The sequence below is a fragment of the Zea mays genome, chromosome 10 (assembly GCF_902167145.1).
Source record: "Zea mays cultivar B73 chromosome 10, Zm-B73-REFERENCE-NAM-5.0, whole genome shotgun sequence".
Taxonomy (NCBI): Eukaryota; Viridiplantae; Streptophyta; class Magnoliopsida; order Poales; family Poaceae; genus Zea; species Zea mays.
In genome coordinates, this window is record NC_050105.1 from 109189411 (window position 1) to 109261499 (window position 72089).

General features: G+C 46.3%; 1 protein-coding gene across 2 annotated transcripts; it reads right to left on the minus strand.

Moving 5' to 3' along the window:
- Positions 1-3471: 3471 nt before the first annotated feature.
- Positions 3472-34363, minus strand: LOC100192930 (uncharacterized). Of its 2 annotated transcripts, none has more exons than XR_002265931.3 (16): positions 33892-34343; positions 32585-32686; positions 32362-32428; positions 29703-29884; positions 29345-29605; positions 27687-27770; positions 27537-27584; positions 27380-27444; positions 25732-25780; positions 11079-11310; positions 10121-10242; positions 9843-9923; positions 9691-9765; positions 4443-6655; positions 4188-4338; positions 3472-4100 (listed from the first exon to the last, which is right to left on the minus strand). XR_002265931.3 is itself a non-coding variant. In XM_008664907.2 (16 exons), exons 1-16 carry the CDS (start codon positions 34258-34260, stop codon positions 3918-3920), a joined length of 2193 nt encoding a protein of 730 aa, XP_008663129.1. In that variant the 5' UTR covers positions 34261-34363; the 3' UTR covers positions 3472-3917. The 2 variants fall into 2 exon arrangements, 1 of the variants encoding a protein (XP_008663129.1); XM_008664907.2 differs by having other exon boundaries at positions 4443-4564; positions 33892-34363.
- Positions 34364-72089: the final 37726 nt, after the last annotated feature.

The window sequence follows — 72089 nt, forward strand, 5'->3', positions numbered from 1 at the left end:
GAGTGAAGCTGTCTAACAAGTAGAACATCATGCTCAGGTGTTTATAATATTGAATATAAATTTTACATATGTATATATGTTTTTTGGTAAAATAATAAAATCGTGTCGGGCCGGGCCAGCACTACGGGCCGAGGCTACGGCCCAGGCACCGGACGACGCTTGTGTCGGGTTGGTCCAGGCACTATTAAATGGATCGTGTCTCGGGCCGGCTCGCAAGACACGATCCATTTGACTATCTATACCTCCGCACGATAATGATGGTCCTCGGCTCAGTTGCCGCCACCTTGTTCGACATTCTACTTCTTTTCTCTCTCCCCTCATGCCTCCACCTCCGCGCCACCCCATTCTCGGCAGAGGGCGTAGGAGCATGCGCCTCCTCTCCGTATTCGTCCGACACCAGCCCCGACACCGACTCGCGTTGTGGCTATTGCACGTCCACGAGGACGTTTCACATCATGCGCGCACCATCGTTTTCGTCATCGTCGGATGTCCCATTCGTCTTCCCGGCCTTCACCCTGTTCTTCCTCCCCAACCTGCTGCCCCCGCCCAAGGTCACAGCCGTGAGCCGACCGACGCTCGTCGACGCGGGTGCAGGGCGAGTCGGTCATGCTCCTGGCCTTTCTCTGTGCGTGTCGTCGAGGAAGACATGGTGGCGTCTGCCACGCTTAGGTTATCTTGGCGATGAGGAGTCCAGGTCTGAGATATTGGACAACCAAAGCCCATAGCGTGGCAGCAGTTGGCATATGCTACGGAGTTGGTGGTGGTGTTGTGTTGCTTCGGCGGGTCCAAGGCTGGGAAGACACTCGCATTCTCTCGCCCTTCTCGGATTGACGCCGGGTGCGGGTGCCTCTAGGTTTGGAGCTGCTCCGGCTGTGTTTCTTTCTCCGCTTGCGTGCTCTCTCCCTATATATCTTGCGGTATACCTATGACGCCTCCAGATGCCTAGGTCTTCGTCGTGTCCTACTCCGGCAACGAACAGGTATATACGCCTCTTCCTTTCTCCTCCTGCTCTACGAAACCTTGGAAGTGGGGGAGTTGAGAGATGGGGGTCTCTGATTTGCTACCTATGGTACTCGTGCGTTCATAAAAAATCTTGAGATCTTTTTGGTGGATAATTTACGTGGATATTGTTGTGAGTAGTCGCAACGCACGGGTAACCAACTAGTATAATTTAAGTTCTAGATTACGATAATCTCATAATCTCCTCAAGAGTAGCTTATTTCAGATTATTTTTGTCAAAATACCCACTAGCCATGGTTATGTAGATGAAAATTACAAAATCTGCCATCATCTTGTATTCTATCAGTCGTGCATCTATCCTCCATCCCACTTATGAAAACGGGTTGGGTATACCCATCGGGTACCGGATATAGATAGTGTTACCCGTTTTTTCGAATACGGATTCGGGTATTTTTATATTCGGGATGGATACGAGTAATACTCGGATAGTGCAGCTTCAGATTCGGGTCGGATACTAGTACCCGAAATTCGGGCACCCATTTTTTTCTTTTTCTACATAATATTATAGTTATAAAATCATAAATTTTACATATGAAATCGGATGAAGATAAAGTTTATATGAAAATTGTAGAGCTCGAAGAGATATATAACTTTGTAGTACATCACATTTTTGTTTAAACACATCTTTAGGCCCAAAATCATTGAAATAATGTCCAAATTTATATCAAATTAATAGACTATCATTTTTATGTGGGGACTTAAGGTTATCTCCATGTGAAACTTAAGGTTATCTTTTTATAAACTATTTATAAGTATTGGTAACTTATTTGCAATTCTCGGTCGACGCTACAATATTTTTATGAATTTAATTGTTCTTTGATGATTTTCTACAACAAGAAATTAATGATACACCAAATAGCCTCAAAAAAATATGAAAATTCACAAAGACACAACTATGTCCATATATAACCATAAAAAACGTTTTGATCATAAGATCTATAAGATGCACGTGTTTCTTTCATTTCACTTTAACTTATTTGTATCAGCTACAAGTGAAATCACTTTAAGTATTCAAGTTTCAACATAATAAGTACTTTACTTTATCATTTTCATGTGAGGACTTGAGTTATCTTCGTATAGAATGTTTATTAGTTTCTGAAACTTATTTGCAATTTTTTAGTGAAACTAGAACATTTTATGAATTTAATTGCATTTTGATGATTTTCTATAGAAAAATAATAATAATACACAAATAGCCTAAAAATTCATGAATTTTTACGGGGACACAACATATATCCACATATAGTTCTAAAAAAACATTTAGACTATAAAATCCATAAGATGCTAGTGTTTCTTTCATTCCACTCCCACTTATTGCGTGAGTTACACGTGAATCACTATATGTATCGAAGTTTCAACATAATCAATATTTCACTTATCATTTTCATGTGGGGACTTGAGGTTATCTTTGAATAGAATGTTTTTTATTTTGGTAACTTTTTTGCAATTTTGGGTCTAAACTAGTGTATTTTATGAATTTCATTATATTTTGATGATTTTATGTAGAAAAAATTAATAATGCACAAATAGCCTCAGAAATCCAAAAAATTATTCGGAGCTACAACGCATTGCCACATATAACCATAAAAATAATGGGATTATAAAATCCATAAAATGTCAATGTTTCTTCTATTTTATTTCCACTTATTACATGAGTTACACGTGAAATCACTCTAAGTATCTAACTTTCAACATAATCAATGTTTCACTTTACCATTTTTATGTGGGAACTTGAGATTATCTTCTTATCAAATGTGTATTAGTCTTGATAATTTATTTGCAATTCATAGTCGAAAAAAAAATATTTTATAAAAAACAATTGATGTATTATCCGACAAGTATCTGATAGCCAACCAAATAATATTTGTATACGCCATTTATCCGCCCGAATAAATATACGTCACTTATCCGGCTCTGCGACAAACATCATTGGCTGAGGAAATCACCTCTCTCATTCGTTCTCCAACACGCTGGTTGATCACGTATCAGTATCACCCTCTTGCAACAAATCATCTCTGCCACGAAGACCGACACCTCAAGAGTTTACGTAGCCTCCGTCCTCGCTTCCACGCGTTACTTGTTACGATCGGTGAAAAGGTTCAACGGGCAGCGGTGCACAGAGTGGAGGTAGAACTTCGTGTGCACTGCAAGTTAGGACCTAATGGTACGGGTATTTTTCCGTCCGTATTCACATTGGATCTATATAAGAGGGCTAAAATCCAATCTGTACTTAAGTCTGGATACTCATTATCCAATATTTATCCGTATTCATATTCTTAAAGTTGAGTATTTAAGATGTCATATTCATACAAATCTTATCATTCGTATCCGAGTACACCCATAGTCATAGTACATGAAGCTGCTACTCTGCTAGGACGGGAGGTGTGAATGCTTACGAGGGTCCCGAGAGCCTACCCGACACTCACATTGCCAAACACGCTACAGCTATCATAACACAGCCTGAATTCTGATCAATATATTCGCTGAAATTTGTAAACCATCAGAGACCAAGCATGATGCACATTCTGTTTCCTCCACACATCCTCTAAATCTGTACAGCTGCACTGTTTTACCCATGCAGAGTTGGCGAGGCAAACATATGGGAAAACACGGCCAATTTGTGGACGTTTAAAAGTTTGAAATGCGCTCTAGCCTGTTCTAGGCCCAATCAGGTCAAGCCAGATTTTTCACCTCTTTGGTTGTAAAAGACATTCTGGCAGGCCAAAATTTTTCTATAGCGCAGTTAGACAAAATTCTGGTGTACAAAACAGCTGGTCCTAATTTGGCTTCCACGAGCAAAACAAAGGACATTTTGGTGTGCCCTGCTGGGGTGAGAACTGAACAGCACCTAAATCAAGTGGATGCAAATGGATGGTGCTCCGCGTCAGGTGAGATTGTTACTGGAGTTTCTGCAACTTCTGTATATCTGATTCTACATCCACCGGAATTTTGAGCAAGTCCTGCAGTTTGGAGGCTCCTGCACTAATGTCATTGATTTCTAGGTATCTTCCGCTCGGTGATGCAAACAGAACCTCATTTATGTCTTCTTCAAGTTGCAGTGAGTACAGGTGTTCGAAGACCTACAGAAGAAAGTCGCAGTAAATGGGAGTGAGTACAGTATGAGGTGTCCTATGCAGTGAAAAACCTAGGCGCATCACACAACTCACCGCTTTCAGTCTTGAAACAACCGTTTCCCTCACTGAGGTTGACCGCGAGACTAAATTGATGACAAAAAGGCCGCCCTCCAAAAGGAACTCCTTTGCTATTAGAAGGAAAGGATCTTCGACAAAGTTTTCTGGTGGGCAAGACAGCCCAGAGCTTTGAGAAGAACCATCAGCTTCACGTCAGTCCATTTAGAATAAACTGTTTGGTAAAAAAAAACAGGAACCCAAATGATAGAGGGAGATATGGAAAAGAAATACCTTAGATCAGATGAATCAACATCGAGGATAAGTATTTTGAATGCATTTCTGGTACTGCCATTTACTGACTGATTTGCAGCAACACTGTCTTCAATGAACTTGATGCCATCTCCCAAATGGACCTAACATGGGAGAAATGGTAAGATGCAATGAAACTTTTTTTAGAACATCGCAGAAGATCTGTGAGTCAATTCATTAAGAAATGAGACAAAACAGAAACGGAGCGACCGAAGAGTCAGCACCAGGTACAAAGAAGGCAAGAAATGCGCAGGCCCATCATCAGCCACCCAAACAGCCACTTTACAGAAACACACACCTACACAGGCCACACAGCTACGAGCGACTCAAATTAAACCCTAAGAGTGGGTTGGCGAGTGAGGAGCTCCTGAAGAGCAGAGGCACCCGCAGCACACCAAAGGGTACATTCATTGGCCACAACCTGCAAAACAGTATGAACACAAGGCCATTGCCCTTCGAATACACAATCATTCCGATGCTTCCAGATTTCCAAGGCAGCCAACATGATGAGTGTGTTAAGGCCTTTTCTCAACTTCTTTGGAACTGTTTTAACAGCTCTACTCCACCAGTTTAGGAACTTGTCACTAGACTGAGGGAGTGTTTGGTTAGAGGGACTAAAGATTAGTCTCTAGTTTTTAGTCCCATTTAGTCCTTTTTTTGCCAAACACTAGGACTAAAATATGGACTAAAATAATTTAGTCTTTAGTCCTTCACATATGTGCTAAAATGGACTAAACCATATTAATTTCACATTTACCCCTCATTTAGTTCATTGTACTAATAGCAGAATGCCATTTTAGTCTTCTTATGAGTCATTTAGTATATTCTTACTATTTTTAGCCCCTAAAACCAAACATGTTAGGGACTAAACTTTAGTCCCCTAACTAAACTTTAGTCCCTGGACTAAAGAAACCAAACATGGCCTGAGGCGACAGAGTAGACAACCTCAATTTGGCAAATAACAGAAACCACACTTCTCTAGAAAAGACACAGGAGACTAAACAGTGTTGGATAGTCTCCTCAGCTGATCACACAAAGGACAAGCAGCAGGGTGAGCCAGCCCACGTTTAGCGAGCTTGTCCGCTGTCCAACATCGATTCTTGACAGCCAACCAAATGAAGAATTTGCATTTTAATGGCGCCCAGGTCTTCCAGATGTGTTTCCAGGGGGCAAATTTAACTGTCCCAATGAAGAAGGCATCATATGCTGATTTACTAGAGTAAACCCCGTGCTTGGAGAGGCGCCAGGTATGCTGATCTGGGGTGTCTTGGTGGAGCACTAAGTTGTCAACAAGGTTCCAGAGCTGCAGGTATTCTACAATTACTTGAACAGTCAATGCTCCCCTGATGTCGGAGACCCATCTAGGATTTTGCAAACCTTGGGCCACTGTCCTTTGTCTTCTAACCCTTTTGGGGATCAAAAGGAATAAGTTAGGAGTGCATTCAGCAACCGTTTTACCTTGTAGCCAACGGTCTGTCCAGAATTTGGTTGATTCCCCGTTCCCAACTGTAGTAACAACAGCAACCTTGCACAGCGCTAGCGCGTTAGGGGGAACGCGGATGGGGAGACCAGCCCAAGGACGGGAAGCATCAGTATTTTACAGCCACAACCAGCGACTACGCAGGGCCCACCCAAACCGTTCCAGATTAAGAATTCCTAGGCCACCAAACTGCAGGGGTCGCTGGGTGCATTCCCATGAGAACACAGTTACCTCCGTTGGCTTTCTCTTGTCCTTTCCATAAGAAATCCCTTCGTCGTTTATCAATAGCTTTGAACACCAATTTAGGGAGGTCCAAAGCGAGCATGGAGTAGATGGGGATTGATGATAAGACCACCTTGACCATCACAAGCCGGCCTGCTCGACTCATGAGAGAGGCTTTCCAACCTGGTAACTTGTTTGATACCTTGTCAATGAGGGGCTGCAACTCGGCTTTTGATGGTTTTCTGATTGTCAGGGGCAGCCCCAAATAATTGCACGCGAATTCCTTTAATTCACTAGGCAGGAGCTCCAGGATAGTAGCCAATTCTTCCTCCCCACACTGAATCGGAGTGACTCAACTCTTAGCGATGTTTGTCCTGAGACCAGTAGATTGCCCGAAGATATCAAGGAGACATGTGAGACCAAAGAGGTCTGATCTAAGGGGCCGGAGGAACAACACAACATCATCAGCATATACGGAAATGCGATGTTTGGCCTGTGGATATGCAATTAGTTGTAAGAGATGCTCCTGAGTTGCAAAAATTATCATAGAGTTCAAAACTTCCATAACTAGGATGAAAACATAGGTGAAAAGGGATCCCCTTGGCAAAGGCCTCGATGATGAAGTATACAACTGCCTGGTTCACCATTGACCAGAATTCTAGTAGAGGATGTGGACAACAGCAGACTGACCATATTACACCACTTGCGGCCAAAACCAAGATGTTACAGCAACTCTAACAGAAATTGTTAGACTGTGTGTGTGAGTGTGTGTATATATTGTACCCGTTCTCTATGCAATACATCAAACAGTTCACTCTTCTACATGGTATCAGAGGACTAGGTTAGGGTTAGGGTTTCTCCCTCTCCACCCACAGCCGTCACCCACCCCACAGCCGCCGCCAGCCCTAGGACCAGCCGCCGCCCCCCGGGAGGCTCATCCTTCCCTCCCGGGGGCGGCCTTCTTCCTCCCAGCCGAGCTCTCCTCCAGCAACACCCCCATGGCGCCAGTTCGCAGACCGACGCTCCCTGCCCTGACGCGGGCTCGCGGCCTCCGGCCAGGCGCGGTCCAGCGCGGGCGCGTCCAGGTGCGGCGGCCCCGGTGCTAGATCCGGCGTCGTGCAGCTCCCCTTCACCTCTACGACCTCCATGGTGCTCGGCGCCCATGCTCCCCAAGGCCGACGTCCCTGCTTCCACTCTCCCCCCGATGTGGTCGTGCCGCCCCCAGCCGCGCTGCCCCAGACCCCACCCGCGCCAGCCCTGGCCGCGCGCGGACCCTCTCCCTCGCGCAGCCGTCGGCCAGGCTCGTCGTCGCCGCGCGAGCAGGCGCGTGGCTGCGAGGTGGCTCGGGCGTGGGCCCCCTGCAGCAGGCGCAGCGGCCCCCGACGACGTGGGCGCGTCCCCACAGCGCGGGCGCAGACGTGGGCATGGCAGCCCGGGTGCAGCGCGGGCGCAGCCCCTCGCCCTCCCTCCCCACCTCCGGCGCGAGCTCAGCCAGCCAAGCGCAGCCTGGCGCGGGCTCGCAGCCTCCGTCCCTTCGTCGCCAGTCGACCTCGCGCACAGCAGCAGTAAGCCCAGGGCTGCGCATCCGCTGCTCACTCCCACCCCGGCTTCCGCGCTGCGCTGCCATCCCGCACCAGCCGGCCGCGTCGGACTGCAACGGCCCCAGGGATCCGTGCCGCGTGCTCCTCCCAGTCGCGCTCGCGTCGCCTCGACTCTACTACTGCTCCCCGCCGCCGGTCACAGACGCCCAGGACCGGCTCACCTTCCCCTCTCCCTGCTTCAACCTCCAGCCGGCCTTCCCATCCATGGTTGTCGGCCTCCCTAGACTGGTGGGCGTGCCCAGCGCCTCCCCAGTCCACCAGCCCTGCCCCTGCTTTCTTTTCTCCCCTGCACGAGCCTTGCTCGGTGCCCTCGCTCCCTCAAGCAGTAGGACGGATGGAGCTCTCTGCCCCATGGTCGTCGGCCACCCTGGCCCATAGCGCCCGTCTCTCATGGCGCTCAGCGCTGCAGCGTCTCACCCTTCGACCTTCTCCCGTCGCCGGTGCCGTTCACACCCCTTGCTAAGTCCGGCGCAGGCCCCTGCCTGGCTGGACCTGCCCCGCCGCCCACCCCCTTCTTCGCCTTCGCTGGATCCGTCGCTGTTGCGGCCTTCCCGGCCGGATCCACGTTGTTGCGACCTTTCCGGCTCGATCCGCCGTCCCTTTGGCTGGATCGTGTCTTCCCGGCTGGATCCGTCGCTGTCGTGGCCTTCCCGGCTGGATCTGTCGTTTCCCCTTCTATTCTGCTGCGGGCGCGGACACCATGACCGGCGCAGACGCGTGCGCTGCTGTCGGCCTCCCTGGCGGGGCTCCTTGACGCCCGAACGATCGAAGAAGAAGGAAGGTCGGCCTGCCGGTGCCCTTTTGTTGTGTCGCCCTGTCGATCGTTGACGCTCGAACGTCGACCCCTCCCGAAGATCAGGCTTCTGCTGCGTTCCTACAGGTCCTCACGCGCCACGCACAACCATGTTCGATCCTGCCGGAACGCCTAATCCGGCGACGGGCGCCCTTGCACCTCCAGCGGACACGCCTAGCACTTCCTAGGTCTGACACCCTCCTAGTGGCACCACCTGCCTCCCCAGCAGGTTCGTTGGCCCCCCTGTTGTGACTGTCGTTCGCGCCAGGCCTCGGTGCTGGCCTGCCAGCCTGCTCTTTGTTATCCTAGTCAGCCCTAGCCTGCACCGGCTCCGTCACACTGATGTATGCGCCTCGGCCGGCTCCAGCCACCTCTATCACCTTGGCACCCGCCCCTCAACCACTACTGGCCTACAACCGGTGTCTGGGGGCCTCAGTCGAAGTCTGTCACTTTGTCACCACAGGGCACCTCATCTCTACCACGTGCGCTACCACAGGGGCCCGTTCCTATTCCTCCAGTGGTGAATCATCACCGCACGACCACACTTGCGAAGTTTTGTTGACCAGCTTAGTTCATGGTCGCTTCATCAACAGTCGTCTCTCACGTTTCGTCCTCTTGTCGTGCTGCCCTTGTCGACCCCAATTGACGGCATGCGACGGAGTACAAGGCACTGATGTCCAATCACCTTGGGACCTCGTGCCCCATCCTCATGGCTCCAACGTTGTCACCGGCAAGTGGATCTTTAAGCATCGTGGCTCAGCAGCCTAGTGTCGGCAACAACGAGACCTTCAGTCCGGTTGTGAAGCCGACGGGTTGTCCATACTGTTCTCACACTAGCCCTCTGGTGTGATTGGCCAATTCATTAGCTCGACGTCACGAACGCCTTCATGGCATTGTGTCTGAGAGGGTCTATTGTAGCCAGCCTACATGGTTTATTGATCCCGCTCCGCCTCACCTGGTTTGTCGTCTCAACAAATCCCTCAATAGGCTCAAGCAGGCTCCTCGCTAGAGATGGCCCAGTAAAAGTTTAAATTAACAAGTAGTATGGAAGAAATTTTTCAAACAGCAATAGAAAATAGTTGAACTCCAAGATCTCTGGGCTTTCTCTTATTACAGGAGAGTATGAGAACCGACCTTCAATTGCTCATCCATTGAAAAGCCAAAATATTTCTTTGCTAGCTCAGCCACCAAGGGGTCCAACTCAACGACCTGCAAATTTTGAGAAGTGTGAGCACCTCATTCAATCAATAGTCGAAGATAAAAGCCTACCCCCCCCCCCCCCTTACCTCAATATCTACGAAAGGCAGACATCCACGGAGAAACATTGGGAAACAACCAGCACCAAGGCCTACAACGGTGATGCTGACCTACAAAATGCAAATTGAATTAACATACAGAATTGTTTCGCACGCCATAATACCAAAAAATTACGAACAACCTGTACCACAACAAAGCTGGCATTCAACTTCAACTACTTTAAGGGGCCAACTCCAATAATCTGGATTCATGGTTTCATGCACTTAAAAGTTGAATCGTTCACATAGAACAATAGCACAATACTTACTTTTTCTCCAGATGAAGCAGCAGCACTCAGAGAAGATGCAACTAAAGAAAGCCCAGATATGATACTGCTGTGATATGAGCTACCAAGAAATTTATGGTCAATTCTCAGACTGTTCTTGGATCCTGCATATCAGTGACCAACAATTGGATTTTAAAACCATGAGAGAAAAACAAATGTAATTTAGTGCCTAATCTTGAATAGCTTATTGAATGGGTGAATATAAGATATCAACAGGTACTGAAACAATAAGAATCATGTACCTGTAGCAGTTCCAACATTCAACAGATCACTAGGGGATTTATATTCCAGATATTTATTATTATTATTCTTTCTATTATCCGAGTAAATCAGATGATGTTTACAATTCTGGCTAGAACCCATATAGATTCTGCAGAAATTGTAGATTATGGGCAAGCATTGCAATTACTAGATAAAAATTCCTGAACATCCTAGGGAGCAATAGATTATGAAAGACTAACGCACATCACACATCTATCGTGTCCCAACAAATAGACGAATTGCCTTTGAAACAACTGTGGTTGCATCTAGAACAGCCCAGTGAGCAGTTAAACTGAACAAATATTCACAAAGTAACTACATAGACAGAAATTTAGCTACAACCTATAGAAATGAATAAGAACTAGAAGTGACACATCTGATCTGCCACATAGAAATATGTGATATACAGCATGCTCTCTCCACAAAATCTAAGAAAATGAGCAACATTTGGAATGTAAGATTATCAGCTAAACAGGAACACTTTGATTTTGAATCTATGATTTTAAAAAGAACCAAACTTCCAACACAAGTATTAGATTGTGCACACACATGATAGCAACAAAAGGTACTAAGAGCAAGGATATCAACTAGTGCCAATTAAACCAATGAGTATGGCAAGCAAGCACCGCAAAGCACCTTGCACATTAAAATTACAGAAACAAGAAGAAACAGAGCAGACCCCTTTTATGGTTCCTTCTTTTTTTAGATGTTGCAGCTGCACTTTTGTTCTTTTTGTCTACCTCATCACTGGGAGGATCTCTGATTAACAACGCTTCAGATTGCACTAAACCAGAACTTCTTCCAAAAATAAGACGACGGAACATTTTCTCAGACATGGAACCTTGATCTCCATCAGCATTTTCATAGACAACATCTTCCACAACCATTGGACCAGTTATTTCTGAAGTTACCTTCCAAATGCAACATAAAAGATCAGCTGAGAAGGTTATGCAGGTATGCGATTTAACTATAGTTACACATTACAACTAAAAAGTTAACCGTGATGGTATGGACTTGGGACTGTGAGTGTTAGTAATAAGAATGGACATGGTTGTTCAGGCCTCAGGGTTCTGGGCCCCGCAAGCAGCCAGGAAAGAAGCACCCAGGCCACAGGGAAAAAGAAAGAGAGGGAAGGGGGAGGGGGAGCAAAAGGTTCCACGCAATCTCTTAGTGACCTTTACTCATTGACTCCTTATATAAAGCATCCTAACAATAAGATCTAATAGCAATGACAAATATGGCTCCCTCCGCTCTCTCCTCGCCGGCTGCTCCTCTCCATCACCTCGTCTCCATCTCCGTCGTCCATCTTGCCTCGTCCCCCTGTCCTCCTGCTCTCCCTTGGTCCACGGCCAATGGAGGTCTCTTCTGATCTTCACTTCCTCTTCTTCTCTGCTTCCCTCCCCCCTCCTCTTGGCGATGGGAGTGGATGTTCGCCTGTGTCTTCGTACTCATGACTTGGATCCATCTCCTGGATTGAAATTTCAAAGGGAAATGCTTCACGGATTTGCTTCTTCGGTGCACCATCCCTCAGCCTGTGTTGATGGTTCGTTCCGTTTGATTGCGGTCTTTCGAAGATTTACTTTCAAACTCTCTGAGCATTCGATAGTTTGGCTCTTCAAGCAATTCTTGGAGGTTCCCCTGCTGGGTTTCATGTGTTGGAAGAATCTTACCGCCATTTTCGTTTCTCTGTGGCCTCCAAAAAGTTGGTTTTATGGTCCTTTCGCTTAAAAAAACTCGGCCGGGGAGGGAAAGACTGCCCTCCCGATATTATATTAAGAAGAGACCGAAACATGGTCCAGCGAGAAAATCCAAAAAGGAGGTAGCACCTGGCTGAGGAGCTAAGGAGTGCATACCAAACTTTCTTAGCACTTTATACCAGAAAACTCTGGCAAAAACACATGTGACAAGCAGATGATTAATAGATTCAGCATCCTGATCGCATAAGGGGCATTTGCTTGGGTGATTTAATCCTCTCCTGGCGAGTCTATCTGTTGTCCAGCATCTGTTCTGAGCAACGAGCCAAATGAAAAAACGACATTTTGGTGGCGCCCATGTTTTCCACACTCGCTTATAATGACCGAAATAGCATGATCCCATAAAAAGACCTTTATAGGCAGACCTTGCAGAGTATCTACCATCTGGAGCAATGCTGAAAATGTGTGTATCCTCCCTGTCCGGTTGTATCTCAATGTCAGAAAGCATCTCCCATTGACAAACATAATCTGATATAGCTTCAACCGTGAGTGCCCCCCTAATGTCATCAATCCATCGACCATTGGATAAAGCTTCTTGTACAGTTCGTTTCTGAGCAAATTTCTTAGGAATTATGCCAAAAAGCCTCGGGGCCAGCTCAGAAATTCTTTCCCCATGCAACCACCTATCAGTCCAGAACAAGGTGTTTGCACCGTTCCCCACTTCAGAAATCAGGACCCTGTGTTAGACTACCCGTCTAGGACTCTAGGGTTTGGGGTATTCCCCATGTAATTACCGTCTCACCCCTCACTGTAATGGGCCTGGCCCAGTTACTATGTCTATTAATACTACTCCCCATCCCTGGTTAGGGGTATGGGTTCAGCTTCCTACATGGTATCAGATTAGGTTTAGGTCCTCCCCAGCTACAGCCGCCAGGGGTACTCTTCCCCCTGCAGCCGCCGCCGGCCCCCTGCCGCCGGCCTCCCTCCCGCCGTCGGCCCCCTGCTGGCCGCCTGCCCTGCTCCCTTCCACTCCTCTCTCCTCTCCCCCAAGCCGCGCCGCTGCCTGGCCTTCTCCAGCGCGCCAGCTCGACCGGCGTCTCCACCTCTCCAGCCGCCAGCGGCCGGTTCCTCCTCGTCGCCGGCGCTTGTGCGCCCCCTCCCCTCCTCGCCGCCAGGCTGCCGCTTCCGCGCCCAGGGGCCGCCGCGTCGCGTCAGCTCGCGACCCCGACGGCGCGCCCGTCTGCACCAGGCCGGCCTTGCCAGCGGCCCGCGACCGAGCAGCGGTCCGCACCCAGGCGCGCCACCGCTCCTGCCCAGGCGTCCGCGACCGGCCCAGGCCGCCGCACCGCCTGCCGATCCGGCGCCCCGACGCCGCCCCTCGCCTCACCGGACCTGGACGCCGCCGCCCCTACCCCCGCCGACGGCCGAGGCTCCCTCCACCTGCCGCGCAGAGGCCTGGGCGTCCGACCAGGGGCCAGCAGGGCGAGATCCGGCCAGGGGAGTGGCGTCCCACGCGAGCTCTCCTTCCCCTACCAGCCGCCGGCCACCTCCGGACGCCGGTTCTTCCCCACTGCTCAGCAGCCTTATCCTCCCTGCTTCACCCGACCAGGAGCACCCGCCCGGTGGTCCCGCGCCCCTGCTGTTCCGCGCCACGCAGCGCCCCTGCAGTCCCGTGCCGTGGTCGCCCGACGCCGTGCACTCAGCCCGGCTGTCCTGTCCGCGCCTCCCTGCGCCGGCCTGCACCGGTCGCCATGAGCTTTACCTCGCTCACCGCTCTCGTGACGGTGCGTGTCCTCCTCCACGACGGCCAGCTCATCCGGGGCATGTTCGTGTCCTTCGATCCCGTCTGGAACCCTATTCTTCGGGACTGCGTCGAGGTCCACCCTCAGGCGGGCCGTCACGTGCCTGGACCGCTTGTCTTCCCACGTGCTGCGATCGCCTCCCTAGCGGTTGAGCCCGTGTCATCTCCCTCCCTTCCTAGTGCCTCTGTCGGGGCACCTTCTTTGGCCCTCTCCGCTCACCACGTACCATCGCCACTTCCACCTCCCCGGACCACCACCGATTGGGTGGTTGACTCCGGGGCCTCCTTCCACACTACCCCCACCACTACTTCGTTACTCCACTCCCATCCACCCCACCCCTCACATCCTACCTCCATCGTCGTCGGCAACGGTTCCACCCTCCCGGTCACCTCAGTAGGTACATCGGCTCTTCCAGGACCATTTTGCCTTAACGACGTCCTTGTTGCTCCCGGTCTAACTCATCCCCTCCTCTCGGTTCGTCGCTTCACTAGTGACAACCAGTGCTCTATGGAGTTCGACCCATGGGGCCTCACCATACGCCACCTTCCCACACATGCTGTGCTCGCTCGCTGTGACAGCTCCGGCCCCCTCTATTCTCTTCACTTGCCCTCCACTCCCCACACCAGAGTAGCCTCATCTCCTGTACTTACTACTACCACCACTTCACATGTTCTCGCCACTACCACCACCTCCTCCGCCATTTGGCACCGCCGCCTCGGGCACCCTGGACCTGACGTCATGTCCCAGCTTTCCGGCCACTCCGACATCTCATATACTCGGGGCTCTTCTGAGCGCCTCTGCCATGCTTGTCAGCTCGGCCGTCACTCACGTCTCCCTTTTTCCACTTCCACGTCCAGGGCTGTTCAGGCCTTTGATCTTGTCCACTGTGACCTCTGGACATCTCCTGTCCTTAGCCTCTCCGGCTACAAGTACTACCTAGTCATTCTGGATGACTACTCCCATTTCCTTTGGACTTTCCCCCTTCGGCTGAAGTCCGACACGTTTACCACCCTCACTCACTTCTTCACCTGGGTATCCACCCAGTTCCGGCGCCCGGTCCGTGCCCTGCAGTGCGACAATGGCCGCGAGTTCGACAACAACGCCTCCCGTTCTTTCTTCCTCACTCACGGCATCCAGTTGTGTCTCTCGTGTCCCTACACCTCTGCTCAGAACGGCCGGGCCGAGCGTATGATTCGCACCACCACCAACATGATCCGCTGCCTTCTCTTTCAGGCATCTCTCCCTGCCACCTATTGGGCAGAGGCCCTTCATACTGCCACGCATCTCCTCAACCGTCTTCCCTCGAAGGCGGTGAGCCACCCTACTCCTCACTTTGCCCTGTACGGCACAGCCCCTTCCTACGATCACCTGCGCGTGTTCGGCTGTGCCTGCTACCCTAACACTTCCGCTACCGCCCCTAACAAGCTTTCTCCTCGCTCCACTCGGTGCCTCTTCCTCGGCTACTCCCCTGACCACAAGGGGTATCGGTGCCTAGACCTCACCTCCCACCGCATCATCATCTCTCGTCACGTCGTCTTTGACGAAGATGTGTTTCCCCTTGCTGGCTCCACCCCACCCACCGACCTTGACTCCCTCCTCGAGTCCGATCCGATTCCTCCCCCACCTTCGGCTCCCCGTCTTGCGCCGCTACCTGCTCCTCGTGCGGCTCCCACGACCCTGCCTGCGCCACGCGCGGCCCCGTCGGTCTCCGCGACACGCGCGACCCCGTCGACCCCGCCTGCGCCACGCGCGGCTCCGTCGATCACGCCTGCGCCACGCGCGGCCCCGTCGGTCCTGCCTGCGCCACGCGTGGCCCCGTCGACCCCGCCTGCGCCACGCGCGGCCCCGTCGACCCCGCCTGCACCACGCGCGGCCCCGTCGACCCCGCCTGCGCCACGCGCGGCCCCGTCGACTCCGGCTCGATTCGCCAACCCCGCCCTCATCTACCATCGCCGCGGCCACACCACTACCTCGGCGCCCCCCGACCCGGGTCCGTCGACGAGCGCGGCCCGATTCGCCGACCCCGCCGTCGTCTATCACCGCCGTGAGCCGGCCCCACCAGCCGCTCCCGACGTTCCGGCGGCTCACTCCGAGCCGGCCGTATACCACCCGGTCGCCATCCATCGCGACCCCGGGCACGTCCACCCGATGGTGACTCGGCGCGCTGCTGGCGTTCTCCGACCCGTCGACCGGCTGATCCTGGCCGCTGATACGTCCAGCACTCCACCCGGCGCTTCCCCGGTGCCCTCTTCCGTTCGCACTGCCCTCGCCGACCCACATTGGCGTCGTGCTATGGAGGAGGAGTACGCGGCCCTCTTGGCCAACCACACCTGGGACCTGGTGCCGTGTCCACCAGGCACCAACGTGGTCACCGGCAAGTGGCTATTTCGCCACAAGCTGACCTCGGATGGCTCCCTCGACCGCTACAAGGCCCGTTGGGTCCTTCGGGGTTTCACACAGCGCCCCGGAGTGGACTACGACGAGACCTTCAGCCCCGTCGTCAAGTTCGCCACTGTTCGCGCCGTCCTCTCCCTCGCCCTCTCCCGCGACTGGGCGATCCATCAGCTCGATGTCAAGAATGCCTTCCTGCATGGCACTCTGACGGAGACTGTCTACTGCAGCCAGCCCACCGGCTTCGTCGACGCTGACCGTCCGGATCTGGTCTGCCGGCTGAACCGGTCCCTGTACGGCCTCAAGCAGGCGCCACGGGCATGGTACAGTCGCTTCGCCTCCTACCTGGCCTCCATCGGCTTCGTCGAGGCCAAGTCGGACACGTCCCTGTTCATCTACCGGCGCGGCGACGACACCGTCTACCTCCTGCTCTACGTCGACGACATTGTGCTCACGGCATCGACCGCCGATCTTCTACACCGCACGATCGTCGCCCTTCAGCGGGAGTTCGCGATGAAGGACCTGGGGCCCCTACACCACTTCCTCGGCATCACCGCCGAGCGCCGGTCCCAGGGTCTCTTCCTCCACCAGCGCCAGTACGCCATCGACATCCTGGAGCGGGCTGGCATGTCTGACTGCAAGCCCTGCTCCACGCCTGTCGACACTCAGGCCAAGCTCTCTGAGGACGATGGGCCTCCGGTCGCCGACGCGACGTCCTACCGGAGCCTCACCGGCGCGCTCCAGTACCTCACCTTCTCCAGGCCCGACATCGCATACGCCGTCCAGCAGGTGTGCCTGCATATGCACACTCCGCGGGAGCCCCATCTCACTGCGCTCAAGCGGATTCTGCGCTACCTCCGCGGCTCCCTCGACTATGGCCTCCTTCTCCGACCATCACCAACGTCAGAGCTCGTGGTCTACACCGACGCTGACTGGGCTGGCTGTCCCGACACGCGCCGGTCCACCTCCGGTTACGCCGTGTTCCTGGGCGCCAACCTCGTCTCTTGGGCCGCCAAGCGTCAGCCCGTCGTCTCTCGCTCCAGCGCTGAGGCCGAGTACCGTGCCGTGGCCAACGGCGTGGCAGAGGCCTCCTGGCTGCGCCAGCTCCTCCACGAGCTCCACAGTCCCCTCCAGCGCGCCACCCTCGTCTACTGCGACAACGTCAGCGCAGTCTACCTCTCCACCAACCCCGTGCAGCATCAGCGCACAAAGCATGTGGAGATCGACCTGCACTTCGTCCGCGAACGTGTCGCTGCCGGTGACGTTCGGGTTCTCAGCGTCCCCACCACGCTGCAGTTCGCCGACATCTTCACCAAGGGACTACCGTCGAGTGTATTCTTAGACTTTCGTTCCAGTCTCAACATCTGTACAGGATAGAGTTGTGACTGCGGGGGGGTGTTAGACTACCCGTCTAGGACTCTAGGGTTTGGGGTATTCCCCATGTAATTACCGTCTCACCCCTCACTGTAATGGGCCTGGCCCAGTTACTATGTCTATTAATACTACTCCCCATCCCTGGTTAGGGGTATGGGTTCAGCTTCCTACACCCTGGAAAAGAAAGCCCAGGCCTTGGCTGGAATTTGAATAGAAAGACCAGACCAAGATCGTCCAGGCTCAGTTTTTTGCAGCCACAACCACCTCATACGGAGTGCCCAGCAGAGCTCCCGTAGACTAGAAATCCCCAGGCCTCCCAGATGAAGGGGACTACAAACCTCTTTCCATGCTACCAAACAGTGCCCCCCCCTCTAACTTCCTTTCTACCCTTCCAGAGAAACCCTTTTCTTATTTTATCAATCGCCTCCAAAGCCCAATGGGGGATGTCAACTGCCATTGCCACAGATAGACATGCCAATAAGGACATGTTGAACCAGGATTCTTCTCCCTGATCTGGACATTAAATCCGCCTTCCAATGCGGCAGCCGATCAGCAACCCTTTCAACCAAAGCTTGAAAATGATGTCTGTTTAACTTATGAATGGAAAGAGGGAGACCCAAATACCGGCAAGGGAAGGCTGTCACAACACAGAGCAGCAGGGTCTGGACTTCCAATAAGGTATCCCCAGGGCACCTGATGGGAAGAATGCTGGACTTCTGTGCATTATTGTAGAGGCCAGAAACGTCTCCAAATAACTGGAGAATTTCCAGAGTAACAGAGATATCCAAGGGTGCAGGATGCAGGAATAAAGCCACATCGTCCGCATACATAAAAATTCTGTGCAACCTTTTCCCCCTTGAAAGATGTTGTAGCAGCCCTCCCTCTTCTGCCTTATTGAACAGGAAACCCAAAATATCCATTGTAAGTATGAAAAGCATTGGGGAAAGAGGGTCCCCCTAACGAAGACCTCTTTTATGATGAATATGAGATCCAGGGAACCCATTGAGGAGTACTTGAGTCGAGGAAGAGGCCAACAAACCGCAAATAATATCTCTCCAAATCTGCCCAAAACCCATGTGCACCATGACTTCAATTAGAAAGGACCACGATGCTGAGTCAAAAGCCTTTGTGATGTCCAGTTTGAAAAGCAACCGAGCCATCTTTTGTTGGTGCAAGAGCCTCGATGTTTGTTGGACCAACATAAAATTATCTTGTATGAATCTTCCTTTTATAAAAGCACTCTGATTAGGGGAAACCATCTCATGGAGTTTTTTGGCCAGCCGATTTGCAAAGATTTTCGTGATTATTTTAGCAAAGTTGTGCACAAGACTTATAGACCGAAAATCCTTAACCTGAACAGCCCCTTCATGCTTCAGGATCATAGTGATATAAGCAGTGTTTAGCTTGCTGAAATTGCAGAACTTTCTGATCCAAACTGCTGAAGTTGCAGCCAACACTTCATTCTTAATAATCCCCCAGCAAGATTTGTAAAACCGCCCTGTAAAACCATCAGGCCCTCGAGCCTTATCAGCAGGCATATCTCTAATGGTTTCCCAAACTTCTTGCTCAGAGAAAGGAGAGTCCAGATCAGACAGATTATGCCTAGGGACAACAAGGGCCTCCAAGTCTATCGTTCTGTCCCTTTCTCTGTGCTGACCAATGAGGTTGTAATAAAACTGATCTACAGCAGCAGCTTTCTCATTATGGGAGGTCAAAATTCGATCTCCCTCCACGATTTTTGCTACAAAATTCTTCCTTTTGCGGTGTCGGGCATGGAGATGAAAGAACTTGGTGTTAGCATCTCCTTCTTTGAGCTAAGTGATTCTAGAACGAAGTCTAGCCATGGTGTGCCTGAATGAGGACAGCAGCAAGCAGTGCTTTTTCAGCCTGTTCCTGAGCCAGACCTCAACTGGCGTGAGATGTCTTTCATCCTGAGCCATTTCCACCCTGTGCAGCACCTCTTTGGCCAAAGCAAACTGCGACCTCACATGACCAACCTGGTTGGCACTCCAGGCTTTCAACTGTTTAGCAGTCTCCTTCAATTTCTTATCAAGGGTTAGGAAGGGACAACTATCCAGATCCACCGAGTTCCAAGCTGATTGAATAATTTCCTGAAAACCATCCAGCTTAGTCCAAAAGGACTCAAAGTGAAACCTGCGCTTTCCGGGCTTGTTATCCCTGAGCCCTAGAAGCAAGGGGCAGTTGATCGGAGTCCTGAGAGGCTGCACTCTGGAGCAGAACATTTGGGAAAACAAGTTCCAATCCACAGAACAGAAGACTCGATCCAGCTTTACCAAAACAGGATCCACTTGTTGATTAGACCAGGTAAATTTACGACCATGAAAGGGTATCTCTTTGAGAGATAAATCATTGATCATCCTCCTAAACCGGCCTATCGTTGCTCTATTAATATTGGTATTGTTTTTGTCCGAAGATTTGTAGATTAGATTAAAATCTCCAGCCAAAACCCAAGGTCCCACACAGGCATTCCTAATGTCTCTTAGTTCTTGCAGAAATTCTATTTTCTCCGAGTCTCCCTGAGGTCCATACACACAGGTGAGCCACCAGATAGATCCACCTTCCTTGCCAAACTGAACCGAGATGAGGTGATTGTCGATTCTATTCCAACCTGTGCACACTAACAGCTGCTTCCAAGCCACTAAAATACCACCACTAGCACCAATAGAAGGGAGGAAGACGAATTCTGAAAACTGAGACCCCAGCATAGAAAGTGAAAGAGGATGGCTGGGAAATGATTATTGGATTGATTATTGAGGGAGCCCAAGGCTCAGTACATATAGGCAAGGATGTCCCAGAAATAGGAAAGTGCTAATCTAGAGAATCAGGAAAGTGCTAATCTAGGGACACCTTGCCAATCAGATCCAATACTACCAAAAAGGGGAGAGGGGCTACAGCCGCCACTGCTCTAGGGTTGCAGCCGACCACCCTCCTAGGCCAACCGAACACCCTAAAGGCCCATGGGCCTATACAGCATGCTAACAGAAAGAATGGTTCCCTAGAAATACATTGCATTTTTGTCTCCTGCAAACACACCACATCGACCTGACAGGATTCCACCAAATCTCTAACTGAGTCTTGCCTTACAGAGGAGTTTAATCCCCGCACATTCCAACATAAAAAATTTTATGGATCCATTAGGAAAGGGAACAACCAGATAGACCAAAAGAAAAGGGGGGAATCCCTACTGCTGCTGCAGTTCTGCTGGGATACTCCAGCCAAATAATGCAGGGCGCTTCCACATCCCTCTGCGACAAAGGATGTTTGAACAATCTGGCATACTTCTGTAAGGCTTGTTGACTAATATCCTCTGCTTCAGAGATAATCGGGAGGGCTTTCATAGCTTTTTTTTGTAGCTCTGGTGCCCAGATCTTGCATATTGAACTCAACCCCCACACCCACGACACGTCGGCTTCTTCTTGGCACAAACCCAACTGGCGGACTTGCAGAAGGTACAACATGTTTACTGCTAGATGGTGCTGCCAATAAGCTTGACGACCTTCGGTTTATCTTGTTGAAAAATTCTCCCTTCCTTGAATCTTCTTGACTGACGCAGAGAATGAGCCAGGTCGATCAGAAGAGATTGCAGCACCCTCATAACAATGAGGCCTCCTGGATGGAGGTGGGAGGCACTGAAAGATCTTGCTGAGCCTGATTCTGTTGATTTTTTAACCTTCGTCTTGAATAAACCTTGAGGGCTGACGCATAGTGGGGCGTACAAGTCCAGAGATTCATCATCATGCCTGAGTGTCTCTAGCGACCCAATTTGGGGCGAGAGTCCCAAGGTTTTAAAGTCGTCCGACTAATCGCGAATAGTCAGCCTTATCGTCGATTAGGGTCTCCGACTCGACTAAAGCGACTAGGTAGCGATTAGTCGTCCTAGTCGCCGACTAATTGCGATTAGTCGTCCGACTAGGGGTTATGGTCGACTAGTTATGCCTGTTTTGGGCCACTAATCTGGCCTCTATTATGCGGGTCGGCCCACCATCTGTACACAACAAAAACACTGTTTCGCCCTACGCCCCTGCCTATACCAATACAATATGCATTGTTGCGCGTGCGCTCTTCCCCGGCGCAGCCACCCCTTCTCCATCGCCGCCACCCTCCTCACCTGTCGCCCTGTTGTGCTCTGGCGGCCCTCTGCTCGAGTAGCAGATGCGCCCCCTCCATCGCGCGGCGACTGTAGTCTGCAAAGGCCCCCCTCCAGCGTGCTCCCGTCCTCCTCTATTGTATGTTCAGCGGCTGAACAGGCGAGTAGGCGACCACTCCTCCTTTGTTTAGAATTCAGAGACCGAGATGAGGACCTCTTCAGACGGTAATTGCTCTGATATTTTGGTTGTTCAGTTCTATGTTCACTTAATGAGCAGTATTGTGCACGCATTGGCCTCCTCTTGAGTTGTGCCTTTGCAGATGAGAATAGGAGCCGACGTAATAATGTTGAAGTCATCTTCCTAAAATGTGTTGCCCTAGCCCCAGAACGATGGATGTGGCACTGGTACAGTTCATGCAGTCCAGCTACAGCTATATATATATATATATATATATATATATATATATATATATATATATATATATACACACACACACACACACACACACACACATATGGTCCTGTTATAGGTGGACGACTAGGACTCGACTAGGCTCGACTAATCGCGATTAGTCACCTTATCGCTCAGTCGACTAGTCGACTTAACCTTGGGCGAGACATGTCGTAATCCCGCATCCTCAATAGCCCCGATCGAGCAGTGGGGTGGGACAACATCATTCAAGCTAGTCTCCGCCGTCCCATTGGAATTCTAGGGCGAGACTAGAGTTGGATAGGAAGTCTCAGACAACCCAAGCAAAGGATGGAGGGGAACTGGAGGCTGATGGGGCGAACTCAGGTATTCACTCTCCAGCGGCCCACAAAATATGATCCAGGGCAAAGAGGGATGGGGCGAACTCAGGTATTCACTCTCCAGCGGCCCACAAAATATGATCCAGGGCAAAGAGGAAAGCACTGGGTTTGGCGTCCCACCAACTGTCGTCACCAAGGAGCCAACTGCCAGCCCATCCAAAAGAGGCCCACCAAGGAAATTATGGGCCGGGAGAGGACCAATCGAGTCCAGCGCCCGTGCTTCAAAAGTCTTCAAAATACCGACAGGGACCCGTGCCTGATACTCGTCACCAGTCCGATTGTGCATCTTCACCTCACATACCGAGCCAGCAAACTCGGGTGCACGTGAGATCCCTACGCCTTCAACAATCTTCTCGAGAACCGGGCAGAGGCGGCCGGGAGTAATGAATGCAGGTCCCGCCCACGATATGGGGCTTCCCTCCCTGAGCAATCCAGTGAAGACAGTTCCACTGCCCCAGGCACACGCGAAGATCGACTCTCCAACTGTGACGAATCCACTGCCCCAGGCGCACGTGAAGACCCGTCGTGGCCCATCGGCGGCACTGGCCCTAGGTGAAGATGGATCGACCTCCATCGATCATGAGGGATGCCCGAACGTCGAGGATAGAAGTCTAGGCCGCCACGATCATCATCCGCACCAGGGCGCTTACTATTCGACGACGGAGGGGAGCGCTCGCTGAGCTTGGGCGGACGTTGACCGGAGCTGCACCCACCCTAATCTTATACGAGAGGCATCTTCTCTCGTGAGTATCGATCCCAGGCTCAACAATGTGAAGATCCATTTCACGATGAAGTCTTCTCGGATCAAAACACCATGCTCAAACATCAAAGGAAGAGAAGTTAGTCTTCATCAGCGTGTTATGGTGAACTTCCAGAATGCAGCAAGAGTCCTTCAAGATACTATCCTCCATTGAACGAAACCAAGCATGTTCCGGAATTCCCCAAATCTCAATGTCCACCAAACTTGACGTCAGCGATGAAGATGCATGGGCGAACCTTGACCAGCGCTTGAATACAAGGCTGAAATGAGGTCCTATGAACACCTTTCCATCATTGAACACCATTGTCGCAGACTCTTCATCAGGCAGGAACAAAAGAAAATCCTCCGGCATAGTTTCATGGATCAACAATGCCTCAACTTCTATGCCATAGCACCACGCCACTTCTTCAACCACCTGGGCTCCAAGCACCTTTGGTCTTGTTCCAATCACGGAAACAAAAAGAGCATGCCAAAGCTCCACCTCTTCCCGCGCCAACTCATGAGAGAAATTCAAAAACACATGAGTAGATCACCTAAGGACTAGCAAGCGTCGATGATCCCACCATCGCGGAGAACGAGGGGGTCTCAACATCGTCTGGAGAAGTCGGCGACTCCTGCCTGGAGTTGCACACAAGCTCCGACCCACCCTTCCCACGCTTGGATTGTCTTCTTTTCTTCTTGCTGCGGAGACATGGCTTCTAGGGAACCTCCCTCATCACAGGCTCCATTGGTGGGGTAATCTGTCTCCATACCGATCTCTTACGCAACTTGTCAGGACAGGAGGATGTCGACTTCAAGGCTTCACTGGGACCAAACAGGCGCTGCCACAGCGAAGTTCTCGCACGCCATCCGCTCAAACGCTACCACACTGTCTCCTTCTTGATTGCCCTAGAGGAAGGACAACCAGCTAATTGATGTCCAAACTTGAGACACTTGAAGCATCTAGAGGGTTGGCGGCAGGACGCGGCAAAGTGAGACGAAGAGAAGCAGTTGAAACACTTCCCTCGAAGATCCACAAGGGACCATCTACGAGGGAGCAGCACACCACGAGGTCTTCTACGCTCCACCACCTGCCAATCTGCCATCCCTCGAGGTCCACCTTCGGAGACACACTACGACTATGCTCTACAGGAAGAGAGCAATTATTGGATTCTCCTCCAGTTAAACACCGCCCAAGGATTAACTCATCAGCTGCCAAATCAACTATCAAAGCTTATGCGCCAGGATCTAATGAGGTTTCTTCAAGCAATTATGTTAAGTTTGGCTCTCTGGATTATGATCCCAAGCCTTTGACGCCTGGAATTGGTTATTCTTTATTTGTGGGTTCAAATTTTAAAAATCTTCCTGGCTTGGGCCCGGGTTCCTGTGCCCCTCTGGATTCTCCAGATCCTTGCATTAATGGTGCTTCTGGTGAGTGGGTGGCTCGAGACTCGGTATGTCGCTTGGGTCCCTCTTGAGGACGGTCTTTGCATGCGGCGGATTTATTGCGCATGCAAGATGGACGTATCGCGGAAAAGGAACATCCCAAGCAAATCTTGCTTTAGGTGCTTCTCCCCATACCATCTGGTCAGTAATTGCCATATTGAAACCAAATGTTATAGAACGTGTGGTTGGACGCTCTATTTGGAAGCCCATTGTGCGGCCTACGATGGTCATCCCCACTACTGTGCCCGAACCCACGCAATCTCTCGGTAAAGGTGCCCTTTTGCCTTCTGATGATGGTGGCAACTGTTCAGTTTCCTTAGTGGAGAAAACCCCAGCCTCTAGTTCCCTCTGCCCGACGATTTCTCCTAGGAGCAGTTCCCCGTTGCTCTCCTCATGGCCAACTTTCCAGCGGACCCTAGGCCCTTCCTTCCGCCAGAGATGGCCGTTGAGGATGGCGGCATTGATCGGCGCTCCCGTGCTCACATTCATCTGGCTCTTGGACAGGAAGTTCGTCGTGTTGACTTTGTCATTGCGGTAGATGTTGAAGGTGTGGTGGATCCTACTGAGGTTGGTTTGTTCGTTAACCAGATTCGGGCTTTTATCCAGAATGATCTCAGGCTCCATGTTCTTGGTGTATATACTACTACATTTCTAAAATATAAAGCATGGTTTGACTCAGTACAGTCTCCAAAACTAGACTTAGGCTTCTAGTTTCTATTATACTACAATGTTTGTCACAACAAATTCTAACCATAGTACTTCCAAATGTGACCAAAGTGATGCTACTTTTTGAGTAACTAAATTAACATAATGTGAGGTCATGGTTGAAGATTGCAGGGTCTGACTATTAAAATGTGTCAACGTCTTGTAGAATTAAATGAAGTAAATATGATAAGAAGTAAAATATCCCCTCCTAATCGACTTCATAATTAGCTAAACTGAATAATGGCTTTTAGAGAAAACTATACCTCTTGCAGAGTATGTCTTTGTTTAACACCATCACCTGCCATCATGAACCTGCAGGATTGTTGGCATACCATAACCACAAGATCAAATATCTCAAATATTTTTTCAAAGTAAAAATCAATTAAAGAAAAAAGGTTCAACGGTGCTCATTGGGTCTCAATTTGATCTTGCAAACAATTATACACAAGCACTTAAGTGTTTGCTTTAGTAATATCATTTGTAAAAGTGGCAGGCCCTACTGCGGGATATTAACAAGGATGCCAGGAGTTAGCGCCTTGCTGGGGCTACAGGGTTAGTCGGGTTATGGCCTTGACTTAGGGGTCAAGTTGTGTTTGTGTGTTACTATGGATAAGTTTGTCTATGTATGTCGCTTGCCGCCGTAAAGTGTCAATCCTTTGTACCAGCCCATTTTAGGTCCTGTTTCTTCTTACTTTTAATGAAATGCAGCTCTCGTTCGTTTTCAAGAAAAAAAGTGGCTGGCGCTTCCACTAAATGAGAAAACAAAATGAATATCATGTCATTTTTTAGAAAAAAAAATGCAACTACATATTTGTTGCAGTCTAGAACCAGGTATCTCCCTTAAGTATCAATACTCTGATATTCTTGAAAGAAACACAGCACTAGGTGCTAAGGGAGCATTTGGGACTGCTCCAGGTTCTATCTTCAGCGTGAAGCTGTAGTTTATGATATGAATTTGAATAATTTTAAAAAATATTTTTAATCTAGATAAGAAATAAAATGATTTATCTAAATGTCTTCTAAAGATTCACAACTTCAGCTCCACGACTTTCTAGAGCTCCTAATGACCTACTCCACCAATTCTATCAAATTTTCTAGAGCTAGACCAGTCCAAACAGGGCCTAAACTACTTGCCCTCCAGGGTCGATGGAGTTGTATATTTATAAAGGCAGGAACCGCCTATTTGATTACAATATTTCAACCAACTCTGATTCTAAATGAACCGGATGCATGGAGTCATGGTCTATTTTATCTCTAACATCTAAACCAAGTTGGTTTCTAATCAAGCCCAAGAGGAAGACCGAAGTTGACATGAGACAAGACAATAAAAGGAGACCTAAAAGATAGATATACTCAAAGATTTAGCTTTGAATAGGAGTACATGGAAAACAACTATCCATGTACCCGAACCTTGACTTGTGGGTTATGTTGGGTTTTTAACTCTAGCCTACCCCAACTTGTTTGGGACTAAAAGGCTTTGTTGTTATTGTTGTAATAAAATGATCCACGGCTCTCCTGCATATTCTAAAGAAAAAAAACTCAGCCAACGAACTAGATGGCACTGCAAAAAAAAACAAAGAAATCGAGAACCAAATTCTTTCAAAAGGGTTCAGTTCCCACCAACTGAGCTAGTATGGTTCCTATCTTTACAAAAAACACGAGAATATAAACAAATTAAACTGATTTAGCATCAACAGACCTCCATTCAAATCATGCAACTGTTAATCATAACAATCAAAGTTAAAAGTTTATCGTAGTCCTTGGATAGTACCCGTATTTGCTCAAACTACAAACTCTTAAGAGCATGCTTTAATAATTTGTTGAATTTTCATTATGGTCTGAACACTGCAAATGCCAACTTTTTCGTGAGAAATTGTGATGAATGTCCAGTTAGGAAGCATTAAGACATACGGTATAGGAGCCTCCTCTTCAGGATTTCCAGGTTCTAAATCCTTAACAAGGGGAGATAAATCCTTCTGGAAATTGCAAAACGATAATATCAGGACAGGGCTCATATTAAAACAGGAGCCTTTGGCAGTCTCTCAAATCTAAACAACAGAAACAACACCTTAATAATATCCATGTCGATATTTGCATGTCTGCTATCCAAGAAAACCTAACATAATGTAGATATGAGCAGTTGAATAGCAATCCAATCACATAAACCCAAAATAGCAATGTCATAATAACACTGTGTTTGCACTCATAATAACTGTACCATAATTAGACGGGCAGCCCTTGCACTTTCAACAACATGCCACTGTCCTTCTGAGGAACAAAATAGCCATTCCAGAGCTCGAGCCTGAAATCAATTGTGTTCCTTAGCGATTTTCGAGCTGAAGGAACTAGAGTTTTTTGTTACTTATAGCTAGTTATAACCGCAGCATTACTATAAATCCATTTGTAGATCAACAGTTCATTTGCATTAAATCAAGCATATTTGTGCATTTTTACTCAAACACACAGGAGAGTTATGCATCATTATTCTAAGAATAAAAAAAAGTGGAAGAACCAATACAACACATCACACAGTCACCCCTGGATTGTAAGAAAACAGACTCACCTAGAAATCAAAGCAGCCCTTGACCTATATTTGTGAGATTATTTCAATCGGCATAACACAGTTTTAGACCCCCTTTAGAACGCAGGATTAAAAATGCAGGAATAGGAAAAATGCATGAATAGGATAGGAATGCATATGCAAAACAGAGAAATGAAAAACACAGAAAGTTTGTAGAAATAGATGTTTGGACGAACTGCAGAAGAAACACAGGAAACCAAAATATGAGGTTTCCTATGAAATCAAACGCAAAGAAAAGTTCCCTCTTCTTTCCTACATGCAATCCCTGTGAACCAAAAGGCGCTACAGCAACACAATCCATAGGAATGTGAATCCTACATTTTTCCTTTGGTTTTCCTACAATCCAAAGAGGGCCTATCAACTTTGGTCTCTTCAATATGCCATCATTGATTCTGCTGCTTTATCCCCAGGTTATAGAGAATTTCTCCTTAAGGCAGGAGTCCTTTCTGCTACAAACTTACAAAGACATTGCCACATTCGCTTTGTGAGACAGCGTGTTTATCACTTGTTGTCCTTGACGCTTATTGTTTATTTCGAATTGTTCTTGCCCTTCCAAACTTCTGTCAAAATTAACAAGGACCAGATACACCATACACATCTGAGATCTGAGATTCTTCTTTTTCTCCCAAGACTCTTCTTTTCCCTTTTCCTGAAAGGCCTCCAAGAATGAGAGCATCCCAGCACATGGAGGAGAGTTTGACTTGGCCGACTGCCCGACTTGATATATTTGCTTGAGACATTCTTTCTCTGCCCACTTAGTTACTTACATTAACCATGTGCTTTAGCAAAAGCACAAAAAAACTGGAGATCACTCTTGATAATGTAACAGGATGGTACAGGTTGGATGAGTCCAGGGCTTGCATATTGTATATCTACATGGTTTTAACTGTGTTTGCCTTGCCTTGTCACATATCACCAATTAACCATTTAATCACATTTTCAGGCAGTAAGCATGTTCATGCAAATTAGGATATTAATTAAGATCATGTTCCCACTTAAATTGGTGTAAAGGAGCACAAGTTGAAGACTTGCATCAGGTGGATTCAGAAAATGGAAATAAATCCACTCTAATGGCCTAACCCCAGAAGAACAAAGAATTCCAGCATAGTTTACGATACTTCCTCAGTGGTCTTCCAATATTGTTTTATCATGATAATGCATCCACTTATTTGGCTTGATTCTTTTAAGAAAGAAACAGATTAAGGATAAGAACAGCAGGAGATTCAGTTAAATAACTAATAGTAAATAACTAAATACTAAAAAACAACAATGCAAATTGATAACATATAACAGACCTTAGGGACAATAAAAACTCCACAGTGATATACAAAGGTTTCTGTTTGCTTCTTGGCATCCAATAAAATAGCCTTGTAGCAATATAGCGAAGTTTCCTGTTCACCAAGAATGAATTGCCTCCTTCGTCCTGGGACAATCACTTTCAGATCTCCTATAGCTCCTAGCTGAAGATCTCGCAATGAGAGCAGTACATCAACACTAGACGAGTATGACTCCCGGATGATGTTCTCGTTCCCAAGAGCACGAATCACAGCATTTGCCTGTAGCATCAACACACAGAAGATAGAAGTAACTAGATGAACAAATATCCTGAGCACAGTCAAATCATTCATATAATTTACCAGAAGAATAAAGTACCTGTCTCATGTTACAGTATTCAGCAGATTGATCCAATGATGATTTTATTGTTTGAGCTACACCCATCTTCCCTTTTACCATGACCACCATGAATGTTTGGAACGCAGATTTTTCAGAGGATTCACTAGCTATAGCTTGAATACTCATATCCCATCCAAATCTGAACTCAGACAAAAGAAGCGCTGCAGGAAGGGAAAACGGAAACATCGTAAGTACAACAACAACAACAAAGCCTTTTAGTTCCAAGCAAGTTGGTGTAGGCTAGAGTTAAAACCCAATAAAATCCGCAAGTCAAAGTTCGGGCACGTGGATAGCTGTTTTGCATGCACTCCTATTCAAGGTTAAGTCTTTGAGTATATTCCATCTTTTCAGGTCTCTTTTTACTGCCTCTTTTCATATCAAGTTATCAACTTCGGTCTTCCTCTTCCTCTCTTCCCATTGCTATCGCGCCTTAGGATCCCACTATGCACTGGTGCCTCTGGAGGTCTTCATTGGACATATCCAAACCATCTCAACCGACGTTGGACAAGCTTTTCTCCAATTAGTGCTACCCTAGCCTATCACATATATCATCGTTCTGGACTCGGTCCCTTCTTGTATAGCTACAAATCCATTGCAATTGTCATCTTTTATCTATTGTATTTCAGCAATTTATCTTCTTGTATTTCAGCAACATTTATCTATTGAACATGTCATCTTTTTGTAGGCCAACATTCTGCACAATACAACATAGCAAGTCTACTTGTTGCCCTATAAAATAGGCCTTTTAGTTTTTGTGGTACCCTCCTGTCATACAGAACATCAGATGTTTGACACCACTTCATCCACCCTGCTTTGATTCTATAGCTAACATCTTCATAGATATTCCCGTCTCTCTGTAGCATTGATCCTAAATACCTAAAGGTTTCCTTCCTTGACACTACTTGGCCTTCCAAACTAACATATTCTTCCTCATGTGTAGCAGTGCCGAAATCGCATCTCATATATTCGGTTTTAGTTCTACTGAGTCTAAAACCTTTGAACTCTTGAGTCCTCTCGTCACAACTCTAGTTTCCTATTTACTATTGCCCGACTCTTATCAACTAGCAGTACATCATCATCTGTAAAAAAACATACGCCAAGAGATATCACCTTGTATGTCCCTTGTGACCTTATCCATCACCAAGGCAAAAAAGGTAAGGGCTCAAAGCTGATCCTTGATGTCGTCCTATTCTAATTGAGATGTTATTTATGTCCACATCGCTTGTTCGAACTAGTTACAGCATTGTTGTACATGTCCTTAATGCGTCCAGCGTACTTCATTGGAACTTATATGTTTGTCCAAAGCCCACAACATTTCTTGGTATTTTGTCATAAGCCTTCTCCAAGTCATCGAAAACCATGTATAGGTCCTACCTCTAAACCATATGCTACTCACTTGTCATATTAAGAAAATGGCTTCCATGGTTGACCTCCGGGCATGAAACCAAATTGGTTCAAAGAGATCCTCGCTATTCCTCTCAGACGATGCTCAATAACTCTCTAGCACGGCTTCATAGTATGGCTCATCTACTTAATTCGCAGATAATTAGTACAACTTTGAATATGTCATTTATTCTTGTAGATCGGTACAAATATACTTCTCCACTCGTCACACAACTCGTTCGACCCGAAGATATGGTTGAACAATTTGGTTAGCCATATTATAGCTATATTCCCAAAACATCTCCACGCCTCAATTGAGATGTCATCATGGCCCATCGTATTACCCCCTTTCATTCTTTTCAATGCCTCTCTACCCTCAAATTCTTGGATCCTACGCATAAAACCTCTAATGGTGTCACCAAAAGAGTCATCCAAACGAAAACACGGTAAGTACCACTATTCAATTAGTATTGTGTTCAAGACTCCGTATAAACTTTTAAAGCTTCTTGAACACTAGTATCGAAGGATCTTGATGGGGAGCATGAAAACACCAGAAACATTGCTTAAATGGTTCAATGATTTTACAACCTTTGAAATTATACTACTACTTTCGATTCTTTTTATAAGGCATAGTAAGAATCACAAAGGTCTAGAAGTATACTTCGAACATCGATTATACTCTTATAATATATCATAAAATTGTTGGAAAACAATATGTATTAGAAGATATGTGAATCTATAGATATTGTGAATAGACCTTTAGCTGAGTTAGTTAGGTCCTGAGTTCGTCCCTATGAGAGCGAATTTTAGGCTCGGGTTAAAAAAATCCCTTGTCTGTCCCACACCAAAGCATAGGTCTAAAACCAGCCCCGGTCATGGTAGTTCTCACATGGGCTACAGTGCCACTGCATGGGTGAGACAGGGGTTGTGTCAACCTATGTGACAATGTCTATATGTCCTAAGCATACATATAATTTGAGTAATCATTGGTCAAAATTTACGAAGTTTGCTTTTCCAGATCCTAATGCATCCTACATTTTGAAACAGAGGTAGTTACATCATTACATGTAGTTATAGATGATGCTCTCAGTAAAATCATTTACAGGAAAACAAAATGAAAGAAGCCTGGTTGAAAGCTTCAAAACAAAATTTAAGCAAAAAAGAATCAAAACTTGAAATCGGGAAGGTGTATAAGAGACCAATAAAAACTAAATTTGAAAAGGAAAATAAAAGGAGAGGATTGATAGAAAATAACCTAAAACATGGGATTCTGCAAGGGTAAGGCACACAAACTTCCCTCCTGATTTCATAACTCTCTTGACCTACAAGAGATGCCTGCTCAGTCATACATTTCACCAAGAGTCCAAGAAAATAGCAATTCCATTGGGATCAACAGATCTATCCATTATAACAAATTAACAATTAACAATTAACAACTAAAAAGAGCATTCAAATTCAGCATAAATCCACTGATATACCTCATTCAGATATTTTATCCCCAGTTTTGTCCCAGCCTCCGGCTCCATAAGAGCATCCAGTCCTCCTTTATCAAGAATGACATCAAATGACCCATCTGCAAACTGGTAATTTCATACTTCAGATAGTTTAAATAGAAAATATGTATTAACCATTGCTAGATTTATCATGAATCATGAATGAAAAATGACTATGAATGAAGGTAAATGGCCAATGTGCAAAACGACATTTAGATATGTCAAGTAGATGTGACAAGACGTGTGTAATAGAAATAGTGGATACACACAGCATAAAAACTGACCAGTAATCCAGTACCAGTATAGCATCAATAAATTGCAAAGTAGCAATTCAACGTCATATATTTTTTATTGGAAATATATCGCTTAAAAATAAATCACATTAAACTAAACTTAGGAGCACCTAGCAATTATTAATGGAAAGGCCAAAGACAAACAACAAATAGGTAGGAAATGAAAATTTAGAACCCAATCAAAAGAAAAGTTTTCCCTTGGTTTGGATTCATCTACCATGCCACAGAAGCTGAATCAACACTATAGTACCTTGTCAAAGCTACCTTAGGGCTACAACCTTGTACAGGCTGGAATTCATGCACACAAAAGCTGGAATCAACCAAATGTAGCTGAACCATGTGTTGCCTACTCAAATCGCCCAGAAACATTGAGCTCATGGATCAACTGTTGACATGCTAGGTGATAGACAATAAACTCAGACACTACATTGACACTATATCCAGTAATCAACATCATCTCCATAACACCACATGCCTGATAGAGCATCGCAGTTTGCAAAGCAGAAACTACTAATAGCTCCAACATTATCATTATGCTCAAAGATCAGAATCCTAATTAACTAGTACTGCATCGGTTTCCAAATTATAGACCATTTTGGTTTTGCCCTAAGTCAAACTTCTCCAACTTTGGCCAAGTTTATAGAAATATACATTGGCATCTATACTGTAATACCAAATAAGTTTACTCTCAACACATTGCATGGTGAATTCAATAAAACTAATTTGTTGTAGATATTAGTACATTTTTCTATAGACTTGGTCAAAATTTAGAGAAGTTTGATTTTGGCTGCGCAAGTGACTTATAATTTGGAACATAGCATATACAAGCATTTCAAATTTTCAACAAACAAACTTCACCACTACAACTACCAAACCACCAATGTCCCAAATTAAAATTATTCCAGTGACAAGCAACTGCATTGCCGGTAAACCCAGAATGCAAGGTCGACATAAACTAACCCAGCCCATACACCGTAGTCTACAGAACATGGATAATACCTGCATGTCGGTCATGTCCATGACACGCCAGCGCATCTCTGGCCTCGCGCGTGCGTGACGGCGGAGCATGTCGGCGACGACGACGCGGGAGAAATCAACATTGGTGACGCGGCAGAACCCCGCGTCGTAGAGCTTCTCCGACAGCACCGAACTCCCGCACGCTGGCACCAGGATCTCCTGGGCCGCCCCCGCTGCGGCGCCGCGGTCCCCGAGGAGGTCGAGGAGCGGGGCCCGGAGGTTAGGCCACTCCGCATACCACTCGAAACTGTCCCCCGTGCCGCGGAGCGCGAAGAACTTGTCCCAGTTCTCCCGCGATGTGAAGTCGACGAGGGTGCCTAGGATCGCCGTAGGCGGCGTCGTGGTCGCCATGCGTGGAAACCCTAGCTATGCAGCTTAGGTAGGGGTTTAAGAATGCGCCGGAGGTAAACTATGATTAACCCATTGGGTGTCAGTCACGAGGGTAACTGAAGCGAGGACAAACCGACACGACAAGGGTTAGGGTCCTTTACTTCAGTCATAAGATTAAGGGCTCGTTTGGCAAAGCTCCAGCTCCTGCTTCTTTAGTTCCGGATCCTGATCCTCGTGAGGAGCTGATCCTCCTGATTCTCCTAGAAAATCAGAATTATTTTTAAACCGTTTGGCAAGTAAACTGATTCTTGTCTTCTGAGAGTTGGTGGTCTGTGGCGATTGTCTGTTTTACCCTTTGCAGTTCAACTCTGTTACAAACCAATAAGTAGGATGCATATACGGAAAAATATGAAACAATAACATATAAAATATTCCCATCATAGTAGTGCATAAAATGGTCTCAAATGTTTAATCCATAAATTGGCTCGTTATGTTTTTGTCCAATGGCAATTGCGGGTAATTTCGATCAAACTTTAAGGGGAGGTCTATATTTGGTTGGTTGAGGAGCTGTTTTAAGGGAGGGTGGAGCAGGTTTTTTTAGATCCCACCTTTTTTCACAAAAACGACTCTTGATCTTTCGGCTCCACACGAGAATCAGTTTTTAAAAATACTCGTTTGGCACGGCTCCTCTAGATCCTCGCTTAGAATCAGGAGCTGGAGCTGTGCCAAACGGGCCCTAACTAGATATGTGCTCGTGCGTTGCCACAAGAGTTAAAATTTCTAAGACATTAATGACCGCACGCAGATAGTTAAATTTCTAACTTGTCTTATGTTGCACAAGCTGAAGCACATATTCATGCACAAATCATATATTGTTTTATCACCAGTTGTACCTTCAGCCTTCGGCTCCATCTAGTTGAATAAATTTGGTCGTGGTTGTGGTCGTGTTCTACGACCGCGCCGGGGTGGGGAACGCGCACAGGGGCGGACCTACGTTGATGCGAGTGGGGGCACAGGCCCCCGCTCATTTCTCTGTTGTAAGTAGTAGTGTCTAGATTTTTACTATGAGGTCCCCTGGTCAGACTAACTTAGAGGCTCTTTTAGTATTTTAGCGCTCATCTTTGCAAGTATACCCTCAGTCCCATTATTTCCTGGGTCCGCCCCTGAACGCGCAGAGGAGCAGCAGCAGCGCGCTCATCCTCAGTGCATGCACAGGTGGCCGCCACATCGTGTCTTTCACTGTGGATAGGCAACGGAGAAGGCGGCGGCAACGGACACGTACGTGTCCACGGGCTGCATGACATAGGTGACGAGCGTCGTGGCGTTGTCGGCGGTGGCCGGGCACTGGCAGAAGACGGGGAACGTGACCATGGTGCCAACGTCGAGGTCGGTGGGCACCAGCGTGGGGTTCACGCGCTCCATGGCCTGGTAGTGCGTGAGGTTCTGCAGCTTGGTGGTGGAGACGATCCAATAGGTGTCCCCTAGGCCGATCTGGTACCGCATCGGTGCATACGAGCTAGGGGACCGGGAGGGGCAGCCGCACTGGAGCGGCACGAGCAGCGGCTACCCGTTGGCCGGCGCGGCCGTCGTGGAGAGGTTGTTGGTGTGCGCGACCATGAAGCGACTGACGGCGAAGAGGTCGTCGATGGCCGCGAGATCGAGCGGCACACCCGCGAAGCCGGCGCGGTAGAGTGCGTACGCCTGGCATGGGTACGTGCGGTTGGCGGTGCAGTTGAACCCCTCGACGGATGCTGGCGCGGCCATGGCCATGGTCGTGTTCTGCGACCGCGCCGAGGCGGGGAACGCGCACAGGCAGAGGAGCAGCAGCGCGTTCAGCCTCAGTGCATGCAACAAGACAACGACAATCGCAGAGCCTCAGAGGAAACACGATGGGTGGCGCCTCGCTAGGTTCCTCCCGTCCAGCCCCGTCAGTGCTTGCATAGTGTTCCTTAGTGCATAGTGGTTGATGACCTAAATTAAAAAGTATATGTGGCTAATTGTTTTTGTGCGAGTACATATTAGATTTTGTTGGATTTGTGGTTTTTGTCTAGCTAATTTTATTCTCGAACTGGAAATTGTAGATTTACGATGCTACCAGCGGCTGCGCCCAGCGGGTAAGAGTAAGATTGCGAACCGGGTCTCGAGTTCATAGGGCTAGCCGGCTAGCCCTGCCCGGGTAGGGGAATCTATCGAGTCGACAACAACTGAGCAGCACTGCAGGCTTGCAGCAGAGGGACAGGCGGACAGCAGCCAGCCACCAGGCCAGCCCCCTCAATTTCCACGACGCTTCATGAGTGGAGGGAGACACGATGCTTGCATGCAGCAGCCATGCAGCGACTTGTGCGGTGGCTCTGCATGCTTGCATGCAGAGCTTGTGCGGCTTGCATGCAGCGGGAGGTTGGTGATGCGACGCGCGATAAGGGGAGGTGGGGGCGGTCTACATTAGCTTCTTAATAGTTAGTAGAGACTAGGTGTGTGCTCGTGCGTTGTAACGGGAGTACGCTGGTTGTCATCTATTTTTTTGCATACAACGCACCAAATCCCTTGCAATCTTGCTAAAGTTTTTCCAGCCCTATAACAAAGAACAGAAAAGGAAAATGTCATGTTAGATATATGAGTTTTTTCAAACTACATCTTGCTTACAGAAAACAAATGAAGCAACAAAGATAAAATGCAATTATGCTTGCATCAATAGTTTAGATGATCTTAACCTCCAGAATTCCATAGATGGTTCTTTTTTGGATCGATGGATTTACATCCAAGCATTTGGAAAGTAAATAAAATACCAGAACTAAATCCACTGCATAGGCTTTTCTAAAAGAGTAGGTGTGATTTAGATATCTAGTTGAAGTGGGATACAGGGATTGGAAAACAAGAGTTGGTCCTTTTTCTCTCCAAGGGTCAATTTTACCACAAACACTAAAACATCCTAAGCAATCAAATTACTGAGATGGTTTAAACAGTATCTGTATTTTAGAGACTTCTGATAATTGCAAATTTAACCAAAGTTTGCTTGTTTATCATGGCAAACTATCTTGTACGAACTAAAATTGATAGCAAAAGTAATGTTGTAACCCCATATCTGAACTATAAGATACACCTGACATGCACAATAACGATGTTAAAAAGAAGACTCTTGCAAATGAATTTATAGGGATAATATTGCAAAGGAAAGCAGTGAATACTCTTCTCTTTAATTTTATTGTGTGTATCTCTTTCAAGAATCAAGATAAGTAATGTTAACAAAACAATGACCTTGTGTCTGTACCGAACTCCTTTCTCCACTGCAGCATGTCCGCCCACATCTGTGCTGCTTTTTCAAAATCGAACTTCCTCGCTTTTAAAAATCTACAGCACAGAACTGAAAATCAACAACTGACATTATATAGCTGAAAATAACAATATGAGCATATTTCCTTAGGTGTCAGATCTCAATCTAAGCATCGTGTGGTAATTATCATGCTTGACTAATAGCAAGCCCCTAGCAAACAAAACCTACTGAAACGAGTTCGTTGCCTGCTCTTCTTCAGCATCCCTGACATCTTCTATAGCTATCCTTGGCACTTTGTAGTCCACTTTTCTCTTCCCCCTCTTCTTCAGGGAGTGTGTGAGTCTTGCCGATGCATGCAAGGCTTTATTCTTCAGTGACCGCATCCTGGTGTGCCTCGGCTCGTCCTCCGAGATCTTGGCATATGCCCTATTCCTCCTCTCATCGTTACTAACAGATATCAGGATGCTATCCACATTACTCTCTGCAACAGAGCATTGCCGACGCCAGAACGTTAGCTGCATTGCATGACCGACTCGTTAAAACTGAAGCAACGACAACGAGCACCTGGCTATACCTGACATTCTGTACAAAACCAGCTCCGATGATCAAGCGTTCCCTCTTTGTATTACACTGCCCGATCATTGATTCGGTGCACAAGGCAGCCCCAACACTGCCATTCAACGGATCATAAATACATGTCAGAATTCACAGAGTTTGTGTTCGCATCAAATTCGGAGTGTATTACATTCCAGAGCGGTGGGCGGATAAAACGAGGGCTATAAGAGGCTTAGTTGAACACCCAGATAAAATCGAAAAGTTGGACCAAATCACCTACATCAGTACGAACTCCACCACGCAGCAAACAAGCTGCCAACTGGATGGATTGGAGGGAAATAGGGCATATTCGACTTTCAGAGCTCACAACCGACAAAAGGGGGAGAGATTCTTGGAGAAAACGAGCAATCTGATTTGATCGGATCGTCACTCCATCTCCACGTCGGTGGCGTCTCAGGGGACGAGGGCACGCGGACGCCGATGGGACGAGGGATAGAGGGGCAGGGCAGTCCAAAAGGGGGTACCTAGATCTGGATCGCTGCGGCTCGGCTCGGATGGCGGTGGCGCGCCTAAGAAGGTCGCCTCCGCCGTGAGATCGATCCACTGCCCTGAGATCACGATGAGCAGCAGCGATGACAGGACAACGAGCACGTCTTTTCTGAAACCGCTAACAGAATGCATCACAAAGGTATGAGCAGGTGCTTACTAAACTGAGATATACAACAAATATGTAGAGTCTGATTGCACGAAACCTAGTCATTGAAACTACATACATAACACACTCTCTAACAATCTTAAACCTGAATCAGAAAGGATCACTTTTAATCTCAGTGCAGTAGCTGAATGTTCTAGGACTGAGGCAACCTATTTTGCTCTGAGCCATTACTGTTGCCAAATTATGAGTGTGACAGAAAGATGGTCAAGTGAGTTGCAGAAAGATGGTCAAGTGAGTTGCAGGGCCAGACAACAAAGTCATTGGGGGTCAGCTCCATTAATTATCATCTAAATACATTAGTTAAGAATATAAATGTATAGGAATTGGCAAGTTTTATAGGGGTCGGCTGACCACAATAACTACACGTAGCTCTGCCCCTGGTGAATTGAATTGGCTATGCACCACACAACCCTCTAGTTATATCGACCATAAGATCAAATAGTGAACCTAATACTGATATTTTCAGAAACACCATTGATGGTTTTTATTCTTGGCATGAACTATATTCTGGTGCAGTACCATAGAGAAGTTTGCAAGATTTTGGAGGCTGCCTGTGATTATTTCCTCAAATCTAAGGCAAATAGCCATGACAGTGATGAGATTGTGATGGCGTCTTCACCATGAAAGCCTACAGATGAAAAACATGTACATAGTGCCATGCACATATGCAAGTGCAGTGGAAACAAGTTTGCAAGACTTAGCAGGGTGATTGTGGTCACATCCAAAAGCTGGGGAACAGACAACCAGCAATGACATTGTGGCAATATTCAAGAAAAGTGCAGTGGAAAACCACATGTGGAATCGCATCCACATGAAGAAGAGGCTTCAGGTCATGGAGATATTCCTGCTAAGTAGTGAATCGGTATGATGTGTCATCCAGTACATAAACCATGTAATTATAGTAGTTACCCAGATTCCTAGAACAAGATAGGTTATGTTGATGTTACATACAATGCTCAAAGCAAAAGAGGAACTCCAAAATTCTGCGAGGACCAGTGCAATTTGACCTGCTGACATAGTAGTGCAAGTTAACTAAATTACCTTAATCAGTCCTTATAACATAATGTTCCCATAAAGGAGTACACAGGACAGAAATCTCTCCCCTCGTTCATTGACACCAATCAGTTCCTGTAAAACTGAATAATGCTCTCAAAGTCATGTATTTCGGCCAGAAGTGTGTTATCCTCTGAATAGTGAATTCTTCTATTTATAATTTTTGAATTGACAGTCGTTTTTAGTGTCTGTGTGGATCACCTTTAGATTTTCAAAATCTAGATTGTGAATGGGATTATAATAATCTGGATTATTGGTTATTGGTTAAAATAATCTGGGTTGTTTGGATCCTTGGATTATAGGTGCTAGATTATAGGATTTGGTCTTTTGAGCACCAGATGGATTTTAGGATTCCAGTAATATGTTGGTTATAATTCAACCATAATCTAGGGTGTTTGGATCACTTAGAGTTTTTTTTAAAAAATGACCTAGAGATTATTACTATAACTGAAAGGTGATCCAAACAGGCCCAGCAGTTTCTGGCGAATATTTTCATTGGGACCCTATTACTCTCTGATCCAGTGGAAACAAACTACTATAGTGATGCATGTCAAGAGTTTTCCCTCTTAAACTGAATGTCTTTTTTGATCAAGTCATGTACTCACGTCAGTACCAAAAACAATTGTTGTTATTCAATGTATTTACTAAACTGCCTACATTTGATCTCAAACAAATAAAAAATATACATATCTTAAAAAACCATGCTTCTTAAATTATATAACATGTTTTTTTCCTTAAAATGTTTGACCTTCTATTGACATATGTTAATGTGATCTGTTCATGTTGGTTCTTATGCAACTTGTACTTGTGATCTGTCTTTTCTCCCCCTTCACATGATTCTGCTTGTCCTTGTGCAGATTCTATGGTTTTTCTTCTGAAGGTAACATTGAACCAACAGTTGAGGTGATTACACTGTTGAGCTGTTTGCTTCACTATTTCCAAAGTCATTTTTCTCAAGAAGCTCTATCTTCTTGTTTTGTCAGTCTGAGATATTTAAAGCACTGGAAAGAGCAAAACTGATGGTTGGCAATAGGAAAGAATCATGCTACTCGAGGTGTGGAAGAACTGACAAAGGAGTTTCTGCTACTGGACAGGTAGCTGCAGAATCCCTGTTATTATGGTGATTAACTCAAACGCTCAAAGTCTAATAAATGGAACTTTGATATATGCTTCTTTATACATGTAAATCATGGTCTCGGCTTTTTTGTGTTCTGGAGTAATACATGGTACTGACTTTAATTGCTATATAATAAACACTTTTCAAAACTCCCAGGTATTCTGTAGTAATGAGTTGTTTCTGGTTTTCATGCTATTAAGAGCACCCATCAGGGCTTATATGTGTTCTGAATTCTGAAGTAACACTATTGTCTGTTTTTAGTGCTAAAAGTACACCTTTTGACATCATGGTCTCAGCAAGTGGTGGCCCTTCGGCTATCGCTTGCGGTGTTAGCACTGGACACCAGCACAACAAAATGGATCTTGATCCAGCATCCAGCAGCATGGATAATTTCAAAACACCAGAACTTACAAAAGAAAATGGCTTCAGGAGGATGGGATAGGAGAGATTAGTATGTATGACGAGAGGCAACCTAAGAGAAGCGTACCCTTATGAATAATGAGCAAATAGATGAATTAGAGAAGGCTCTAGTAGATGAGCCTGAGATGCACAAAAACCCTGTTCTATTGCAGAGTTGGTCAGAGAAGTTAAGTCTGCAGGTAATTTTTTCACTTTGGGGCATTCTATTCTTAGGTCTTAATTGTTGAATGCATTCTCATTTATGGAAAATACGGCCGTGCTTTTGTAGGGCCCAGAGATCACAACATCACAACTTAAAAACTGGTAATGATAAATATTTCCGTTTCCATTTTCTAAGCAAATCTCGTTTTAATTTGTTCTTTTCAGGGAGGAGGTTGGTCCAGATGCTGCCCGGAAGTTCTTAGGACACACACTGTGGCTTGTAAATTACTGGCTTCTTCAAAATGGTTTTAGTTGGTCCTATAAACTGATGTCTAGGCATTTTTTCTAGCAAATACATTTTGGACCGACCAAATATGTGTCATTCAAAATGAAGATGACAATCGAGGTGTTTTGAGGCAAGAAAATTTTAGCCACACTGCCATCGAAGGTTTTAAGTTGGTCGAACCATATGGCAGTAATATATCTTGTGCTTAGCATGTATATAGAAATATTGAATGGTTATTAAAACGATAAAATTTTTAGGTTCCTTTAAATATTCCTAGCACAAAACACATTGATTTAAATGGATTCCTAATCTCATCCCTTCTGCCAAGCTTCAACAGTGGTTGCTGCTGCATCATAATCTTTTGCCACAGATTGTAGTGCAAAAAAGAACAAATCCGTCCAGCAAGAAGGGATCCCTTGGGTACCCACTACAGGTCTGTTTTACTCCCATCCATGTGGATTGGAGGAGATTTGGTAGTTTTAAATTCAGAGCAAGTCAACATATCTACTAACTATTTTCCAATCCTTTATCCAATCCATGGGACATACTAATAACCGAACAAGGCCTACATTGGTGGCTGCTACCTTCTGACCGATTAAGGCTTTCACCTATACGAAACCTAGCTTCAGCTTTAGGGTCAAATCCACCTATGACCTATACTCGAAATTTATTATCTTCAGCTCAATAGTGGTCAATAATATCATAACCATGGAGTACTGAAACAAACTATATCGCACAAGTTCAATCAGCTCTGATTGTGCCTAGTCTCTACTAAGTGTGCTTGAGCAATTCACTATCCAGTGACCAGGAAATATTAGGTTCCTTTAAACGGATGTCTAGGCAATTTAAATGGATTAATACAAGATTTCACCATGAGGAGATCCAAGTGCAAGCTAATGCAAGACCCAAAGACCCTTTGGACAATATTCCGACTATTCGTAGCTCAATTCATGATTGTATGGCCAGAGTGGACATATGCTAATCAGTACTGGTTGAAATGTTACAAAATCCCACTCTGAGGGATCTAGCCTGAGGGAACTGATTAAGCCTGGGTGGCAAACATCCGAACTGCGCTTGATACTGGATTTGGAGTGAGTGACCGGACCAATGTTTCTATGATATTATCTGTGATTCCTTCTCATAATTTGTGGATGATAGTATCTTTGCTTGTGTGTGCAGGTTGCAAGCTGGGGTGCTTATCTCTTGAATAGGAACATCATCACCATGTCGTTTGCGTCAAGGGATCCACATGAGGCACAGGTACAGTTTGCATTAGAGCGGGGGGTGCCAGCCATGATGTGGATTCTGCTTGGTAAGATTTCTGATGCTTTACTCTCTTATCGTGAAATGTTTTTTCAATTTGATTGCAGCGGCTCACCGTGAAGTAAACAATATAGGTACAAGAAGATCACCTTTCAACTGCTGTTAGGGGTTTTGTGAGTATGAGGTGGCTGAAAGATTAGTGTGCTTTGATAACTAAAAGTGGTGGCTCCCTGCTCTTAGGAGATGAACATACAATGACCTTGTGCAGAGTGCTCCTGTCAAATAAAGGATGTGATGAGGTTTTTAACGTTCTAATGAAAATTGCCTATGTTTTAATTTTTGTTTCTGCAATCATATGGTGGTCCCACTTTGCAGATAGCTAGTGAACTGTTGGACCTGGTTGGCGACACCGCTTTGGAAACAGTTCAGGATCTTCTTTTGGGAAGGAGCCTTGTTGTCTCTCTTTCAAGTTTATTCTGCATATATTTCTTTCATACTATTTTATGTACGGTTTGTCTTGTTGCTCTTAGTTCTGCATGTTTGTAACTTGTTTCTAGTATATAAACAAGGCCTAGGAGACTCAATTATTGTTAGATATCACATTATGGGCAAGATTCGGGTATAAGATTGGCTGGGGAAGAAAAGAGAAATTTATTGGAGAGCACCAGAATCAGTACAACTTTTTGTACCAATGAGAAGAAAACATTGTCCATGTATTAACTACATGTTGACTCCATGGCAGTTTATTTGTAATTTTTTCTCTCTGACAATTATTTTTTTAGAGGACTTCAGACTTCAACTATGATCCTTTGTTGCTTTGGTTCATTAGTTTGCATGCTTCCACTATTATTATTATCATGTTAAGAATCCAAGGAATTACAATTAACCTGGACTTATATTTGAGGGTGAGATTCAAACTGAGAGCTCACTATGTGATAGTTAACCTGGAATTATCATGAAACACATGACTGATTAACAGAACACCTAGGATAGTGATAATCCCATACAAGGGTAGCCTACTGGTATTTGTAGAGGTTGTTTTACCGTGTCTACATCATTCCGAAAATGCAATTCACATGAGACTTAAGTTCTCAGAATCAAGCAAAACAATGCATGGTATACAATTAAAAATTGCTCCTAGCAAACTGAGTATAAACAAACATAATATTATACTTAATTGGAGAGTTGAGCCTAATTGCATACCTTGGTCGAGGCCTGCGCGGCTGAGCAATATCAGATATCGTTCCTCTCCGGATGGCGGGGGCAAGATCCTATCCTTCGTCCTTCCTCTTCAGCTGCACACTGGCGTGGGAATGAAGGGGGCGTGGCGAGGAAATGAAGGGGACAGGGTGGGGGAATGAAGTGGAGCGAGATTTGAGCAGGGATGAACTAATTGATGATGACGGATTGATGTGGGCGGTTGTTTGAGGCTTGAATGGAGATCATGTTTGCATATCCATGGCGGTGGTTGGCGGATAGCTCGGGGCGAATAGCGTGCGGGTGTGCGGGCGTTTGCGGGGGCTGTTCGCAGAGAGGTCGTGGCATGGGCGGCGGGCGTGCGCGTAGGGAGCGGCATGGCGGCGGGATGTGCGGGCGGTAGGGGATGGCGATGGGATCCGCGAAGGCAGGGCATGCGCGCGCGGGATCCGCCAGATCCGCGGGAGGTAGCCCACGGGAGGTAGGGGATGGCGGGGGCAGCGGATCGGGAGCGGCACGTCGCGCACGCCCGCGGAATCGCGGCGGGGTGGGGGTGGGCGGCCGGGCGCGCGCGGGATCCGCGGTGGCAGGCCGGGCGCGCGGGATCCGCAGGAGGTAGCCCACGAGGGCAGGGGATGGCGGGGGTAGGGATCGGGAGCGGCACGTCGCTCACGCACGCCCGCGGAATCGCGTCGGGGAATCGCGCCGGGATTGGGGTGGGCGGCCGAGCGCGCGCGCGGGATCCGCGGAGGCAGGGCATCGAGAGGTAGGGGATGGCGGGGGCAGTCTACACTTGAGCCTTAATAGTTAGTAGAGAAGTTTAGTCCCTAATTTGTTTGATTTTAAGGAATAAAAATATACAAAACATAGTAAATGAATTATAAGAGGATCAAAATATCTCTTAGCATTTTCCCGTTATTAGAGCAACTGAAATAAAGAAGGGACACAATAAATCAATTTTAATTTTTCGCCTATCAAATATACGACGTCGTCACGTGTAAAAATCTTATCCATTGATACTTCTCATTCATGATACTCATTTGCAATAATTTCATCAAAAGAAGAGAAGGATGGATATATCAAAACTGAGGGAGACGAATCAACATCAACAGTTTGGCTCTCAGAGGCTTTAGTCAATGCGCGCATCATCTCCTTCAATTTCAGATAGGAGACACACTCACTATCAGTAGTCTTAAGACCCTTATCCTTGTCTGTTTGGGTCATTGGTCTTGTCATTGTTAGTACAAAATAGAAACAAAATGTAACAAATAAACAGTGTGAACCCTACAACTACTCTCAGAGTGGTGGTGGAACACAAGTTATGAAAATATCTTACTCCGCTCTTACAAGTTTCTTACCAGCACTGCAGGTGGCAAACGGTGCCTGGTGCGACTGCCCAAAGAGCGTGGGTGTGATTGTAAAGGACGCTCGAGATAAAGGTGAAGCTTTAGAAAGGCTCACTAAATATATATTTGTGGCACACAAGTCAGTAACATATATTAATGTTGAATAAGTGTTTCAAGTACTCGTCCTAGTTGCTGGCCTAGAGAATGTATTAGAACAGTTGGACCAAGGCACATAGGAGGTGACAAGGATCTAGGAATAGCAAGAGAACAAGTTGGAATGAAAAACAATCACAAAGGTGCACAAATTAACAGTGTTCCTGGTTATGCACACTCTTTTTCTCTGATTTTCTTCTTCTTTTTTCTTCAATTTGTATGACCTTTTTACTTGCATTTTTATATTCTCTTTTTAACAAGAGTGTCGCAATAACAAGATATAACACAAGAGTATCAAAAAAATTCTCGTATGTCTGTCACAGTTTTTCTGTTCTATCTTTAATAGACTGTTTGACAAATTTAGAGACCTGAAACTCAAAAAACTCAAAACACGAAAATTGTAGGTCTTATTTTTCTCTTTCTTTTAGATATATATAGCCTATTTTGGATATAGGGCGTGGGAGATATTGAACTCGAAATACATACTAGTCCGAAATTTCAGGATCACAAACAGGTTTTCTTCTAAAGCAGATAACTCTTTAATAATGATGTTTTCTGAAAAACTCGTAAATATAAAAGTTGTAGAGAATTTTCTAAGCATTCCAGAAAGTACAAGACACTAAATTCTGAGTTTGTATGCGAGATTTATGCTCAAAGTACCAAATTGGACACAAACTAACATGATAAGGACGAGATGATGAGATGAAAAATGATGGGTGAATGAATTCGATGTATGGATAGGGTTGTTTTTGTGGATGAGATTGATTTATTGAGATTGAGTTTGTTGGATGGCAACGAATGGTAATGACCAAACTGACCCAAATCAAATCTAAACCAACAACCTAATTAGGGTTGTTGGCGAGGCAAATGTAAGGTGAATGAACTCGGTTTATGGATATGGTCAGTTTTGTGGATGAGATCGTTTTATCGAGATTGAGTTTGTTCGATGACAGCGGATGATAATGGCCAAACTGACCCAAAACAAATCTAAACCAGCAACAAGACCTTGACCTAGGACACGAACTCAGAACTCCGGACTCCAAAACTGAATTATGCAAAGGCTAAAGCGAAGTTTGTAGGTCCGGATACACTAATGATTTTTAAAGATATGACCTAATGTTAGGTCTCTTTTCTCTTTGCCTTTTTGTGGGTTATAGGACGAACAAAATGAATCTAAAGATAGGATTATACCTCATGGGCAACCTAAATCTTGATACCACTTGATAGAGGACGAGGCCCAATCTTCCGTGATGTAGGATAACTTGATTGGGTGGAGATCTCGACGTTGATGATCCAAGGCTCCGAGCGAATAGATCCTCGCAATCACTACACCACTACTCCATTGGTTATCACCCGTGACACACGAGTGACCTCGCCATGAAGGCTTATCCCGGCAAGCGCAATCAAGAACACAAGCAAGAACAGAAAGAACGCAATCAAAACTGCATTGATCACGAGGTGGGGTCTCACAAACCGATGAATGACGATATTGTTCGATGACAGATATGATCTAAGCAAACCCCAAACCCTAATGTGGTGGTGACGGCTGTTAAAATATGGGTTAGGGGCATGCACAACCTTGAAGGACCCCTAATGGGCTATAATACGATACACGGGCCAAAAGCCCAACAGACGGTGTCGCAGCACCAAAATAGAATTTGAACGCTGACTTATTTTGTCGATTCCCATTGACTCCGAATGAATTTTAAGTTATTTCCAATTGGGTTGGAAAGCTTATCTCCTTAGATTTCCATCTATATAAAGTCCAACCTAATCGGAGGTAGATGCATCCTGGGCGCCCATTTTAGTGAGACTGGTCCTGAACTCCGAGGTGGAGACGAAGTTGAGTCGGACTTGGCTTTCTTTTGTTGTGAACGTCCTAGCTTCTCCTCCTTGATATCTTGGCTTTTCCCAAGTCCTTGATGGTCCTCTCCAAGGTTCCTAATCATCAAAACTTCCATGACACAAAGCGTAAGCTCTAAAATACAATTGACTAGGTAAGAACGAACATGGAGAATTAGCTGTCGTGCACGTGCTCGTGTTGTTAGCCCATGCATTATTTGTATGGGAGTGATGTCCTCATTACTTCTTCTTGTAGATTTTTCTCTTTTCTACCTTCTTCCATTTATTATTGTTACATGGACAATTAGCTATTAAGTGACCAATCTTACCATATTTGATGCATGCACGCTTCCGACTTGGCTTGTTATCATTGTTCTTCTGGCCCTTGAAGACTTGCTTGAATCTTTTGATGACAAGCGTCATCTCCTCATTATTGAGGCCAACTGCCTTGACTTATGCCACCTTGCTTAGGGTCTCACTTGTTGGCTTCAATGTCTTGTGGTTTGTTGGGGACTTGTTCTCAAATGCTATGAGTTAAGAACAAGGCAACACAAATGTTAATGGTTAAAGACCTTCGTCCTTCGAAGCATTATCTCCTTTAGGATATAATGATCTTTAGACGAAGGTCATGAAGGGCATACCTTCATAATCACACCATGTAATAATAAGGGCAGGGACATATGAAACATAGAAAAGAACGTGAATAATAATATTAAATCATTAGACTATCCATATTCTCATTATATAATCATGAACCAACATTAATGATATTGAATTACATTTGTACCTTCGGCTTGACAGAAGGTAAAAATCCAGGAGTGATGTACAAGTGAGTACAAATCAGCGTGAACAGTATGGTGTTACTATTCATCTATTTATAGGCACAGGACGCAGCCTAAGTAAAATTACATCCATGTCATTGACACTTACTACTGACTAAGGAGTAATCTGTCGATGACTAGGCAGTATATTCTCCTTTAGGTCGGTTCCATTCTCAATCGCTGCCCTTGCGCTAAGCCGAAGCTTCTTCATTCGTAGCTTCGGAACTGGTTCATCCTTCTCCCAGACCGCGCCTTTCATAGAATGCACATTCATCTCAAGGCCGAAGGTTCCTGTGACAATATATTATACTTGGAAAGCATGTTAGTCGTGTTTTTGAGGGCCTTCTAAAGACAAAGTCCCCCAACAGTAGCCCCTCGCAGTATTAATTTGTTCTTATAACAACGAATTGAGACTGCGGCATGAACGAAGGCCTTAAGCCGAAGGTCCGAAAAAACACCTTCCCTTCACTAGAATAGCAAAAGTCAATGACAAATGGGGCCTGCCAAGTTGCAATGCACTAGGCGTATAAATAGAAACCCACAACTGCGGCATTTGCTACGCCATTTCTGTTGCTTGCGCTGTTTTCTCAAATTTTAATTCTCTTGCTGTCAGCTCTTGCTTGATTTTCGAGCTTCGTGAAATACTGAAGTTTTGAAGAAATGTCTAAGGAGAAGAAGGTGTCTGAGGTGACGAAGGTGGCGGAGGAGAAGAAGGCTGTGGACCTTTTATTGCTGGGTTTTACGAATCTATGGCAAAAACAAATACAGAGAAGATCACAAAAGAGATAATGGCGGATTTATCTGAAGATTTTGATGACAGTGATGACTTTGATGTGGAAAGTGGAGATGAAGATTTCGAAGATTGGCCCTGGCGGCCAAGCCATACCATCTTCGGAGAGTCGACCATTAAACAAAGTCAAATTGACGCCATGAAGGGAAGATACTTTGTAATGTTCCCTGCATAGAGAAGCAAGTAATATCATGGTGGCTTGAGAGTTGCAGTGTATGATTTCTTCTGCATCCACAAATTGTAGTTCTCGTCATTAACTTCGGGGATCCCCATTCCTATTTCAACAATATCCCAAATACTTGGGTGGAGTGAACATAAATGACTCTTCATTTTATGACTCCACCGTGAATAATCCTCACCATCAAAGTGAGGTGGTTTGTCAAGAGGAATAGAAAGTAATTGGGCATTTGAATTTCTAGAAATATGAGAATAATTAAATGGAGTGCATTTAAAACTAGCTTTAACCATCTTTTGTTGGTCACGATGTTTGGAGGAGGATTCTCCACTACTTGATGTTGATGGGGATATATATGAGTATGTCTCGTAGTAGATGACCTTCTTCATCCTTTTCTTTTTTGACATCCTTCTTCTTGTGGCTTGAGTCGGTGGGTTTCTCATTCTTGCCTTGTGGCTTCTCCATTTCCTTCTCTCTGTGGTTGTCCACCTCCTATCCCTTCATCTTTTTGGATTCTTCTCCCAACATCGGTTTGGGTTGTTAGACCCTTAAATGAAGCGTCGGGCTCCGATACCAATTGGTAGTTGCCTAGAGGGGTGAATAGGCAACACCTGAAATTTCACAACTTAAAACAAATTTGAATTCCAAATTAGATGTTAGACAAAAATGGAGTAAGGAGAGAGGGAAGTTCTTGACTTGTTGCTATTCTAGATTGCAAAATTAATACAAGAGCAATATCACAAGTGAAGATTATAGCAAGAACTTATATTGAGAGAGATGGAAAATCAAATTGCAGAAAATATAGAACATAAGACACAACAATTTGTTTCTCGAGGTTCGGTTTTGAAGAATCTACATCCCTATTGAGGTGTCCCATCAGACTAGGTCTCTCTTAACCTTATCAAATGATCCACCAATCAACTTGAGTCCTTAGTTTCTTTGACTGATTGTTTCTTCCCATAAGGTAATCCATAAAGATTGGAGACTTTTGTTACCGGTACATAGTGGATGAGAGTTAGATCTCCAATGATAGAAAGAGGGAGGAAGAACACACACAAGAGCACAACACAACACAAAAGAACCAAGAACACAAGAGCATAACCGTGGCATAGTTCTCTCTAGACTATTGTCACTAATATGGTGGTTGGATCTCATTGAAGTGTTGCTCTAATGCTTAGGAATGAAACTCTAGCTCTTGAGTGTCTTGGGTGCTTGAGGAGGCTGGTTAGGAGGGTATTTATAGCCCAAATCCTCCTAAAGAGTCGTTGAGAGAACTGTCAAAAATTGCTCTCGCTGGCACATCAGATCGGTCTGGTGCACCCCAGAACCCCAACGGTCGCTCGCTATCAATAGGATCTACTCCAGCCTTCCCTCCTTGCAGGGCATTAGCCCGGTTCAGTGCAGCACCAGACCAGCCACGTGTCAGCTAGCCGTTGAGATAACCGTTGATGGGTTGAGAGACCCATTAGACCTAAGGTCTCGTGCACCATCAGACTGGGACAGTGTGCTAGCTAGCTGAAGTCATTTTCTGTAGTTGTCTCTGCTAAAGTGGTTCGGTGCACCAACCGACTGGTTCGGTGCGCCAGGCCACCAAATCCTTTCTACAGGCTTCTCTAGTTAAGTGGTCCGGTGCACCAACTGACTGATTCGGTGCGTGAAAGGGAAATTGGGTTAACCATTTTCTATAACTAATTTTGGTGATTGATAATCAACACAAATGTGTGGACTACCTAGTTTCCCTAGAATTCATGTATTACAGGTGCATAAGGTTCAACACAAACCAATAAAAGATTCAAGTTAGGGACTAAATTTGAAACGGAGCAAAGAACTTGAGTGTGCTGAGAATTGGCGCACCGGACTGTCCGTGTGCCACCGGACAGTGTCCAGAGCACTAGGCCGTACAAGTCCAAACCAGCCACTCTCGAGAAATCCAGGGCACGCTCCGCTATAATTCACCGTACTGTCCGGACTGTCCGGTGAACCAGTGGAGCAACGACTATCTATGCCAACGGTCGACTCTGACAGGATGAACAGTGCAGCACAGTACCGCGCAGAAGTTAGAGCTGCGAAGTCAGAGGGGCACCAGACTGTCCGGTGCCGCAAGAGGACAAAGCCCCTAACGGTTGACCAGCTCCGAACCCTAACGGTTGGGTGACGTGGCAGCGCACCGAACAAGGAACAGTGTCTGTCCGGTGGCGCATCGGACTGTCCGGTGCGCCCATCGCCATATGCCTCCCCAACGGCTACCAAAGTGGTTGGGGGCTATAAATACCCCCCAACCACCACAACCTTTGGCATCCAAGTTTTTCAGAGATCACATTCAATACAAGAGCTAGTGCATTCGCTCCAAGACACATTTCCAAAGATCAAACCCTCTCCAAGCCTAGAATTCAACTCAAACATTTAGTGACTTGTGAGAGTGTGTGTTCGTGTTCTTTTGCGCTCTTGTTTCTTGGATTGCCTTTTTTATTTTCCCATTCTTATTCTCAAGTGTTTTGTAAGCGAGGCAAGAGACACCAAGTGTGTGGTGGTCCTTGCGGGGTCTTAGTGACCCGTGAGATTAAGGAGAAGGCTCACTCGGTCTAAGTGACCGTTTGAGAGAGGGAAAGGGTTGAAATAGACCCGGTCTTTGTGACCTCCTCAACGGGGACTAGGTTCTTTGGAACCGAACCTCGGTAAAACAAATCATCGTGTCACTCGCCTTGTTTCTTCTTTGATTTGTTTTCCCCTCTCTTCGTACTTGAATTTAATTCTAACGCCAACCCCGGCTTGTAGTGTGTGCTTAAGTTTATAAATTTCAGGTTTCACATATTCACCCCCCTCTAGGCGACTTTCAGTGCGCCCCAAACAACTAAACTTTGCCTTCTTCCCTATTTCCTTCTCCAAATAAATTTTACACTCTCCAAGAATGTTCCCATGACTTAGACAAATATTTCTAGCGATAATCCAACCAGTCTAAGTCATGGAACCTTATTTATTTAAATCTTCCAACTTAGTTTCTTTGTTTATCTCTAGTTGATTCATGTATGGACATACTTTAGCTAATGTGTTGGTCCACATTGTTATGTTGGTCATTAATGACCAAAACATTTATATAAATGGCCTAAGGCACATTTCCCTTTCAATGACCAATAGTGGCAGGCTGCAATGGTGATGCTCGTGGAGCAACACCGTTGAGCATATCTGAGCAAGGCACTTTTTGGGTCATTTTGAACTTTTCTATGTCCATTTCATGACCCATTTGTTTTTTTGGACTCATGTATGTTGCAACAACATGTCCAAAACATGTAATCATATGTTGGTTTAGATGTTTTTGGTTTGAGCATTATCAGCGTCCCTGGTATGGGTATCTAGGCACTACAAGCAAACTAGACTTGCGCGGATAGGACAGGCTACCCACCTATAAGGTGGGTCATGTCATCAAGACCATCTTAAGAGACAAGAGAATACATGGTTGGGAACCCTACCATGTGGCAATGCGAGGGGTCCCCTTGACACACAAGCCTTCATAAGGTTCAATTCTGCAATCGCCTCGCTAACTTGTTGGTGGGGCTCTATTGCACATCATGGCCCTGCTGGCCCCTTGCTTTTAGCGGGGTCCAACAGTGCCATGTGCCCTTAAGATCCCACTGTGGGCTATGGATTCCATCAAAGGTCTTCAGACCCCTAGGGTGGACTCCCTTAAGCTCTCGCTCTGCTAACTACAGTGCAAGGCTCAAAAGGCCTATGTTCCTAGGTTCTAGAAGGCCCTAGCCTATTGTGGGTGTCCTAACATGCCATGTGTCCTTTGGGCCCCACTATGACCCTAGTCATAGTGGAGCTCCTGATGCCCCTAGTGAGGAGGGCTCCCAATGTGCCTTGTGTCTCTGTCACCCACTTCACGGCTGGTCAAGGAGTTGGAGAATATGTGTCACGCTTGTTCGACATAACGGACGCGGCTGTAGCCTCACTATGCCCACCCACAGGTTGTTAGGCCCAAACATTCTAGGGCATGACACAAGTGTGGCATTATGGTAGTGTGGACGATGTGTGCCACGACTCGCCATGTTTCTGGTCTCCTGTGGTGTGTGCACGCCATGCACGTGCCCCGGTCATCCACGACATGTAGAAGCATGCCTCGACACAACATTGGATTAACAATATCTCCATTAAAATAGGGTGACTCAGGCTGCCAGTCTAGCCCCACTTGTTAGTTGTAATCCCCTCTCCCTTAGGCTAAAAAATGGAAACGACGACCCCTATGTAAGGGGTTCCCTTTTCACTCTTTCCCGCTCATCGACTCTCATAGCCATCTTTGTGCTCAGGACTTTGCCATTGCCAAGCAATTCAATCCACTACAAAGAGGCTGTAGGCTATTACGCTCCAGCGGTCCAAATTTCTCTTAGTCCTGTGTATCCCTCTGTGAACACAAGGTTGACATGTGCCCCTGTTCTAGTTGTGATGAGTGGTTGTCAATGGGTAGCGCCTTGGGGTGAGTCAGTTGGACTACCTAGGGTGTGAGTTTGTGTGTGTGTGCAAACATGTCTCTCGACTTGTGGTGTGCATGTGTGCAGTTAGGAGATGCTGGTCAACAATGAAGGTAAAGGTCATGAGGGTTCATGCTAATGGACCAGGAGTGGCGAAGGACGAGTGTTAAGTTTTGACCGAGTGACTAGAGAAGCTAGGTGACTAGCCATAGTGGCTGACACCTAGGTACACTAACGGGTGCAAGGACATGGAGGAGCGGATTGTGTTGCCAATGCAGTTGCGGATCGGTGGGACATGTGTCCAGGATGTGGGGGACGCGTATGGAGTACGCTACTTGCGCAGGTTTTGGTTGTTTGAGCCTCAAAACCACCCAGCCCCATACTTCTCTGGTTTCACTAGGTTTGGGCTTTAAAATCTGGTGGTACAATTTTGGCAGGAATCATAGGCAGCACATGGTGTCATTGTGAAGGGTGTGTCAAGGCAACACAACTTCGTGAAGAGTGTGTGGTCGTTAAATTGAAATTTTAGGATTTGGTCCAATTTGCCACTGACTGAGTAGATAGGCTCCATGTATCAAGGGATAGTTTATGGAAGTAGAATAACTCTCTATAAATAGAAGGGGAGGGCTAGTTGTTTTAGCCATATCTTTAGGCATTATATCTTTAGAGGGCCTTTTCATTTTGGTCATCTCCTAGTTTTTAATAGCTCTCTAGTTTCTTGCTAGGAGATCCTTAGGTTCATTTGAATCATGGCGTCTAATATTGTGAATTTTTGAGAAAGTGTGGTCATAACCACACATGAGGGACCGTGATTTTTCCTTCAGTCTTGGATCAGTTTTATTTTTTTGCACAGATATGTTATTCCTCTTCTTCTCAACCCTTCTTCATTGGATTTGAGATAATCCTTGTTCTTGATGATTGTGTGAAGTGTTTGGGGTTACTTGTTGTTTGAGGAGTGCCCTAGGATCAATACAAGGCTCTGGTTTGAGCAGATCGTGTTTTGTGCAGTTCTCTAGTAGTTTTGTTTGAAATTACAGAACCCCAACAAAACCCCGATGTTCTTGTTGCGCTTACCTTTTCATGATAATACTTCATGAATACCTTCATCCTCTGTGCTTGCTGCCTACAAAATTCAGAATCATTCTGATAAATTTTCATCGCATGACACTGCTGCCTTGACGCGCGGCACTGCCGCTCCCTAGCATTATCGGACCTACGTGCAACACTACCAGACCTAAGTGCGGCACTGCTGCTTGCTTCTGCAGGTGCTTTTCTTAATACTGTTCGGTGTAGCTAATCGACACTAGATTAGGTTGTTCCTGCTGGAGTGTTCTTGGTGTCCCTTGGGGGTCTAGATTGAATTTTGGAATCAAGTCTCATGTGCTCAAGTTTGAGAATTTTAGAGGCTCCCATTCACCTCCCCTTTGGTCGCCTTTTCTGTCCTTCAATTGGTATTGGGGCTAGATAAGGATCATTTCACACTAATCAGTTCTTGATCCGCAAAGGCGGCAACAGAATGTGGTGTTGGCAAACCACCATTCTTTGATGGGACAAATTACCCGTACTAGAAGATCCGCATGTTGGCATATCTTCAGAGAATTGGCTACCGAGTTTGGGAAATTTGCCTCGGTCGCGATAACGAGATCTAGGATGTTCGAATCACTCCACTTCAAATTGAGTTTCATGATTCAAACAACAAGGCTTGTAATGTGTTGTTCTCTTATCTCTCACTCTCCAAGTTCGAAAGAGTTGTACATTTCAGTATGGCTCATGAGATCTATACTACCCTGGAGAAATTCCATGAGGGTAAAAATCATGTGAAAACCAAACTCTTTTAGACATACCGTTGAGAGTATGAGGACTTTGTGTAGTTGACTGGAGAGACCATTGATACTATGTTCTCTCGGTTCTAGTTGATTGTCAACAAGATGCGCACAAACACAACACAACTACTCTATGACGATCACAAGAGAGCACTCAAGTTACTACATGCTCGAGATTAGAGGGTTTGGGAGGTGAAAGTCTCGACGATCATAGAGTCGCCCAAATATGAGACCTTCATCGTGGATGAGCTCTTCAGCAAGCTCAACTCCACTACGATTGACCACTAGACCGAGGCCAAGATTGAGAACCTTGGTGCACCCACCATGGCCCTTGTGTCTAGATGAGGTTCTTTCTCTAACCCTTCACCTCCTTTATTTGCTTTGTCTTCCTTGTTGTCTATTATAGAGGAGCGGGTTGAGAGCCTTGCGGATGAAGAGATAGCGCTTATTGCCAGTCGATTCACGTGTTTCCACACTAACTGCCTAAATTGGTGGCATGGTGTGGCCAAGGATGGTTGGTGTAACACCCCAGGTGTTACCATGGCTAGAGCACACCTTGACACTAAGGACTGTAAATTATATGAGGTAAAGGCTTAGGGCAACCCATGAGAACTTGGAGATCATGTGCTAATCAAGTTGCCAATGACCTAAGAAGCCTTACTCTAATCCTTGCTCACTTACTACTTTGGATGAAGGGGGAGAAGAACCCTAGACCTCTCTTAAACCCTATCTCCCAAAACCCTAGGTAAGAGGGGAAAGAGAGTGAACAAGTGTGCAAAGCATGAGTAATTTTTACCCAAACCTTAACTAACCTTGTAACCATCAATTATGGGAGGGAAATATTGCAAAAAGACCCCTGGAGAAACCCCAATTCAAATCTCCAAGTGGAGAGAGAGCTAGAGCTCTTTATTTCCCTCTAAGTCAAATTCTAACCCTAATCCAAAGACCAGCCGTGTTCACCCTCAAGATGGCGCCAAAACCACTTAGGTTCTATACCAAAAATGTGGTATACCACCTAAGGCACCCCCTGGAAAAAGTGGAAACCGAGACTTGGACGTTTGATAGGATTTGGCATCAGTTTTGTCGCGAGGTGGGCAGTGAGACAAGCCAGATTTGGCGTCCGTCTATCTCCTGATCTAGGGCGTATCCTCCATTGGAACTCACACATGTGAGATAGCCCTAGGTACTAGGAGGAGGTCTGCGCTGGATTCATGGCAAGATTCGCACGTTTGCGATCTCTGGAGACGTTTGAACAATGGAAGAAACACACCTCCACGTGTTCGACGCTTCCTGCCCGTGCCAGAGCACGCTCGCGCACGCCCAGCGCCGCGCCCGAGCCAAGCCAGCGCCATGACCCGCGCCCGCGCCTATAAAACCCTCCCAGACTTCGATTGTACCCTTCCGCGCACCCTCAAACCTCACCGGAGTCTAGCTCGCCGCCGTTTGCCCGTGCGCAGCGTGTCCGCGGTCGCCCAATCCCTCTGCCACCGTAAACCGGCCAGTGGAGCCATTCCCAACTCCGTCCAGCCCTCGGAGAAGACTGTGCACACCTCCGTGAAGCTCCCCGAGCAAGGAATCGGAGTTTGCTTCGCCGGAGAGGCCAGTCCACGCTCGCCGGAGCTCTCAACCCCGCCGGAGTACGTGAACCGGGTAAACCACTCCACCATCCTTCGATTCCTTGTGCACACGGTCGCTACGTCACCCCGTGAAGCTCACCGTGCCCTTGGATTGAACCAGTTCGCCGTAGTTTGGTCGGTACACTCGCCGCCGACGAGCACACCCGCCTGCGCTCGTGGACCGGGCGATTCCGGCCATCCCCGACGTCAAGCCGTACCTTGACGTGACCGCCAGAGCCTCCCCGAGCCAACCCCACCCTTCGCCGGACCTCCCTCGCCGCCGGTAAGCCGCGCCACCCTTTTCTTTCCCGCGGTTACTGTTTGCATAAGGGGAAGGACTGCGGGTGAGAGGGAGAGAAGGTCAGGGGGTTTTGTGAAATGTCAGAGACACAGGGGAATAGTGGCGCGAGGGTAGATTTGCGAAGGTTGATTTAGTTTAAACCCAGGGACCTCGGTGTAAACTGTTTTTCCAGAAAACCTTTATTAAATCTGTTTTTAAATTGGACAGAAACTTTGAAAATTCATAACTTCTGTTTGATTCATCCAAATTTGGTCAAACCAATTTTGTCAGACTCTAAATAATGTAACCTACTTAAGAAAAATATAAAACCCCCTATGTACTATAGAAAACTTTAAAGCTCTGATTTAATTATAGTTTTGACCAAAAGCTTAATAATAGAGCCAAAAATTAGTTGCACTATTTGACTGGGGTTAGAAAAATTTTGAGAAGTTTGTATCTACCTACTAACCCAAATAAAAATGTTAAACCTCTCTGTCCGCCCCATTAAGTTAGTTTTTACCCTTATTCTATAAATATGCTTAAGGATAAGAAAAATAGAAAATGTAATTTAAATAATAAACCAGAGAGCACCTCTATTTTTGTTAGGATACTTGTTTAATATAGTTCACTGGAAAAATATATCATACCCTGGTTTAGTATAAAATAAGTAGGATACCTTTTATTTTAATAAACTAAGGATAACTTAGAAAAACCCTACAAAAATAACCCCAAGGTAAACACACCCCCACCCTTGGGATAACTAATGTTTTATTAATGAGAATTTAGGAAAAATATGAAATTTGCTGTTTGACATTTTTCAAATGATAATGTAGTAGAAAGTGCCTTTTTGACATTAAACTTAAGAAAATCATAACTAAATAACCACCCCTTAGTTTTCTGTGATTTTTAGCACAGAAGCCTATTATTACTATGGGATGCCAGCAAAAATAACCTTTAGGACAGAACCTACCCCTAACTAAGAGATGTAGTGTAAAGTGGCCCATTTTGCATAACTATTGTTATTTTTGTTTCAAGCCTAGCCTTTGTACTTTAAGCCTCAAATTCTTAAAACAAGCTAGAATAGCAAATGACAACCCACTGTGATTTTTACAGAATTTTTGGAAATTATTAAAATACTGTCGTAGTTCAAACCTACACTAGAAACCCTAAATGGAAATTAAAGAAAGGAAAATGAATAATGGAAATTAATGTCATCCTAAAACCTTTATAAAATTGTCCACTGAAATCTATAAAGACAATACAAATCCACTATGTTATCCTAAAAGAAAACCTAAGCCTAAAGAGTAATAAGCCTAACCCACTGGAAGCCCCGCATGACTGAGAAACCCTAAGTTACTTCTTAACTTAGTTCTCGTTAGTATAATATTATTAAATCCTGCATAATTGACATACATGTTCATTGCATTTCGATAGACTGTAACCTTGCTGACGGAGAGTACATCCTCGTGCCGGAGCAAGGAGCTGCTCAGGAGGTAGCCCCGGATCCAGCACCCGAGCCTGCACCAGAGGACCTGTCTGCCACTGCTTTGGAAGGCAAGCCCCGGTTTTATGCATAACCTGTTCTATATGCTATTTTACCGCACTTAATGTTTGTAGGATTGTACTGTGCACTTAAGTGTAGGAGTTGATTGAAACCCTAGTTGCATGATCTCAGGAATCCTTTTGAGATGAATACTAGTATGATAGGACGAGTAGTTGCTTTATTTAATTAGGATATCGGTAGAAGACGAGTGATTTTTCTAGCACTCGCGCGAGATCAGGAATTTGATTGTAACCACTTTCACACTATCATGATACTAGTTGGTAGACAACAATCCATGGGGATTGGTTGTCTACGAGATGAAAAATGGAATAAGGATTAACGTGCGGATACCTGTGTCAAGCGTTTGAACGTACTAAACACATACCGAGAAATATGGTAAATCGGTAAGCCTAGTACATGATTGAACCTGGCAGTAGACTTTGCCCCTCACGCGACCTGAGACGAGGTCTCCCATTCCGGTTATGGTGGGTACAAGTGCGGTCACTGCACGACGGCCAGTCGGGGTCAGTGAGGCATTGTACGCCAAGGCGGTGAGCCCTGATCTGCTGACGGGGAATCGATGGGGACGGTTGATGTGTGTGGGGACAGAGTGCCCCTACATGTCGTGTGTTTAGGTTTACCTTGCAAGGATAAAAACTCGATTCGAATCGTCTGCTTCTCGCAGCTAATGAGACTGCTTGATCCATTGTACTGCATTGAGTAACAAGTGGAAATACGATGAGTTGATATAAGATGTTGATTGTTAAAAATGCTTGCTACCATGTATGAATAGATAGTCCACTTTTAGCCTTAAGAGAGTCACACTTAATTTTGACAAAGTTAAAAACTTGATTTAGAAACTCAGCTAGTGCTTTTGGCAACCAAACCCCACAACCAAACAGTTGCATGTCTAGAGGTAGAGGAGTAGACTCCTCACACCGGGTAAGTCTAGCTGAGTATTAGTATACTCAGCCTTGCTTGTGGCATAATTTTACAGGTTCTCTGGAGGAAATGGTTGCTGGAGTGACTTGGCCGTCCACCTTGCCACCGGGTTGGACTGTCAAGTGGGACCCTGCCTCGGCTGAGGAGGAGGAGCATGAGGAGTGATGGGACGGGCTTCCCCATCTCTCTGTTTAATTACCGTTAGTTTTATTCCGCTGCACTTCGAACAATGATGGTTACTTTTGCAAAAACTCCGATGATGATGATGGTGATGTAATAATTTAATACTCTGACATGTATGGTTTTATGCTTTATTGTATTTGCTCTGTGACTCACCTTCGAGTGAGATTGTGGTACTTGATCCTGTCAGTGGCCGTGTCGGACTAGATCCGAGGGATTGACGGGTTATTCCCATTTAAGTGTGGTCTAGCCTCTAAGGCGAGGCTTAGGCACTTAAGTTGGAATAATTCGGGCAGTTCCGCCACAGCTGGTATCGGAGCTTGTACCACCACAGAGGAATCAATAAAATGTAAATACCATCAATTTTCCAAGTAAAATTTGATAGAAACAATGTTGGATAGATAGTAGGGCGAGCAGGATAGACCTAGGACGTGAAGCCTTAGGGTAATAGAGGGGTAGCTAGGTGGCTAAGTAACTAGGCCCTACAGACCACTTTTACAGGATGGGAGTTCCTCCCTATTCCTTTTATCTTGTTGTGAGGTCGTTCAGGACGAGCATGCATGCATTCATAATTAAGCAAATGGATAACTGAGTAAAGGACTTAAAAACAAGATAACAACCAACTAGGTCCCCAGTGCCTTTTCATTTAACTAAAGAAAAGCTGAGTGTTATTTTTTCTTGTTCTTTTATAATTCTTTTCCTTTTACTTACGCTTAACCGTACACAGATGACTTCCCATGGATCCTCCGAGGACGGAAATGCACTAACCCACACTGATGGACTTGCACGAGAGGGCTTTCCCCGCATTTTGTGGGAGGTACTTCAGGGGGCCGGATACACGACACCCCCTCAGTACGCGGTGCAGCAGTTCGAGAAGCACCGAGTGCCTCGCTGTAGAGTGAGGATGACTTTGGAGCCTCATCCCCTGCAGCCAGGATGGCGCTCCTTGGACTCCGAGTCTTTCGGATACCGAGCAGAGGACACGATCGAGGCGATCGCTCTGCATGGATTGACTACTTTCTGTGGATTCCACCCTTTGGAGCTGGCCACCCACCCCATTGGCTTGTTCCCCGCTGAGAGGGAAGACGACCCAATGTGGAAAGATCGGGTGGAGCATGCCAAGGACATCTGGGCCATCTACCCAGGACAGACTGCACACTTGACCGTACGGTGCATGAATGCTCTGTACCGTCTGCAGGTGATGCGCGGTGAGGCGATGTCCCATCTGATGGCACTGCTGGAGGCAACAAAGATTACGTTGGACAACAGAGAGGAACTCGTGGTTGACTTGTCTCAAGAAATGGTGGAGAAGGACTTGCAGGTGGAGCAGCTATCCACTGATATTCAGGAGTTGGAGGAGCTGGTGGGCACCAGGGAGAACACCATCGAGGTTCTAGAGGATCAACTCATTAACACTCAGCAGCAGCTTGCTGAGGCTAACGAGCACCTGGACATGCATCACCAGGAGATCCAGGACTAGGAGGCCAACGAGGACGTCGACATTGAGGGAGGAGATGAGCCTGCCTCCAGTGTGGACACTGCTGGCTCGGGAAGACCACCTTCCCCCAAGTCGAGTGTTGCTTCGTTCGCTCACTAGGTTTCTGGATAGGATTAGAAGTTGGATGGTCGGACTCCTCGTAACTAGCTTAGCTTTTGCACCCTCGGGGTACTAGGCTAGATAGAGTTGAGTCATTTTGGGACAAATTGATGTAATCATGTTAAACTCTCTTGAAAGCTTGTTGATGGATGCTGTCACCAGTTTAAATTGGGAAAGAAGAATTTATGCCTTTTAAGATCCTCTTGTTGAAATCGGAATCTATCACGTTGTTTTTAACCTTTTCTCCGCGATAAAATCTTGAACATGGAAATGTGGTGTTGAGTATGTATGTGGTTTTTCAGATGGCCGGGAGGCAGCGTCGTGGCCAGAACGAGCGCGTTCCTCCACCCCCACCACCCCTCCCACTCTGCAGGAGCTCATGGCTCAGCAGAATGAGATCCTGAGACAGCTGGCCCAACATCAGCCACCACCTCAGCACTATGGTGGTGGAGACCATCAGCGTCACCCCGCGGTGGCTACCTATCAGGAGTTCCTTAGTACCCAGCCTCCATTGTTCACAAGGGCGGAGGACCCACTTGATGCAGATGTATGGTTGCGAGTGGTGGAATCCAAATTCCCACTACTCCATGGAGCTTGCTCAGAGGTCACCAAAGTCAGGTTCGCCACCCAGCAGCTTCGCGGACCCGCAAGGACTTGGTGGGATCATTTTCTTGCTATGCAGCCAGAGGACCGAGAGGTGGAGTGGAGGGAGTTCAAGGCAGCTTTCAGAGGACACCATATACCCGCCGGGATCATGGATCGAAAGCTCAATGAGTTTTTGGCACTCACTCAGGGCAACAGGACAGTGTTGCAGTATGCCCAGGCCTTTAATGACTTGTGCCAGTATGCGGGGTATCATGTAGATACAGATGAGAAGAAGAGAGACAGGTTCAGGAGGGGGCTCAGCACTAAGCTCCGTGACCGCCTCAACACCGTCAGGGCCAACAGTTATAATGAGTTGGTCAACATGGCTATCTCCCAAGAGGACTGCATTACAGCTAGACAGGCAGAGAAGAAGAGGAAGACCCCTGTGGCAGGACCCTCAGCTCAGCCACAGCGCTTCAGGATTGTGTCCGACACCCAGAGCAGGGGACCCCAGCAGCAGCAAGGGCGATGGGTGATCCGACCTCAGCAGCAGCAGCAGCAGGCACCCAACCGCACCCAGTTTCCAGCTCAGAGGAACAATCAGCAGCAGCAGCAGTACCGCCAGGCAAATGACAATAGGTGCTTTACATGTGGCAACACCGGGCACTATGCCAAGAATTGCCCCAGGAACCAGCAGAGGCAGGGGCAGAATGTTAATCAGAACCAAGGGAAGAGGCAGAAGGTGCAAGTGAGGCAGAGCAGGCTGAACTTCACCACCATGGCTGATATTCCAGAGGGAGCACCCGTCTTTACTGGTATCTTTACAGTTTTGAATTATCCTGCTATTGTTCTTTTTGATTCTGGTGCATCACACAGTTTTATCAGTACCAAATTTAGTGCCAAGTGCCAATTGCCTTTTCACCACACCAATGGGAGTATTACCATCTTAACACCAGGAGGCAGGGTTGCCACCTATCAAATTAATAGACACGTACCAATTAAGCTGGGTAGTCTCATTTTCAAAACCACTCTATTGATAATGGGATTGGACAGTGTGGATATCATCTTAGGGACTGATTGGTTATCACGACACCACGCGGTGATTGATGTCGCAGCCAGAGCCATAGAAATCCGCTCCCCTTTGGATGGCGAGATCACCTTATATCTACCCGACCAGGGATGCACCCGATCTTGTGCCTTTGTTATGATAGAGTCCCCAGTGGAAAAGATCCCAGTGGTCTGTGACTACCCGGATGTTTTTCCGGATGAATTGCCAGGGATGCCACCTGACCGAGATATTGAGTTCGCCATCGAATTGCAACCCGGGACTGCTCCTATCTCCAAGAGACCCTATAGGATGCCTCCCGCGGAATTGGCAGAATTGAAGAAGCAATTGCAAGAATTGTTGGACAAGGGGTTTATTCGTCCAAGCACTTCACCATGGGGATGTCTAGCATTATTTGTGAAGAAAAAGGACAAGAGTTTGAGGATGTGTGTTGACTACCGCCCTCTTAATGCGGCGACTATCAAGAACAAATACCCACTGCCCCGTATTGATGTTCTGTTTGATCAGTTGGTAGGAGCCAAAGTATTCTCCAAGATAGACCTTCGCTCAGGGTACCATCAGATCAAGATCCGTGCCAACGATATTCCCAAGACGGCCTTCTCAACCAGTTATGGGTTGTATGAGTTTTTGGTGATGTCTTTTGGGCTGACCAATGCCCCGGCTTATTTTATGTACCTGATGAACTCAGTGTTTATGCCAGAATTGGATAAGTTCGTGGTCGTTTTCATTGATGATATTCTGGTCTATTCCAAGAATGAAGACGAACATACTGAGCACCTGCACATCGTGCTTCAGCGGCTGCACGATCATCACCTTTATGCTAAGTTGTCTAAATGTGAATTCTGGCTGAAGGAGATTAAGTTCTTGGGTCACACAATTTCTCAGGATGGGATATCAGTTGATCCTGAGAAGGTGCAAGAGGTAATGGATTGGAAACCCCCGACTACAGTGAGGCAGATTCGGAGTTTTCTGGGATTGGCAGGGTATTATCGACGATTTATTCCGGATTTCTCCAGAATTGCCAAACCAATGACTGAACTGTTAAAGAAGGGAGTCAAATTTGAGTGGGGCCAAAAGTGTGAAGATGCCTTTCATACCTTGAGGCAGCATTTGACAACAGCCCCAGTGCTGGCCCAACCTAACAACGCCAAGCCATTTGAAGTTTATTGTGATGCTTCTGGTACCGGATTGGGATGTGTCTTGATGCAAGAGAACAGAGTGATTGCTTATGCTTCCCGAGCACTCAGGCCCCATGAGCAAAACTACCCTACACATGATCTCGAATTGGCAGCTGTAGTTCATGCTCTTAAGATATGGAGACACTATTTGATGGGAGCCCACTGTAACATCTACACTGATCACAAGAGTCTCAAATACATCTTCACCCAGGCAGATCTGAACATGAGGCAAAGGAGATGGTTGGAATTAATCAAGGACTATGATTTGGAGGTGCATTATCACCCTGGTAAGGCCAATGTTGTGGCAGATGCTTTGAGCAGAAAGGCCCAGTGCAATTGTATGAGCATGGATGCAAGAGTCACCACCCTGTGTGATGAGTTGTGTAAGCTGAACCTGGAAGTTGTTTCTTCGGGTGACTTAAGTTATATCTCGGTGGAGCCCACATTGCAGGAGCAGATAGTCAGGGCACAGATTGAGGATAAGGGTGTTCAGGTCATCAAAGATATGATCAAGCAAAAGGCAGAAAAATACAAGTGTTTCCGACAGGACGGCAAGGGAATTCTATGGTTTGGAGATCGATTGGTTGTTCCCAAGGACCCTGAGCTCAGAAAGAAGATACTGGATGAAGCTCACCTTTCCAAATTCTCCATGCACCCTGGTAGCAACAAGATGTACCATGATCTCAGATCTCTTTATTGGTGGACTAGAATGAAGAGGGAAATTGCCAAGTACATATCCGAGTGTGACACTTGCCAGAGGATAAAGGCTAGCCACTTGAAGACAGCCGGCCCTTTGCAACCCCTTCCCATACCATCTTGGAAATGGGAGGACATTTGCATGGACTTCATAGTGGGATTACTCAATACCTCCAGACACCATGATTCTATTTGGGTTATCGTGGACAGATTGACCAAGACTGCTCATTTCTTGCCAGTGCACACCACCCACAAGACAGAGAAGTACGCTGAAATTTATGTTGATCAGATAGTAAGACTGCATGGTATTCCAAAGACCATTATATCTGACAGAGGAGCACTGTTTGTGGCACGCTTTTGGGAGAAGCTGCAAGAATCACTTGGGACCCAAGTAATCCGAAGCTCAGCATATCACCCACAAACAGATGGCCAGACAGAAAGGGTAAATCAGATTTTGGAAGACATGTTGCGAGCATGTGCACTACATTATGGGAAGGATTGGGACAAGTGTCTGTCCTTGGCAGAATTTTCTTACAATAATAGCTATCAGTCCAGTCTGAAGATGGCACCTTTTGAGGCATTATATGGGAGAAGGTGTAGGACCCCACTAAATTGGTCTCAAGCAGGAGAAAGGGAAATTTTTGGGTCAGACTTGGTACTCGAGGCAGAGGCAAAGGTCAGGGTTATTACCAAGAACTTGGAAGCTGCTCAGGCCAGGCAAAGGAGCTATCATGATAAGAGGCGGAAGCCTCTACAGTTTGAGGTGGGAGATCATGTCTATCTTAAGGTATCACCCACCAAGGGTGTCCAGAGATTCGGGATCAAGGGCAAGTTAGCTCCTCGCTACATTGGACCCTATAAGATCAAGGCAAGTTGTGGACCCGTAGCTTACCAATTGGAATTGCCACCCCACCTGTCAGCAGTCCACAATGTGTTCCATGTATCTTAGCTGCGGAAATGTGTTCGCCTACCCACTGAGGTGCTGCCAGAACCAGACATTGAGATAGAACCAGACTTGTCCTACCAAGAGTACCCAGTCAAAGCATTAGATCAAAAGGAAAGATCAACTCGGGCAAGGTCGGTCAGAATGTATAAAGTTCAGTGGAGTCACCATTCAGCAGAAGAAGCTACATGGGAGACTGAGGATTTTCTACGCTCTCGCTTCCCCGACTTTTTGCCCAAAGGAGTCGGTACGTAACCCCAAAACCCCACCCCCACCTGCCCTTTGAATTCAATTATAAGAAAAACTTAGATAACAAGGATGGTCTAAGTTGTGGATTTAACTTAAGAAGGGCTTCCTTCTGAAGTTGCAAAGAGGATGACATTCGAAGAGCAGTTAATAAGAGAAACTTAAGTATAAAGGGAAAACAACACCCGCACACCTTCAAGCACCCTCCAAGGGACTCTACAAAAAAATCTCGGGACGAGATCCCTTTAAGGGGGGAGGGCTATAACACCCCAGGTGTTACCATGGCTAGAGCACACCTTGACACTAAGGACTGTAAATTATATGAGGTAAAGGCTTAGGGCAACCCATGAGAACTTGGAGATCATGTGCTAATCAAGTTGCCAATGACCTAAGAAGCCTTACTCTAATCCTTGCTCACTTACTACTTTGGATGAAGGGGGAGAAGAACCCTAGACCTCTCTTAAACCCTATCTCCCAAAACCCTAGGTAAGAGGGGAAAGAGAGTGAACAAGTGTGCAAAGCATGAGTAATTTTTACCCAAACCTTAACTAACCTTGTAACCATCAATTAGGGGAGGGAAATATTGCAAAAAGACCCCTGGAGAAACCCCAATTCAAATCTCCAAGTGGAGAGAGAGCTAGAGCTCTTTATTTCCCTCTAAGTCAAATTCTAACCCTAATCCAAAGACCAGCCGTGTTCACCCTCAAGATGGCGCCAAAACCACTTAGGTTCTATACCAAAAATGTGGTATACCACCTAAAGCACCCCCTGGAAAAAGTGGAAACCGAGACTTGGACGTTTGATAGGATTTGGCATCAGTTTTGTCGCGAGGTGGGCAGTGAGACAAGCCAGATTTGGCGCCCGTCTATCTCCTGATCTAGGGCGTATCCTCCATTGGAACTCACACATGTGAGATAGCCCTAGGTGCCAGGAGGAGGTCTGCGCCGGATTCTTGGCAAGATTCGCACGTTTGCGATCTCTGGAGACGTTTGAACAATGGAAGAAACACACCTCCACGTGTTCGACGCTTCCTGCCCGCGCCAGAGCACGCTCGCGCGCGCCCAGCGCCGCGCCCGAGCCAAGCCAGCGCCATGACCCGCGCCCGCGCCTATAAAACCCTCCCAGACTTCGATTGTACCCTTCCGCGCACCCTCAAACCTCACCGGAGTCTAGCTCGCCGCCGTTTGCCCGTGCGCAGCGTGTCCGCGGCCGCCCAATCCCTCTGCCACTGTAAACCGGCCAGTGGAGCCATTCCCAACTCCGTCCAGCCCTCGGAGAAGACTGTGCACACCTCCGTGAAGCTCCCCGAGCAAGGAATCGGAGTTTGCTTCGCCGGAGAGGCCAGTCCACGCTCGCCGGAGCTCTCAACCCCGCCGGAGTACGTGAACCGGGTAAACCACTCCACCATCCTTTGATTCCTTGTGCACACGGTCGCTACGTCACCCCGTGAAGCTCACCGTGCCCTTGGATTGAACCAGTTCGCTGTAGTTTGGCCGGTACACTCGCCGCCGACGAGCACACCCGCCCGCGCTCGTGGACCGGGCGATTCCGGCCATCCCCGACGTCAAGCCGTACCTCGACGTGACCGCCAGAGCCTCCCCGAGCCAACCCCACCCTTCGCCGGACCTCCCTCGCCGCCGGTAAGCCGCGCCACCCTTTTCTTTCCCACAGTTACTGTTTGCATAAGGGGAAGGACTGCGGGTGAGAGGGAGAGAAGGTCAGGGGGTTTTGTGAAATGTCAGAGACATAGGGGAATAGTGGCGCGTGGGTAGATTTGCGAAGGTTGATTTAGTTTAAACCCAGGGACCTCGGTGTAAACTGTTTTTCCAGAAAACCTTTATTAAATCTGTTTTTAAATTGGACAGAAACTTTGAAAATTCATAACTTCTGTTTGATTCATCCAAATTTGGTCAAACCAATTTTGTCAGACTCTAAATAATGTAACCTACTTAAGAAAAATATAAAACCCCCTATGTACTATAGAAAACTTTAAAGCTCTGATTTAATTATAGTTTTGACCAAAAGCTTAATAATAGGGCCAAAAATTAGTTGCACTATTTGACTGGGGTTAGAAAATTTTTGAGAAGTTTGTATCTACCTACTAACCCAAATAAAAATGTTAAACCTCTCTGTCCACCCCATTAAGTTAGTTTTTACCCTTATTCTATAAATATGCTTAAGGATAAGAAAAATAGAAAATGTAATTTAAATAATAAACCAGAGAGCACCTCTATTTTTGTTAGGATACTTGTTTAATGTAGTTCACTGGAAAAATATATCATACCCTGGTTTAGTATAAAATAAGTAGGATACCTTTTATTTTAATAAACTAAGGATAACTTAGAAAAACCCTACAAAAATAACCCCAAGGTAAAAACGCCCCCACCCTTGGGACAACTAATGTTTTATTAATGAGAACTTAGGAAAAATATGAAATCTGCTGTTTGACATTTTTCAAATGATAATGTAGTAGAAAGTGCCTTTTTGACATTAAACTTAAGAAAATCATAACTAAATAACCACCCCTTAGTTTTCTGTGATTTTTAGCACAGAAGTCTATTATTACTATGGGATGCCAGCAAAAATAACCTTTAGGACAGAACCTACCCCTAACTAAGAGATGTAGTGTAAAGTGGCCCATTTTGCATAACTATTGTTATTTTTGTTTCAAGCCTAGCCTTTGTACTTTAAGCCTCAAATTCTTAAAACAAGCTAGAATAGCAAATGGCAACCCACTGTGATTTTTACAGAATTTTTGGAAATTATTAAAATACTGTCGTAGTTCAAACCTACACTAGAAACCCTAAATGGGAATTAAAGAAAGGAAAATGAATAATGGAAATTAATGTCATCCTAAAACCTTTATAAAATTGTCCACTGAAATCTATAAAGACAATACAAATCCACTATGTTATCCTAAAAGAAAACCTAAGCCTAAAGAGTAATAAGCCTAACCCACTGGAAGCCCCGCATGACTGAGAAACCCTAAGTTACTTCTTAACTTAGTTCTCGTTAGTATAATATTATTAAATCCTGCATAATCATGACATACATGTTCATTGCATTTCGATAGACTGTAACCTTGCTGACGGAGAGTACATCCTCGTGCCGGAGCAAGGAGCTGCTCAGGAGGTAGCCCCGGATCCAGCACCCGAGCCTGCACTAGAGGACCTATCTGCCACTGCTTTGGAAGGCAAGCCCCGGTTTTATGCATAACCTGTTCTATATGCTATTTTACTGCACTTAATGTTTGTAGGATTGTACTGTGCACTTAAGTGTAGGAGTTGATTGAAACCCTAGTTGCATGATCTCAGGAATCCTTTTGAGATGAATACTAGTATGATAGGACGAGTAGTTGCTTTATTTAATTAGGATCTCGGTAGAAGACGAGTGATTTTTCTAGCACTCGCGCGAGATCAGGAATTTGATTGTAACCACTTTCACACTATCATGATACTAGTTGGTAGACAACAATCCATGGGGATTGGTTGTCTACGAGATGGAAAATGGAATAAGGATTAACGTGCGGATACCTGTGTCAAGCGTTTGAACGTACTAAACACATACCGAGAAATATGGTAAATCGGTAAGCCTAGTACCTGATTGAACCTGGCAGTAGACTTTGCCCCTCACGCGACCTGAGACGAGGTCTCCCATTCCGGTTATGGTGGGTACAAGTGCGGTCACTGCACGACGGCCAGTCGGGGTCAGTGAGGCATTGTACGCCAAGGCGGTGAGCCCTGATCTGCTGACGGGGAATCGATGGGGACGGTTGATGTGTGTGGGGACGGAGTGCCCCTACATGTCGTGTGTTTAGGTTTACCTTGCAAGGATAAAAACTCGATTCGAATCGTCTGCTTCTCGCAGCTAATGAGACTGCTTGATCCATTGTACTGCATTGAGTAACAAGTGGAAATACGATGAGTTGATATAAGATGTTGATTATTAAAAATGCTTGCTACCATGTATGAATAGATAGTCCACTTTTAGCCTTAAGAGAGTCACACTTAATTTTGACAAAGTTAAAAACTTGATTTAGAAACTCAGCTAGTGCTTTTGGCAACCAAACCCCACAGCCAAACAGCTGCATGTCTAGAGGTAGAGGAGTAGACTCCTCACACCGGGTAAGTCTAGCTGAGTATTAGTATACTCAGCCTTGCTTGTGGCATAATTTTACAGGTTCTCTGGAGGAAATGGTTGCTGGAGTGACTTGGCCGTCCACCTTGCCACCGGGTTGGACTGTCGAGTGGGACCCTGCCTCGGCTGAGGAGGAGGAGCATGAGGAGTGATGGGACGGGCTTCCCCATCTCTCTGTTTAATTACCGTTAGTTTTATTCCGCTGCACTTCGAACAATGATGGTTACTTTTGCAAAAACTCCGATGATGATGATGGTGATGTAATAATTTAATACTCTGACATGTATGGTTTTATGCTTTATTGTATTTGCTCTGTGACTCACCTTCGAGTGAGATTGTGGTACTTGATCCTGTCAGTGGCCGTGTCGGACTAGATCCGAGGGATTGACGGGTTATTCCCATTTAAGTGTGGTCTAGCCTCTAAGGCGAGGCTTAGGCACTTAAGTTGGAATAATTCGGGCAGTTCCGCCACAGCTGGTTCAATTGTGGAGACCCTGATCACTTCATTGCCACCTGCCACAAGATGAAGGGCAAGATGGAGGCCAAAAAGCACAACCACCACTCCGGTCGGCGCAAGGGCAAGTGTGAGTACACCTCCGATAAGCACAAGTCCAAGGGGAGGTTTGACAAGGATGGGATCAAGCAGAAGTATCTCATAGCGACCTTGACCATGACTCTGATGACATTTCTTCTTCCTACAACGACGAAGAGCTCGAGAGGCTGGTTGAGGACAAGCTCAATGGACTCTGCTTCTTTGCCGACACCGCAAGAGTCCTATGCACCATGTCACTTGGTGAGGACATTATAGGCAGTGATGACAATTCCACTTCTGAGGTATCTATTTCCACCATTGATCTTGCCGCTGAGGTAGATGAGCTGACTGTTGCTTTGGCTAGTTAGGACAAGTTGCTTAGGCTTGCTTCTCATGAGAGGAAAGAATACAAGTGCAAGTATGAGACTACTCTTAGGGAGCTTGAGTCTGCTAGAGCTTCTGTAGTGGTGTTCAACGAGACTGAATGTGATGAGTGCACTCTCCACATGTTGAACATCACCACATTGCAGACCAAGTATGCCACCCTGCTAGATGACTATGACGAGTTACAATCTAGATCTATTTTGTTGGGTGCGTGTAAGACTTGTGTTGGCTTCCAAACTGAGCTAGTAGAGAAGAACGCTAGGATAGCCTTGTTGAGAAGTCTAGCTCAATGAGTGCATATGTACCTGCTCAGTGTTCACTCTATGAGGGCTTGCGGCTAGAGCTTGAAGCCTGTAGACATAGCTAGACTAGGATCACGGAAGAAAATACATACCTTCGATCAGTGTTGAGCTGGCTGTCTAGTAGTGAGCCCCCATTGGGCATGATGATTAACTAGTTCAAGAGGGGAATTGGTGAACTGAGGTTAGGCT

Bases quoted from the DNA above. Each gene is read 5' to 3' on its own strand.
- LOC100192930 (XM_008664907.2), bottom strand. From the start codon at position 34,260: ATGGCGACCACGACGCCGCCTACGGCGATCCTAGGCACCCTCGTCGAC. The intron at 32,429-32,584 runs GTATATCAGTGG...CATCTCTTGTAG, and splicing joins GGATAAAATATCTGAATGAG to GTCAAGAGAGTTATGAAATC. The intron at 10,243-11,078 runs GTCTGCTCTGTT...ACTGATATGCAG, and splicing joins AAGAAGGAACCATAAAAGGG to GATCCAAGAACAGTCTGAGA.